Source organism: Telmatherina bonti (genome assembly GCF_933228915.1).
Source record: "Telmatherina bonti genome assembly, chromosome: 14".
Classification (NCBI taxonomy): domain Eukaryota; kingdom Metazoa; phylum Chordata; class Actinopteri; order Atheriniformes; family Telmatherinidae; genus Telmatherina; species Telmatherina bonti.
In genome coordinates this window covers 26593912-26665239 of record NC_136612.1, presented here as the reverse complement: position 1 = coordinate 26665239, position 71328 = coordinate 26593912, and the positions used below count along the sequence as shown (strand labels likewise).

The 71328-nt window shown below is 38.3% G+C and overlaps 5 protein-coding genes across 6 annotated transcripts; 2 read left to right on the top strand and 3 right to left on the bottom strand.

Moving 5' to 3' along the window:
* The first annotated feature begins 290 nt into the window (after window positions 1-290).
* On the top strand, window positions 291-12244 carry zc3h7a (zinc finger CCCH-type containing 7A). Its single transcript, XM_079253432.1, has 23 exons — window positions 291-410; window positions 1650-1753; window positions 3631-3670; window positions 3843-4046; window positions 4975-5133; window positions 5343-5423; window positions 5634-5687; window positions 5771-5810; window positions 5951-6288; window positions 6383-6635; window positions 6765-6793; window positions 6896-7040; window positions 7176-7334; window positions 7648-7853; window positions 9468-9568; window positions 9706-9887; window positions 9994-10067; window positions 10352-10485; window positions 10569-10674; window positions 10760-10868; window positions 10964-11097; window positions 11324-11487; window positions 11565-12244. The coding sequence occupies exons 2-23, from the start codon at window positions 1686-1688 to the stop codon at window positions 11752-11754; spliced, it is 2970 nt and encodes a 989-aa protein (XP_079109558.1). The 5' UTR covers window positions 291-410; window positions 1650-1685; the 3' UTR covers window positions 11755-12244.
* Window positions 12245-12485: 241 nt separating this feature from the next.
* rmi2 (RecQ mediated genome instability 2) lies at window positions 12486-13952 on the bottom strand. Its single transcript, XM_079253332.1, has 2 exons — window positions 13625-13952; window positions 12486-12864 (listed from the first exon to the last, which is right to left on the bottom strand). Exons 1-2 carry the CDS (start codon window positions 13911-13913, stop codon window positions 12713-12715), a joined length of 441 nt encoding a protein of 146 aa, XP_079109458.1. The 5' UTR covers window positions 13914-13952; the 3' UTR covers window positions 12486-12712.
* An 8763-nt stretch (window positions 13953-22715) lies between these two features.
* Window positions 22716-29792, bottom strand: ubfd1 (ubiquitin family domain containing 1). The gene is made up of 7 exons (XM_079252883.1): window positions 29743-29792; window positions 26609-26872; window positions 26302-26510; window positions 26151-26216; window positions 25927-26032; window positions 25733-25815; window positions 22716-23163 (listed from the first exon to the last, which is right to left on the bottom strand). Exons 1-7 carry the CDS (start codon window positions 29756-29758, stop codon window positions 23053-23055), a joined length of 855 nt encoding a protein of 284 aa, XP_079109009.1. The 5' UTR covers window positions 29759-29792; the 3' UTR covers window positions 22716-23052.
* Window positions 29793-30485: 693 nt separating this feature from the next.
* LOC306765341 (UNC93-like protein MFSD11) lies at window positions 30486-44582 on the top strand. Its single transcript, XM_079252759.1, has 13 exons — window positions 30486-30943; window positions 31538-31593; window positions 31680-31787; window positions 31870-31949; window positions 32974-33070; window positions 36575-36633; window positions 36820-36964; window positions 37827-37876; window positions 42476-42541; window positions 42631-42756; window positions 42844-43018; window positions 43093-43228; window positions 43878-44582. Exons 1-13 carry the CDS (start codon window positions 30854-30856, stop codon window positions 44028-44030), a joined length of 1341 nt encoding a protein of 446 aa, XP_079108885.1. The 5' UTR covers window positions 30486-30853; the 3' UTR covers window positions 44031-44582.
* Window positions 44583-46193: 1611 nt separating this feature from the next.
* Window positions 46194-51039, bottom strand: kdm8 (lysine (K)-specific demethylase 8; the record flags this gene model as incomplete). Of its 2 annotated transcripts, XM_079253375.1 has the most annotated exons (9): window positions 50911-51021; window positions 50194-50395; window positions 49419-49893; window positions 48278-48450; window positions 47481-47613; window positions 47317-47382; window positions 46634-46783; window positions 46450-46542; window positions 46194-46358 (listed from the first exon to the last, which is right to left on the bottom strand). In XM_079253375.1, the coding sequence occupies exons 3-9, from the start codon at window positions 49872-49874 to the stop codon at window positions 46194-46196; spliced, it is 1236 nt and encodes a 411-aa protein (XP_079109501.1). In that variant the 5' UTR covers window positions 49875-49893; window positions 50194-50395; window positions 50911-51021. The 2 variants fall into 2 exon arrangements, with proteins under 2 accessions (XP_079109501.1, XP_079109502.1); XM_079253376.1 differs by lacking the exon at window positions 50194-50395 and having other exon boundaries at window positions 50911-51039.
* Between the last annotated feature and the right edge of the window lie 20289 nt (window positions 51040-71328).

Here is a 71328-nt window from a genome sequence, read left to right as displayed (position 1 = left end):
CTGACGCTTTTATCCAAAATGACTTACATATAAGTGAGAACAACACAAACACGAAATCAAACAGTAGAGGACGTCGTAGGAAGATGCTAGTGGACTGTCCACTTGGATGCAGATCCTTGCATGAAGTGGTACAGGCTTTTTTTTTTTTTTTTTTTTTACTATCGTGGGTCCTGAAATGTTTTTCAAAACTAAAGAAATATGTACATTTTCATCTATCACTGCATCGCCTTTAGGGGGCAGCACGCCGTAAGTGTGGATGAACCTCCTCCTTCATGTCAGAAAAGAAGAAGAAGCAAAGGGCGGCCTTCAACGATAGCAAAAGCCAAGTTGTTAAAGCTTCACCGAAAATCTCTCCCTCCTAACATTTATATTACCGTTTTAAGGGCTGTCTGAAATAAAGACCCATTCATGTAAGTGTTTACATTTATATCAGGTGTATAAGTTCTGTGTTATTTACTCGGTCTCAGTCAACGGCTAAACGTCTTCAGCTTGCTATTGTTTGCGTTGAGGAACTAGTTTAACTTGGACATGTCTATGCTTTGTTAGGTTCAGCCTACTTCCTAGAAACTTAGACGTCTTTTTGCCGGGTTAGGCCTGTGTGTTTTAAGCGTCAAGAAAAAAATATAGTATTTTTAAATTTACCATAGTGTGGTTCTGTTATGTTTTCTAACATTTGCTAGCAGACGATAATGATTGCTAACAAGAAATATAGTCGATGGTCTCTTGGCCGCGGGTAACACACGTGCGCTAAATGTTGTGCGTCCATTATCGGACAGCTAACAAATATCACAAATTTTGCATTTTTATTTGATTCTTATCGGTTCCCTGATATTTGTGGGTAGACGTGACTATTTCACAGCGAACTCTGTTAAAAGAAAAATATCACCAGTGCGAATCTATATGCTATTAAGGTTTAATAACAGAGAGTGATATCGCCTAAAGCTAGTCTCACCACCCTTAAGATTGTGTAAACCAAAACTTCGTTAGTGTTAAAGATTTTAAGAAATGTTAACTATAAAAAAAAAAACAAAAAAACAAGTGACCAATTATCAATCAGCACATACGGTTGACAGCTTGATCTGGCGGGTTAATGCTCCAAGATAAATCTTAATTTAAAATCATGAAAAAGACCAAACTGTACGTGTTTTATCTCGAAAAATATTTCTGTCCTTCGCTATATAGCCGGGTTTTATCAGGCGACACTGCTAAGTTTATAAAATTGAAGTAAAACTCAAAATAGTAAATGGAGATACAGAAATGCAAAACCTCAAATCTTTAGGTGCTAGGATTGAACAGTTTTTCGGGGCTAACAATTTATATCTCCGGGATCCTCAAAAACACAGTTGAAATGACGCCGTCATGACAATTGACGATCAACAGTTTCGTTAGCTTTCAAAACTCGAGCTGTCACGAAATTCTTCGTCTTCATTTCCGTAACTTTACGTGTGTCGTCACGCCTCAACGCGGAAGCGTGACAGGAGGAAGCTGGGTCAAGCTGCTGAGGACTTGGAAATGCTCTAGTTTAATATGTAGCCTATAAAGAGCAAATATTTAATGTTGTGTGTGTGTGTGTGTGTGTGTTTAAATTTTTTTATTTATTGATCTGTTACTTCTATTGGTAAATAAAATGATTTTATGTATTGTTTCAGGTGCTGTTTGGAGAGAGGATATTAGAACACGCGAACATGTCCGAAGCGTGTCGGGACAGAAGGAGTCGCTGGCAAGAGATTCAGAAAGGCCTACAGTTCATACAGTATGTGTAGTGACCATTTGATTGGTTATCATACTCAGATCTTCAATAATTGGCTAATTCTGTACAGGTTATATTAATTAGGAAATCAGATTTTTAACAAATATTAACTTAAATATTTAAAGGTATCCTTCAAAAGTATCGCAAACCACTGCAAAACCTTTATGATGTGATGCTGGCTTTCCATACTTTATATGACAACGTTTTAAGCATAAACAGTCGCATACATGCAAGTTACACTGGTGCCCTTACTTATAAAATAGTTTCTGTATGGACTACAGTTCATTTGCATGTCTTTGATCACTGGTAATCAGTAAGCTCTTTGAGCCATAGTGTAAACCAACATACTTCAATTTTAAGCAGCGAGAAGACTGATCAAATTTTCTCTCCTCTTGTCAAAACAGCAGTTTTGATCTACCACAAGCTCATTGTTTTTCAGATCAGTGACGATACAGCTGATCATGGGCTTTCAGTCAGTTGTGTTCCTGGTGTGGGAGATGCGTGCTTTGTTTTCATGCATCGACCAGACTCGTAGTTTGTTCAAACATTGTTCTAGAGCTCTGCCATGCAGGATGATGTTGTATTTCCTTTTCTGTGACCGGTCCCTTTACTGTTGAAAGAAAAGCAGTACTTAAAATATGACTGTGTGTACATCATTGCTGTGTCATGGTGTGTCAAGTTGCCATGAGTCACAAAGTTGGTCTTTTTAAGTTGCCTCACTGTGCCAGTAGATACTTTTGCATTGTTTCTGATAACCACTGTAGATTAGCTATCGATTCTGTTGTACCAAAGAGAAGCAGCATGACATTATGACCTGGCATTTCACCCAGTTTGAGACTCTGTTTCTTATTTTCTCTTTTTGACTTTATTTTACTTTTATTGTTTTATCTTTTATTGTTTTGACTTCTATTATTCAGATCTCTCTCTACAAGTTTTTGATTTATCACTTCTCTGTTCAGCAGTTTGTTTCAGCTGACGTTGTGTTAAAGTGCTTTATAAATAAAGTTGAGATTAGTTTTGTATTTGTGGATTTCCAGTGCACTTAGTTCTGCGTGTAGCTGGTGTTAACTTTAAGGTAGTGCTCTGACATCTGGATTTCTGTTTGGTTAAGTTTTGTTCACTATTTCTTGTTAGAAGAGCTCAGCCTATTTCTATTCCAGTGTGATCATTTAAAATGTAGCACACTCATATTCCACTGTATAAAAGAAGAAGCACAACATACCAGGCAGCAGCTAAACCAAAACCAGCTTAAAAGAAAACCTTTTCTTTGGAATGGTTAATGGCACAACTTTTTTTGGATGACAAATAATCTGTTTCAGCTCTATATCAGAAGATTGACTGTTGACAGTGTGATGCTTTGTTTTTGGCTGATCTGATTTCAACACAACAGATATTTGATCAGTAGAATTGAAATTGGAAGTAAAATAGTCATATTATTGCAACGTGGAATGTTGATTTAGTTGTTTTGTTTTATTGATTTAGCTGACTTGTTTGGATCCAGAAGCCACTGCACACGCTACAACCCCAATGACATGCATAAAACACAAACACCCACACACTTTCCTGATCCTGAGAGCCAATTTCAGATCTGCACTTAAAATTTGTAATCTAAAACATGTTGTGTGTTCAGAGGAAATCCCATCTTTAGCTCATTGATAAACCTAAAAAAAAAAGATTTTCAGTCAAAACGGCAAATAATTGTCCATTGAATAGATTTTTCTGGTTTAAAGAAACTTGATAGAATGATAAGATTAATTACAGGCCATTAAAGTAAGAATGGTTGTGAACCTCAGTGAAGGCTGTCATTTGTCACTCAGATGTGTTATTTTCTTCAGCTGATACTTGGAAGGTTTGTAACTTCACTTTGTTTTTATTTTCAGATCCACCCTTCCATTTCCTGGAAGTCAAGACCAGTATGAGGTGAGCATTGTAAATTTGAATGTGGGTGTACCAGCTTTCATTTTCTCGTATCAACACTTGTGTTTGTTAATCTAATGAAAGAACATAGGTTGAGTAAAGTACAAAAAAAAAGCAAGCAGTTTCCTGGTCCTACATGGAGGATATGTGTAATTTTTCTCTTTTGAACTTCCAGGTGTTCATAAAGGACCTTGTGTGGAATCTGTTTGGAGAGGGAAATGACGTGTTTAAAGAAGGGGAATGGACTAAATCTATTGAGATGTACACCGAAGCGCTGAGTATAGCAGACTATGCCGACTCGGAAGAAATCTGTATTCCTACAAGTTTGCTGGAAAAACTGTATGCAAATCGAGCTGCAGCGTATCTTAATATTGTTCCGGTAAGTAAATGCTGCTCATCATTCTGATGAATACTTGCTTTTTTGATTTTACATGACACTATATTTGTAAATTTTGATTTTTTTGTTTAAACATGTTTCTGTAGTTAATATAACACAAGTTGTGCACCGTAGCAGTTCATTATTTATATCTAAAGTCTGAGTTTCATAAGTGTTTGTGCACTCAGGAGGTTTTATACTTTGATCACTGACACATTGTTTTGAGTTCTACCACCTTGTTTAGCCTGAGGACATAATGGTGTGGAGTTAACTTGTCTGTCGTTGCAGAATGTTCTGTTTTCCCTTTGAAACTCCCAACATTACATGATGTATTATGTTTAATGTACCTTTTCCTTCTTTGGCAACTTTTTACACGGTTATTTCAATGGTCTTAATGATGAAACTGAAGCTGTTGATCCAACTAAATGACTGACTTAACTTGACAAGGTTTTTCATTTTAACACATTTTGTCTGTGATGTGATGCTGCAGTCATGCTGAATTTTAAATTAGTCATTTCTGAACAGTCAAAGTTAAGAAAGAAACATTAGGAAATGAATGCCCTGACTCTAAATAAATCAATGAAAAAAGTCAATACAAAGAATATTTAAAGGTCATTCATCAACATGATAATAATGGTGTCTGTTTAAGAACAAACTGTATTGTGTTTTCTTTTGACAATTGTTGGCATTGATCAAAAGCAAAAAAAAAGCAAAACACTTTTGGGAAACTCTAGGTCTTCACAACAGTTCAGTCTGTATTTCCTGTCAGCGTCTGTTTGCACTGAGTAATTTCACACAGCAACAAAAACACTTTGTCGTCATCAGAAGGCACACACCCAAAAAGTCAATTTATGATGAGTGTGATTCATCTCTTCATCACTGAAGTAAGAATATCCAACTCTGCAACGTGTTTTATTTTTTCATCCATAAGGGATTGTATGACCAAGCACTAGAAGACTGTGAAAAGGCTCTCCAGCTAAATGAGGGGAACTACAAAGCGCTGTACAGAAAAGCAAAAGCTTTGAAAGAGATGGGGAGACATCAAGAGGCCTATGAGGCTGTTGCCAAATGCTCTCTTGCAGTGCCTCAGGTAAGGACTCACATCTGGACATTTGGCATTTCTAGTTTCCACTTAAGATTAAAGTTTGAGTGGACAGCAGTGAATATTTCAGTACTTAGGTTCTAAGTGTTTTAGATTTCATGGGTAAGAGGTTTGCTCAGCATTTCAACTAGTAAAAAAGTATGCTTAAAAAAGGCAACTTTATGTCAATAATGTAGAAAATGTGTTTGTGTCCTTAGGATTCTAATGTCACACAGCTGACTCAGGACCTTGCCAAATGTTTGGGGTTGAAAATCCGTAAGGCTTATGTCAGAAGTAAGGTATGTGTGTGTGATGACACAAAAGTGAAACAATTGAGAAGCAGAGAAGGCTTGTTAATTGGAGAACTAGTTCTGCATGTCAAGAGTTGGTGTCGTGACAAGTTCAAATTTGCATTTCCTGATTCACGTCGACTTTCAGTAGAAAATGTTTTGCCTTTGAATTGATGGCTATCTTAACCTTTTTTCTTTTTTCTTTGTCCTTCCCAACAGCCTGCCTTGAATGTTTTGCGAGGATCAAATTATCAAGATTCCCCATGTGACAAAGTAAGCCACATTCCCTACGCTGGATATTATGAACACATTCTCCCCAAATAAATGAAGCGCTCATGAGATTGTTTTGTTTTCAGTTTTCTCATGGTTCAGCTTCAGTTGAAGACATAGAAATTGGTGAGTTTTCATTTTTTAGGAAACTTTGATTTCACTGAGATGAAGGCAGAGAATTCATCATCCTGTATTTTTTTTTTTTTTTTTTTTTTTTTTTTTTTTTTTTTTTTTTTTTTTTTTTTTTTGTTTGTTTGTGCTTTTAGAAGTGCCTCAATTGACCCAGGATAGCAGTGTTTTGGCTCCATGTCCACCTCCAATCCAACCTCCAGTGGCAGTGCACCCACCTCTCAATGACTCTGTGGTGGATGAACTTCCTCATAGCAACAGCGTCTTATCCGTAACTCCATCAGAGCCTCCGGGCTTCGAGTCTGTCCCACTGCCTGCATCCACATCGGTTCCTCTCCCTGTGCACACGTTTGTAAACGGGTGCCGAACCAGCAAGCCATGCTCGATTCTTGAACCTACTCAAGATTTTGATGCGGACATCATTGGGGATGACTTGGATGATTTACTGGACCAAGCTGGTCCCGAATCAGTCCTGGTAAGTGGGAAGATGTGATCTTGCATATAACTAAAATATGACACTGAGTTGACATCTCAGGAGAAAAGCAACCTCTCTTTTCCTCTTCCATCAGGATATTCCCACTGTGAAAGGGCCTCTTCCTTTGCCAACCAGTATTGCCTCGGGCAGTTCCATGTCCAGTCCATTCCTGATGCCATCTCACATAAACCCATTTCTTCAAGGTGGTTCCCAGCAGTGTACTGTAACTCTGCCGCCTCTGTATCACAAATCGGGGTCAAGTACTTATTTTGGTATGGGCACTTTTGACCCTTTGCCCCCACCGTTGGACTCTCTTGATAGTCTCAGCATATCGGACTATAAAACCGGTAAGTTATTTTACTTTTTGTGTAGTTTGTTTGGTTTGGATCAACATTGGTGTAGATAGAAAATCAAGAATTCATGCAATGAGTATCAGTTTATTCTTTCTTTTGTTTGTTTTTCTACCTAAACTTCAGATTATGTTCCAAGTCCCTTCATTGCACAGGTAATTACTTTTTTATTTATTTTTTTATCAATAATGTTGAGCCGTCAGTGGCTTTGACTTTGCTTCACCCTCGTAATGCTTAAAATTTCTTCTTAAACGCAGATCAACAATAATGAAGCCCCCATGGGGATGGCGGTGGGTATGCCTGATGTGAAGGGCCCCCCTGCTGCTGTGGATTTAGCAAAGAACCCCTTAGCTGAAACGCATGAATTCAAACAAGCCTGTTCGATGTGCTACGTTAAAACTGGTGAGGAGGTTTTGTGAAAGTTTGCCTGTTTTTCTGCTTGTGCTGCAGTGGACTGCAGATGTTGGGCTCTTTAGATGATAAGTTGTTTTGATTTAAAGGTTGTTGTTTTGTTTTTTTTGCCCCCCATCGCTGTAGGACCTGGAGTGTTGGATTACACTCTTCACACCGAGGAGCATAAATGCAAAAAGGATGTATTACTTGGTAGAATCAAGCATTCGCCAGACACAACATGGAAACTCATTCGACCCAGACCAACAAAAACCCAATATGTTGGACCTTATTACATTTGTAAAGGTGAGTTGTAAACTCTAAATCTAAAATTACTCTTTTGATTTTGAGGATGTAAATCAAAATGATCCTTTAGTTTTAAAAAAATAAAAAAATGGGTGGAACTGTAACGTCATTTCCTTTAAACTTCTTGTTCCTTTTTTCTTAACTTTCCAGCATGTGTGGTACAGCACAATTCATCCTTGTTTAAAACACACACACTGCACTTGAACAACGTAACACGTTTTGTGGCCTTCACTTTCATCCTGACACTACTCTTTGCTCAGAGCAGTCATTTGGACTAAGAGTGAATACTAAAATGTGACCTTACCTGTTTCAGAGGTGGCTGTTGGAAAAGAGTGCCTGTACCCTGGCCACTGCACATTTGCATACTGCCAGGAGGAGATTGATGTTTGGACTCTAGAGCGGAAAGGGTTTATCTCCAGGGAATTGCTCTTCGATCCTTTTGGGCCAAACTCGAACGTCAGACTGACTGTCCCAAAGATCTTGCAGGAGCATCGTGGAATATTCATGTTTCTCTGCGGGGTGAGTGTTTGTGGATCCTTTGCCAAAGCTATTTTAATTTTAAGGGTGTGGTTGCACTTTAAAACAGCCCAGACCAGTGTAGTTTTTTTTTTTTTTTTTTGTATGTACTTTATTTTGAAATAAAATGACATTTAAAGTGTGAGTTTCTTCACATTTCTATACAAAGAACTGTATGTGATAGAACCAGTAATTATACCTTGTATTAATGCCAAATTAAAGGTCTTCTCAGCCAGACAATTACTGCCTGAAAGCTTTAAACGTCAGACTTTGACAGATTTAATTAACATTTAACATGTAATGTTTGACTGCAGACACAGTTAGCTTTTGCTTTGTCTGCATTCAGTTAGTCTGCAGCTCAGACAGTTAATCAGATCACCCCTCCACCCCACCACTACCAAAGGCTTAAAGCTGGTTATTATTTAGCAATATTGTCTGTCGAACGATGAAATATAAGTCAGCTCGACTGTGTTAATGGTGTAGGACTCTAGCTATTGATAAAAACCAATATACAGAGGGCAACTTTCAGATGTTGTAGTGACCGATCTTAATGTCGCATATGATGAGTTTTACAGAGGACTCATTTAATAACTTTCCTCCCCCCATGTGAACTCAAGCATGATTGGTTGTGACATAACTACATAGACTAATTGGAAAATCTATTTATCTTGGAGGTTAAACTTGTTTTGTCTTTTTCTGGTAAGCGAAGAAAAGCAAGTCAGCCAACAGAAGCATGATCTCTCCCAGCGTAGCCTGTGCAGACTGAATTACTAACATTTTGCTGTGGCACAATTATTTTGTTTGCCCATACATCTTACAGCTCCAAAGGAGACATTTACTTTTAAGGCTTTGTTTTTTTTCCCCCTAGAAATGACCTAAACTTGTGTTTGTGCAGCAAGAAAGAAAAATATTTGACATATTAAATGTTGCCTTGAAGTTTTTAAGTGGAAAAAAAGATATTATTTGTTGATCTTTGGCCTGATATTGGAGGATGCACAAATCCTCTTGGACAGTATCAGTCAAGAGTTACATGTTTATTTTTAATGGGCATCATCTATTGCTTTGGCCTGTTGATACTGACGCTACAATAGTTTGCAAGTTGTGAATTTTGATTGAAGAGCTGTTATTTTCTTTCACTAAATTGCTTCCTTGTTCATAACGTTTAGCCTGTCATTGATCCGATGAAGTGAACCTTGACCCATGTTGTTAAGACTCATTACTATTTTTCTTTCAATTGTGTGTGTGAGTGACTCAAAACTTTAATTAGCAAAGAAACTAAAACAACTTGATTCAGTGACTTTTTTTCTCTAATCCTTGGAATTTGGAGACATGAAAATCTCTCCTGCAGCTCCCATCTGCTGTTATTTTATTTAAATAAAATTTGCTGATGTCAGGAGAAGAGAGAATTCCAGCTTTCCACATATCTGCCAAACCAAACTAAAACCTTGTTTGAATATGATGATTATGATGCCTACTGGCAAAAACAAAACACTAAGTGATTCCTTCAGGGGTTTATGTTGTCATAAATGATTCAACACCCTGTGTTTAATCCTTTTTCATAAGAGCTAGATATTATTGCTCTTGTTTTCTCCTTTTCAATGCATGTTTGTTCTGCAGGTGTGCTTTGACCACAAGCCCAGAATAATCAGCAAAACCAACAAAGATGACCCTTCACTTTGCTCTCATCCAGTGACGAAGCATGACTTTGAGGAACATAAGTGAGTCCGTCAGCGTTTCGTTGTTCATTAATAATAAACCACATAATATTAGTAGTGTTTACTGAGGATAAGTATAATTTTAAAAAAAAAAAAAAAAATTGGACAAAATGGTGACCTTAGTTCTCTTTGTCTTCTAGGTGCCTGGTCCACATTTTGAAGGAAAATACGGTCCGCTATTCAAAAATCAGACCTTTGAATCCCCACAGCCAGCTGGATCTTTGTCGGCATGAAGTTCGTTATGGCTGCGTCAGAGAGGACGAGTGCTTCTATGCCCACAGCCTCATTGAGCTCAAAGTCTGGATGATGCAGCACGAGCTGGGTACGGAATAAAGTTCTTCTCAAATGCTCTTCTTTTCCACAAGTACCAATGTACTAGACATTTTCTGATATATTCGATTTAATTTTGTTTTTTATTCATCATGCAGGTATCACTCATGAAAGTATTGTCCAAGAGGCAAAAAAGTATTGGAATGCAGCAGCGTCATTGCAGGGAGTGCAGGTAAGACTCACGACAGGCCACAAAGACTGCACATGTGTTAAAAATATAGTTCACAACCTTTCACGCCAGTACAGATTGTCTTTCTGAACTCATTTAAGCCTCTTTGTGGTTTCACTTGCCTGCTAAATTCTTGTTTTGGATAAAGCTGACAGTTTTTTTGTATAAATGACTTGTTTAATGTGAGCTTTCTTACACTGGCTTAGTTGGTTTGTTGGCCAATTCTTCTATAGTAAGACGTACACAAATTTTGTGTTTTGATTTAACCTTCAGAAACTTGTTTGCAGATTCCCAGTGCCCAGAGGAGGTTTGGTCCCCCAAATCTGAAGATGGTGTTTGTTTGTGGCCAGTGTTGGAGAAATGGCCAACGAAGTGAAGCTGACAAAAACAAGAGGTATTGCTCGGCCAAAGCAAGACACACGTAAGTATTTGGATTTGTTTGTGAAAATGTTGGAACGTTAAAAGAATTTTAGACCTCTAAATTAAGCTGACTTTCCATCTTAGGTGGGCAAAAGACAGGCGGGTGGTGCTTGTAAGTTCCCATGAAAGGAAAAAGTGGACAACAGTAAGACCACTTCCAACCAAAAAACCCATCCCGTCTCAATTTGAGGTGCATATCTGACATTATTATTACAATTATCTCAGCAATACGTAATATCGGTTCATCTGTAACCAGATTGTTTTACTTACTTTAGATTTGCATGCATGTGACAGCTGGCAAGAAGTGTCAGTACATTGGGAATTGCACATTTGCTCACAGTGTAGAAGAAAGAGACCTTTGGACCTACATGAAGGAAAACAACAGTGAGTTTTCTCAAGTCTCCTTCACTTTAAAAGGGTTTCATTTGTTAGGATGGAGTTAGCATATGGCGCGAGTCTAATTTTATCCCCATATCTAGTTCCAGATATGGATCAGCTTTATGAACAGTGGCTGCAGTCTCAAAAGCCCGAATGGGGTGAGGAGACATCCAACAACTCTGTGAGAGAGAATGGCAAACAGATTCACATGCCAACCGACTATGCTGAGGAAGTGGTGAGTTGACAAGCTGGCAAATAGGAGCTGTGGACACAGGAGTTGCGTTTAAATTGAATATGTGACAATTATCCTATGGTTTCACAGCTTTTAGATTATTCTGATTTGTTAGAAACATTCCATCTATATAGCAGAAACTATGGAAACATGATTGGCTGACCTGAGTTGGCCCTTGGATATACAATTTAAGTGATATAAAGCTTTTTTTTTTTTTTTTTTTTTGCAGGCTGGCAATCATTGTTGGCTATGTGGTAAAAACTGCAACAGTGAGAAGCAGTGGCAGCAGCATATCACTTCAGAAAAACACAAAGACAGAGTTTTCAACTCGGAGGATGATCAGAACTGCTGGCAATACAGATTTCCAACTGGCACTTTCAAAGTTTGTGAGAGGTAAGCTCATCAGACGCGGCCCGCCGTGTCATTGCAGCAGTTTTTGATGTTTCATGATTGATCTCATGTGTCGACAGGTTCCTCAAAGGCACATGCACGGAGGATGACTTGTGTAAGTTGGCACATGGGGAGCAGGAGCTCAAGGAGTGGATGGAGCGTAGGGAATTCCTTTTGATGAAACTTGCCAAAGCCAGAAAAGATCATCTTATAGCACCGAACGACAATGACTTTGGAAAATACAGTTTTCTCCTTAAAGACATTAAATAATGATGTGCTGACAAAATATTAACGCTCTATTGCAAAAAGTCCAGTATTCAGTCTTGAGTCAAGTCATCCTTGAGAGCCTCTGCTGAACACGGGGAGTAGTCTGATTGCAGCATGATTTTACCAGAGGGCATTCAGGACCGTCCCTCTGATTTGGTGGCTGGTTTTCTGATCAGGTCTGAGTGTTATCATTAATAGCAAATATTCAGTGTGCAACACTTGAAGCTTTGCTATGCATCGTTCAGTAGAACACCTGAAAACAGTGACGAAAACAGCATGTGTAAAACCTTGATCTGAGACACATTCTGATACTTAGTTGACCTAAAGAAAAAAAATAATTTCTTTTCACAAACAGTTTGTGTATGTTAATGACCTTTCCCTTTTTAAGTATGAATTACTTAAAACTGAGAGTTTGGTTGACTTTATTTTGTTTTAATCAGTCAACATAGGTCATTTTCACTTTCCATTTATCTTAGTGTTACCAATGTAAACGGGCACCTACCAAATAAAGGTTTTTTTGTTTTTTTAATCTAATGAAACTGCTGTGTGTCGCTGTCGTTTGAATTAAGATTTCAGTTTCAAGTTGAGCAAATACACTGTTAAACAACACTTACAGGAAAACACCAAGCTTTATTTGCTGTAAATCATTACAAATTGAATGCAGGTGGTATAAAACCATTTTGTAAGACCAAAGTCCATGTATGAATTAGTCAAAACTTTTAAATGGCATTCAAACAAAATGACAGGTCCCCCTCCATATGAAGAGTTGGAGCCATGTTGTCAGATCAATCCCAATATTTCAAGTCTTGCTTATATTCTAAATGTCATTTTGATTCATCCTCCTAAGCTTGACCTTTAGAAAATTCAGTCATTTCAGGTCGACTTGATGCTTGTTGAGAATCACGAGAGTTTTGTGCTGCAGGTTGTAATAGCAGCAGGATCTCCACCTATAACTGTATATTCAGGCCAGCACTTGCTGCAGATCTTCCACTTCGAGCTTCCACATCTGTCTATGCAGTACAGCAAACTCTGAGAGGTCAGCCATCTTCACTGCACGGACGACTGGCTCCGGGGAGAGGGTCTGGATGATACCCATCACCATCACATATTTGCCTACAACAGGACCAGTCTGTTAAGTGACGGCATGTTTTCAAAAGAAAAAGGAGTGGAGATGCAGACATGGGGTCTCAGGCTAAGAGAGAACATTTCTATGCAGTTAAGTTTAACACGTCAACAGCTTTAAATGCCATTACTGTTTGTTAAAAAAAAAAAAAAGTGTTCGAATTACATCTAATGGATTTTATATATATATATATATATATATCATCTCTTTATTACTGAATCTAAATCTAAATTAGATTCAATATTGACCAATAACATTGGAAAAGTAAATTTTTTCAAAAGAAATTTTAAACATTTTTTTGTATTGAAATTGCAAGACTTTCTGATTTTTAGTTCTTAAAGAGTATTTTTGTTGCACATTCCAAAGGCTAAATAACTTCGAAAATAAATCTTCATAGTGTCATGCATTTTGTCTTTTTAAAAATGCAGGTTTAATGATAAATTTTGATCAATCTTACTCTGGGGCAACCTGTATTTGCACAGGTTCCAATACATTTAAAGGTGATGGTAAAGTCTAAATCTAGCTCTATTCTTTTCCCCACGGTGTTTTACTGAACAGACTGGTTTATTGAACATTTCCAACAAAATAATTAATACTACTACTAATAATAATAATAAATCAACCACAATAGGCCTGATCTATGCTTGTTTAGTTCGGACCCAAACTAGGATGTGTGGATTTGCAGCTCAATTTTCCCTACTGACAGGCTATAAACTTTTACGGTCTTTAAACGCACCAGTCTTTGTTTACCTGGGGATAAACACGGCTTCCCTCTGGGAATACTGTTTACGCCTTGAACTGTGAAAGTCCCCGTCTCATCCATCAGCAGCACGGTGTTTCTCTCCAGGTGGACTTCTAGTACAGTCCCCTGCATCCACACCATAGAGACCCGCAAAGAGCGCCCTCGGCCCAGTCTGATGACACATCCTTCCCCGCAGTCAGCGGCGCCCCGGATCCCCGCTGTCCTTAGTTGGCCGGACAGGACTTTAATGGGCGGAGGACGTTTCCGGTCAGTTTCACTGTTCTCCAGTTTGGACATAATCCACGTCGTGTTGCTGTGGTTGCACTGTGGCGCAAAGCTTCTAAAGTTTTCATTTCTTGCGACCCGCCAAACTTTAACCGGAAGTTGTAACAGTTTCCGGGAGTAACAACATCCGGGCCGGAAAATTTCAAAATATAAGTTTTAGATAGTAAATAAATTATTTCAAGTATATACACTTAGCTCCTGTGCACTATATCAGTTTCATTTTTAGTTATATTAACATTTCCATGAAAATGTAGCTATGTTATTGTTTGGGAAATGCGTTTCCATATGAAGCTTTTTTATTGATCACACAATAGGTTAACTTGTTAACCTATTGTTAAGAACTGTGCTATAAATGCACCTTGTCTATTGGCAATTTTTGTTGGACACTTTTTTTTTTTTTTTTTTCACATTTAAATCAAATAATGGGGGAAGCAGCGACAGGATAAATCCACAAACTTTAACAATGAGATTTACTAATATAAAGAACATAATGAAATTAAATTAAAAAAAAAAAAAAATTATTAATCCCAAAAGGGAAATTCAATATTGTAGTAGATAATTAATTTGAGGAGGTCTTGTTCCGAAGGCTGCTGGCAGGAATGATCTTCTGTATCTTTCAGTCTTACATCGGACCTGAAGAAGCCTCTCACTGAACACACTTTGTTGTTTCATCACTGTGTTGTGGAGAGGGTGTGAAGAATCCTCCATCATCTTCATCAACTTGTGCAGCATTCTTCTTTGGACAATCAGTCCAGCGGCTCCAGAGTTACTCCAAGCACAGAACCAGCTTTCTTGATCAGTTTGTTGATTCTCTTCAAGTCTCTGGTTCTGATGCTACAACCCCAGAAGATGGCTGCAAAGCTGACTGCACTCTCAACAACAGACTGATAAAAGATATGCAACATCTTGGTGCAGACGTTAAAAGATCACAACTTCCTTAAGAAGTACAGTCTGCTCTGACCTTTCTTGTAGATGTATTCAGTGTTGCATTTCCAGTCAAGTTTGTTGTCCAGCTGAACTCAAGATACTTGTATTCCTCCACCACCTCCACCTCCTCTCCCAGGATGAAAACAGTGCTTTGTTTATTCTTGTTCCTCCTGAAGTCAACAGTCATCTCCTTTGTTATAATATACCGTACTTAAGTATCTTGCCTACTTGTATCATACCAACCTCATTCTATTTAAAAGTTAATAATCACATTCAATATATTGGGCTATTACAGTCTAATTTTCTTTAGAAAAATGTCTTATCAACTTTCAGGATAATCTTATCTGGTTCAGACTTAATTAAAAAAAGAATCAAATTCCAAACTACTGCAGAGAAATGAGAAAAGATTTAAGCTCGATATCAGTTCTTCCATTTGACCATAAACACTCATTTTGAGGGAGAAATCCAAAAGGGTAACCACGACCCTGCAAAACCGTAAGGGTGGGCCAAGCAGAAAAGCCAGACCTCTCAGCAGAGGAGCTGAACTAGACTTTGGCTTTGTGGTGCAAGCGGAAATGTGTAAGCTGCATGTTGTACAGTAATGACTATAGCTGACATTTTGAGGGGGAACCAGTTTAAACTGAGTAAAAAAAAAAAGATAACACCCATTTACAATAAAGTAAATACACCTAATAATGATTAAAATAACAAGCAACCTGTCCACAGTTTACCCTGGACAGTTAACCTCTCGCCTAAAAGAAGCTGTGCTGGGCTCCAGCCCCCTGCGACAGGAACGAGCTGGTATGGAAGATGGATTATTGCATTACCAAATTAAACAAACTAAAAGAAAATTTTCATTCAAAAACACCCAAGAGCAAAAATAACAGTCTTTACCAAAAGACAAATCTGTGCCATGCATTACTGAGGGAATAAACCAACATTCTATGCAATGCAGTTCCTGACTGTAATTCTGATAAATTAGATAATTACAAGAATTTCTGCAGCTCAACCTTGTAATGAGACAAATAAGTCAGTCTGCAATAATTAGTTAATGTGGTTTGTAGACATAACTTAATTTCCCCCACTTGGTGTGTAGAGTTTGACAGAAGCACAGGAGTTCCACAGAAAAACTGTGCAAGGAAACACCTTGGAATTTGACAAAAAAAAGAAAAAAATCCGGCTTTCACCCCCATTTCTTAAGTTGTTTGATACAAGGGAGCCACTTTGCATCACAACTAGTAGTTTAACAAAAATCCACTTAGAAAATCTTTGTTTCATTCAACTAAAATAAAAATCAAACTTAAAAAATTCAGACCAAGACAAAGTGTGGGCAGATATAGGATGGATGAAACAACAGAGAACAATAATCTGGATTAGTTTCATTAAATAATTTTTATTTCTTTAAGAATAAATGAAGAAAAGTGTTAGCAATTTCTGTACATTTTTTTTTTAATCGTTTTCCCTTGGATTTGCTGAGAACCTTGAATGATCAACAGGACTGAGAAATGTTATGCTGCCAACATAGTGCACTTTAAAACCTAAAAAAGAATATGATTATTAGTCCACAGGCATCCGTCAGTTTCCTTCAAATATATCCCAAGAAGTTCTTAAGTCTCAATGTTGACTCCAGTTGAATTTTTCATTGGTTCATCCTCTCAATCCCAGTTCATCATTGTCAAAAAAAGAGGCACATTAGAAATACTGCCATTTTCCAAGGACTGTGTCTTTGATTGCATCAACAAACTGTGCAGGCACCCAATAGACCCAATACTGAGAAGCTTCCGTTGGACCCAACTGAAAAGCCTGCAAATGAGGGGAAAAAGCTGCTTAGTAGATTTATGATGTCATTCCATGTAAACATACTAGGTTTAGATTTCACATTTCCATAATAGCTATTTTTATGGCTTGTACACAGTACCCCAAAATCACAACACTCATAAAAGTACTAAATAAGGTCACCACAAGTATGCTGGTATTCTTTGGAAAAAGTAATCTTTGCTGTTTTCAATATGCAAACAAAGTTGCAAGTCTTTTGTAAAACACGTGCAGTGTTGGTGTGTAAAGGGAATTATTACACCACAGTCAAACATCACTAACAACTAACTCACTGCTTCCATTAGCAGTACAACACAACCAGTGTAGGTGAATGTGCACCTTTATTGTGCCATTATCAATTTAGTTCTACAGTTGCCAGAAGAGGCTCATCGACACTAAGATTGTCATTTTACAGCTTTAAATTTGAAAAAAAGAGAGAGAGAGAAAGCTTTCTGGCTAATAACCAACCATTCAAAATAACTTTTAAATATGACATTTGATGTTACATGCTGTTTTGCTGTATAATCATAGGTCTGACAAGTTAGACCGTACAAATATCTCAGCTAACATCTCCCTTACAAACATTCAAATGTGATTTCTTTAGAGACTGTATGGCATCTAAGTGACCAAAAACATCAAAGCTTTACCTCAATTTCTTCTAAACCTGATAAAAAACAAACCAATTTTTCCAATTTACAGCGTCTTCATTTCCTCTACACGCAGTGTGTGTGGGCCATTGTGACGTCCACAATATTACATTGTTAGTCGAAATCTCTGCTGTGGAAGTATAAGGAAACATTGATTTGGACTAGTAATACAGAGTGCGATGTAGCTGTATTGATCCGAGTGTTTGTACTGTTATCTGCACCATGAAACACAGCTCAACTCTGCACAAATACAGTCAGCGTAATTTTATTGACTCCACTGCTCAGTCAGTGGGAAGTTGTAATGCAACAACTTAAAAGTCCTCCAAAAACCCTGTTCATGAACATAGAGATATGTACCATTTCTGTGAATGAGTTCCTATGTATTTTCCAGATAGTTCCAGACTTAAAATGTCAAGATTGTTTGATTCAAACACTTACATGGCTACTGAAATGGTATTTAAATAGTGCTGCCATAATTAATTCAACTCAATGTCACCTAAATGCTATTAAATCTAAATGCTGGTGTAAACAAAGGAGAATTATTTATGATCTACAGTCCATTAGTGCTACTTGTTTCCCAAATGTCACACAATCGGGAGGAAATTGTTCTGTACTTTTTTAATGTATTACTTTAGTTTTTGCCAAAGTGAATCCACCTGATGACATCACAACAAATTGGCGTCCAAAAGAAATAATTTTATCCTCACAGCATCATCTCATCCTCATTGATTCAAAATAAGCAATCCAAACCTGAGACAAAGATCTTTCAATGCTCCATCGTTATGTTTTTCATCCGTATACAGATGTAATAGCAGGTATAAGCTGTGCAATTTTTGACCCACTTTGAGCTGATTTTTGACGACCAGTTTTTGGATCGGCTCGATTATTTGGCTCAATCGTGTTGTGTCTCGTGTAGTCTACAAGATGTTACGAGAAACAATAACTACCTCAAAACCAACTCCCGATTAAAAACCGTGGATTGCAAAAATATTAAACTTCTCTGATATCTTGGTTGCGTGTCAATTATGTCAGCATTGTGTCAAACAATACAGTGGTGAATGGTTACAATAGAGCAGAAGCTTCAGCTGCAGCTCTAAAACATTGACCTCATTCATTTAGCTCAGATATTGAGGGAAAAAAAACTGTGCTGCAGCTGTTTACTGTAGGTAAAACCACGAGAGAGGAAAGTTTAAACAGTGTCGCTTTTTTCTCTCAGTAACGTGACCTGTCAGATTCCTCTGAACACATGATCGTATGTCAAACTGGCTCACCACTGCTGTGTGTGCCTGGCCATTAACGTCACATCAGCAGCTTGCAGAAAAGCCAGACCTCTCAGCAGAGGAGCTGAACTAGACTTTGGCTTTGTGGTGCAAGCGGAAATGTGTAAGCTGCATGTTGTACAGTAATGACTATAGCTGACATTTTGAGGGGGAACCAGTTTAAACTGAGTAAAAAAAAAAAGATAACACCCATTTACAATAAAGTAAATACACCTAATAATGATTAAAATAACAAGCAACCTGTCCACAGTTTACCCTGGACAGTTAACCTCTCGCCTAAAAGAAGCTGTGCTGGGCTCCAGCCCCCTGCGACAGGAACGAGCTGGTATGGAAGATGGATTATTGCATTACCAAATTAAACAAACTAAAAGAAAATTTTCATTCAAAAACACCCAAGAGCAAAAATAACAGTCTTTACCAAAAGACAAATCTGTGCCATGCATTACTGAGGGAATAAACCAACATTCTATGCAATGCAGTTCCTGACTGTAATTCTGATAAATTAGATAATTACAAGAATTTCTGCAGCTCAACCTTGTAATGAGACAAATAAGTCAGTCTGCAATAATTAGTTAATGTGGTTTGTAGACATAACTTAATTTCCCCCACTTGGTGTGTAGAGTTTGACAGAAGCACAGGAGTTCCACAGAAAAACTGTGCAAGGAAACACCTTGGAATTTGACAAAAAAAAGAAAAAAATCCGGCTTTCACCCCCATTTCTTAAGTTGTTTGATACAAGGGAGCCACTTTGCATCACAACTAGTAGTTTAACAAAAATCCACTTAGAAAATCTTTGTTTCATTCAACTAAAATAAAAATCAAACTTAAAAAATTCAGACCAAGACAAAGTGTGGGCAGATATAGGATGGATGAAACAACAGAGAACAATAATCTGGATTAGTTTCATTAAATAATTTTTATTTCTTTAAGAATAAATGAAGAAAAGTGTTAGCAATTTCTGTACATTTTTTTTTTAATCGTTTTCCCTTGGATTTGCTGAGAACCTTGAATGATCAACAGGACTGAGAAATGTTATGCTGCCAACATAGTGCACTTTAAAACCTAAAAAAGAATATGATTATTAGTCCACAGGCATCCGTCAGTTTCCTTCAAATATATCCCAAGAAGTTCTTAAGTCTCAATGTTGACTCCAGTTGAATTTTTCATTGGTTCATCCTCTCAATCCCAGTTCATCATTGTCAAAAAAAGAGGCACATTAGAAATACTGCCATTTTCCAAGGACTGTGTCTTTGATTGCATCAACAAACTGTGCAGGCACCCAATAGACCCAATACTGAGAAGCTTCCGTTGGACCCAACTGAAAAGCCTGCAAATGAGGGGAAAAAGCTGCTTAGTAGATTTATGATGTCATTCCATGTAAACATACTAGGTTTAGATTTCACATTTCCATAATAGCTATTTTTATGGCTTGTACACAGTACCCCAAAATCACAACACTCATAAAAGTACTAAATAAGGTCACCACAAGTATGCTGGTATTCTTTGGAAAAAGTAATCTTTGCTGTTTTCAATATGCAAACAAAGTTGCAAGTCTTTTGTAAAACACGTGCAGTGTTGGTGTGTAAAGGGAATTATTACACCACAGTCAAACATCACTAACAACTAACTCACTGCTTCCATTAGCAGTACAACACAACCAGTGTAGGTGAATGTGCACCTTTATTGTGCCATTATCAATTTAGTTCTACAGTTGCCAGAAGAGGCTCATCGACACTAAGATTGTCATTTTACAGCTTTAAATTTGAAAAAAAGAGAGAGAGAGAAAGCTTTCTGGCTAATAACCAACCATTCAAAATAACTTTTAAATATGACATTTGATGTTACATGCTGTTTTGCTGTATAATCATAGGTCTGACAAGTTAGACCGTACAAATATCTCAGCTAACATCTCCCTTACAAACATTCAAATGTGATTTCTTTAGAGACTGTATGGCATCTAAGTGACCAAAAACATCAAAGCTTTACCTCAATTTCTTCTAAACCTGATAAAAAACAAACCAATTTTTCCAATTTACAGCGTCTTCATTTCCTCTACACGCAGTGTGTGTGGGCCATTGTGACGTCCACAATATTACATTGTTAGTCGAAATCTCTGCTGTGGAAGTATAAGGAAACATTGATTTGGACTAGTAATACAGAGTGCGATGTAGCTGTATTGATCCGAGTGTTTGTACTGTTATCTGCACCATGAAACACAGCTCAACTCTGCACAAATACAGTCAGCGTAATTTTATTGACTCCACTGCTCAGTCAGTGGGAAGTTGTAATGCAACAACTTAAAAGTCCTCCAAAAACCCTGTTCATGAACATAGAGATATGTACCATTTCTGTGAATGAGTTCCTATGTATTTTCCAGATAGTTCCAGACTTAAAATGTCAAGATTGTTTGATTCAAACACTTACATGGCTACTGAAATGGTATTTAAATAGTGCTGCCATAATTAATTCAACTCAATGTCACCTAAATGCTATTAAATCTAAATGCTGGTGTAAACAAAGGAGAATTATTTATGATCTACAGTCCATTAGTGCTACTTGTTTCCCAAATGTCACACAATCGGGAGGAAATTGTTCTGTACTTTTTTAATGTATTACTTTAGTTTTTGCCAAAGTGAATCCACCTGATGACATCACAACAAATTGGCGTCCAAAAGAAATAATTTTATCCTCACAGCATCATCTCATCCTCATTGATTCAAAATAAGCAATCCAAACCTGAGACAAAGATCTTTCAATGCTCCATCGTTATGTTTTTCATCCGTATACAGATGTAATAGCAGGTATAAGCTGTGCAATTTTTGACCCACTTTGAGCTGATTTTTGACGACCAGTTTTTGGATCGGCTCGATTATTTGGCTCAATCGTGTTGTGTCTCGTGTAGTCTACAAGATGTTACGAGAAACAATAACTACCTCAAAACCAACTCCCGATTAAAAACCGTGGATTGCAAAAATATTAAACTTCTCTGATATCTTGGTTGCGTGTCAATTATGTCAGCATTGTGTCAAACAATACAGTGGTGAATGGTTACAATAGAGCAGAAGCTTCAGCTGCAGCTCTAAAACATTGACCTCATTCATTTAGCTCAGATATTGAGGGAAAAAAAACTGTGCTGCAGCTGTTTACTGTAGGTAAAACCACGAGAGAGGAAAGTTTAAACAGTGTCGCTTTTTTCTCTCAGTAACGTGACCTGTCAGATTCCTCTGAACACATGATCGTATGTCAAACTGGCTCACCACTGCTGTGTGTGCCTGGCCATTAACGTCACATCAGCAGCTTGCAGAAAAGCCAGACCTCTCAGCAGAGGAGCTGAACTAGACTTTGGCTTTGTGGTGCAAGCGGAAATGTGTAAGCTGCATGTTGTACAGTAATGACTATAGCTGACATTTTGAGGGGGAACCAGTTTAAACTGAGTAAAAAAAAAAAGATAACACCCATTTACAATAAAGTAAATACACCTAATAATGATTAAAATAACAAGCAACCTGTCCACAGTTTACCCTGGACAGTTAACCTCTCGCCTAAAAGAAGCTGTGCTGGGCTCCAGCCCCCTGCGACAGGAACGAGCTGGTATGGAAGATGGATTATTGCATTACCAAATTAAACAAACTAAAAGAAAATTTTCATTCAAAAACACCCAAGAGCAAAAATAACAGTCTTTACCAAAAGACAAATCTGTGCCATGCATTACTGAGGGAATAAACCAACATTCTATGCAATGCAGTTCCTGACTGTAATTCTGATAAATTAGATAATTACAAGAATTTCTGCAGCTCAACCTTGTAATGAGACAAATAAGTCAGTCTGCAATAATTAGTTAATGTGGTTTGTAGACATAACTTAATTTCCCCCACTTGGTGTGTAGAGTTTGACAGAAGCACAGGAGTTCCACAGAAAAACTGTGCAAGGAAACACCTTGGAATTTGACAAAAAAAAGAAAAAAATCCGGCTTTCACCCCCATTTCTTAAGTTGTTTGATACAAGGGAGCCACTTTGCATCACAACTAGTAGTTTAACAAAAATCCACTTAGAAAATCTTTGTTTCATTCAACTAAAATAAAAATCAAACTTAAAAAATTCAGACCAAGACAAAGTGTGGGCAGATATAGGATGGATGAAACAACAGAGAACAATAATCTGGATTAGTTTCATTAAATAATTTTTATTTCTTTAAGAATAAATGAAGAAAAGTGTTAGCAATTTCTGTACATTTTTTTTTTAATCGTTTTCCCTTGGATTTGCTGAGAACCTTGAATGATCAACAGGACTGAGAAATGTTATGCTGCCAACATAGTGCACTTTAAAACCTAAAAAAGAATATGATTATTAGTCCACAGGCATCCGTCAGTTTCCTTCAAATATATCCCAAGAAGTTCTTAAGTCTCAATGTTGACTCCAGTTGAATTTTTCATTGGTTCATCCTCTCAATCCCAGTTCATCATTGTCAAAAAAAGAGGCACATTAGAAATACTGCCATTTTCCAAGGACTGTGTCTTTGATTGCATCAACAAACTGTGCAGGCACCCAATAGACCCAATACTGAGAAGCTTCCGTTGGACCCAACTGAAAAGCCTGCAAATGAGGGGAAAAAGCTGCTTAGTAGATTTATGATGTCATTCCATGTAAACATACTAGGTTTAGATTTCACATTTCCATAATAGCTATTTTTATGGCTTGTACACAGTACCCCAAAATCACAACACTCATAAAAGTACTAAATAAGGTCACCACAAGTATGCTGGTATTCTTTGGAAAAAGTAATCTTTGCTGTTTTCAATATGCAAACAAAGTTGCAAGTCTTTTGTAAAACACGTGCAGTGTTGGTGTGTAAAGGGAATTATTACACCACAGTCAAACATCACTAACAACTAACTCACTGCTTCCATTAGCAGTACAACACAACCAGTGTAGGTGAATGTGCACCTTTATTGTGCCATTATCAATTTAGTTCTACAGTTGCCAGAAGAGGCTCATCGACACTAAGATTGTCATTTTACAGCTTTAAATTTGAAAAAAAGAGAGAGAGAGGAAGCTTTCTGGCTAATAACCAACCATTCAAAATAACTTTTAAATATGACATTTGATGTTACATGCTGTTTTGCTGTATAATCATAGGTCTGACAAGTTAGACCGTACAAATATCTCAGCTAACATCTCCCTTACAAACATTCAAATGTGATTTCTTTAGAGACTGTATGGCATCTAAGTGACCAAAAACATCAAAGCTTTACCTCAATTTCTTCTAAACCTGATAAAAAACAAACCAATTTTTCCAATTTACAGCGTCTTCATTTCCTCTACACGCAGTGTGTGTGGGCCATTGTGACGTCCACAATATTACATTGTTAGTCGACATCTCTGCTGTGGAAGTATAAGGAAACATTGATTTGGACTAGTAATACAGAGTGCGATGTAGCTGTATTGATCCGAGTGTTTGTACTGTTATCTGCACCATGAAACACAGCTCAACTCTGCACAAATACAGTCAGCGTAATTTTATTGACTCCACTGCTCAGTCAGTGGGAAGTTGTAATGCAACAACTTAAAAGTCCTCCAAAAACCCTGTTCATGAACATAGAGATATGTACCATTTCTGTGAATGAGTTCCTATGTATTTTCCAGATAGTTCCAGACTTAAAATGTCAAGATTGTTTGATTCAAACACTTACATGGCTACTGAAATGGTATTTAAATAGTGCTGCCATAATTAATTCAACTCAATGTCACCTAAATGCTATTAAATCTAAATGCTGGTGTAAACAAAGGAGAATTATTTATGATCTACAGTCCATTAGTGCTACTTGTTTCCCAAATGTCACACAATCGGGAGGAAATTGTTCTGTACTTTTTTAATGTATTACTTTAGTTTTTGCCAAAGTGAATCCACCTGATGACATCACAACAAATTGGCGTCCAAAAGAAATAATTTTATCCTCACAGCATCATCTCATCCTCATTGATTCAAAATAAGCAATCCAAACCTGAGACAAAGATCTTTCAATGCTCCATCGTTATGTTTTTCATCCGTATCCAGATGTAATAGCAGGTATAAGCTGTGCAATTTTTGACCCACTTTGAGCTGATTTTTGACGACCCGTTTTTGGATCGGCTCGATTATTTGGCTCAATCGTGTTGTGTCTCGTGTAGTCTACAAGATGTTACGAGAAACAATAACTACCTCAAAACCAACTCCCGATTAAAAACCGTGGATTGCAAAAATATTAAACTTCTCTGATATCTTGGTTGCTCCTCATGAGTGATTGTGCGGCAGGGACAAGGCTGCGTGCCAAATGGCCTTAGACTCATGTACTGCACATGCTAGTGCAGTTGAAGTTAAGACAGGCAGCAGTAGCAGCAGTTCTCGCTGCAGAACGGACTGACTGTATTGACCATGTCTACCCAGCTAATGTCTAGTCCACACATTATAGTTTTTTTTTGTTGTTGTTTTTTTGAAACATCTTCACACATAGAATGGCATAGCCAAGGCAGCCAATGTTTTCTTTAATAAATGATGGACATGCCCACTTTTGGGGTTCTTATCACTGTTCCTGTCACAAGGGTCAGACGGGTTGTGTGTGGACGTACATTGGGAGCAGTCCAGTCGAGCTTCACAGAATCAGTGTGAGAACATGAATCTTGTACTATGAACTTTTAAATCCTGCAATTTAGTCATGCAGTTTGAGGTGGACCTGCAAGACATGACTGAGAAAATCGTACAATGTATTCCAGCCATAAGTACTGAAGTCAGCTGAAGAATCAGCTCAAATGAACTTTTTCTCTGCTGCCAGCATTACTTCTTACGTGCCTTTTATCAGGATCCTGAAAGACACTTCTGGAACACACAACTTGCAACTTCAGTCAATTGCATCACCTGCCATAGGATGTGTGTTTGCGAACAGTAAAGCACCAAATAATGATTTCATCACTTTGCTGAGAACATTCCTGAGTCTACAATGAACAGCTACAACAGCTATTTGCCTGCAGAAAACACTGTTTACATGCAAAATAGGACTTAAGAATTGTAGTTTCTAAAATTTCCCTCCTGACATGCCGCGTATGCAAATTTGTTTTAACCTCTGACTCTTGACATTTTTCATGAAACAGATAAATCCCATATGCAGGCGGCTGCATGAACAGTTACCATCATGTGATAGTCCTCGTGGCCTTCAATGGGTTCAGACAGTACGTTTTTAATGGAGCCCATTGGGACTTTCTCTGTTCTCTCTGTAGGCGACAAAGCAAAAAAAAAAACAAAACAAAACAAAACATGAGGGCATTTTAATCAACATCTTTGTTTTGCAGACTTTGGCAAATTGAAGCTGATAATAATCTCACCTTTTGTTCCGATCCACAACTGATCCTGCTCCAGTTTGAAAGTGAGTCTAACTTTTCCTCCGGACTTGTTAAACATCCCAGATAAAGGCACTGTTGGTAATCGTTCCTGTTAGCGGAACAAGACAGCCGTTAAACTGTGTGCTTTCAAAAAAGCTGGAGAATACCTTACGCGTGTTAGCTGCCACAACAGCTGACGTGACCGGGCCTCCTTCCTCTCCTCTTACCTTTGCCCCTTTAATACCTGTCATGATGTCATCTGGTTTACCTTTGTCCAATACTTTCCTGTGTTGCTGAAAATCACAGTGCGGGTTTATAAAACAAAAAAAAAAAAAAATCACAAAAACGCAAATATCTGACGGATCAGAGAAATGTTACCTTTTGTCTGCATAAAGGTTCTTTCTTGTTTTCTTCAGCTTTAACTTCCTGCTGAATGACCTCTTTTGGCGTGTTAACAGCTAATACATCGTTAATTGTTGACCCTACCACCATAATTTTTGCCCCGCTTGTAATCTTTATTTCACATAGAGTTTTGTCCTCTGGAAGCAGTCCTTTGTACATCACTTTCTGCATTGCCGGTGGAAGACCTTCAAACACGAAGAACAGCCATTAAATAAAGTGTAAATCAATAAAATCGTATGCTTCTATAATAAGTTAAAGATAGTGATCAACTCTGAGCTCTTACCAGTGAGTGAGTGGATTCGCTCTTTTAGTTTGGCTCCGGTGCTGTCAACGGGAATTTTCAGATCGTACTTATTTTTGTTCCAGATAATCTTCAAGTCCACCGTTTCCCGCTTGTCGTCTGAGTCGTCCCCATTGCTAATACTAGAGTCCTGAGTTGTGGCGTTTCCTGCTTCTGTGTCAGACGGAGTTTCCTTCTCAACATCGTCACCGAGCGGTTCGACTTCTTTTGGCATTGCCTCAGTTTCCATTATGACCTCTTCACTTCCTGGAGGAACATGGAATCTCTGGTTTATATACGCCTGCGTGAATGTTCATATAACTCCTACTGCTTGATGTAACATTTCATTTAACGCTGACAGGTTTCACGGAACTATACAGTGCAGCCAGATTAATCGCGCCTGTTCACCTGCCGAGAGTGAAGTTTATGTCTGCTGAAAAATGCGACTATTCAAACAATAACACAGCATCTCAAGTCCTTTCCGCACATGAGAAATGTAACATTAATGGCTTCATAAATCTGACAAAGTAGCTATTCACAAACTGGCACATTTTCCATTTATGTCCCTCACCCTTCATTCAGACCTGCCTGTAAAGGTTATTTAAAAACCAAACGAGTGTGTGATTTGTGTAAGAACAGAGGGTACATGAAGTGTGGTACGCCATAACAGTCCTTACTTCTTTTCAGGACATGTCATGTTGTCATTAAAATCACAGTTGCATGCTAACTGGGTCGTGGTGTCCAGGAGGTGGATGGAATGATCCTTTTTCTACATAATTAAGCATCTCGATCTGTGAGGTTTCAACCTACAAACAGTGAAGGCAAAGTTGTTATCAACTAACGAAAGGCATGACATCCATTTTAGCTGAGGATAACTTCACAATTGTCAATGCTGTTTATTAGAACAGACGCTGAATCCTACAAATGTACTGGAGTCTTCGAGAGTCACTTTTTTTTCCTCACCAAGCATTTTTTAAAATTTTTTATAAGTACTCATTTGTCTCAACAAATATTATGTCAGCATTGTGTCAAACAATACAGTGGTGAATGGTTACAATAGAGCAGAAGCTTCAGCTGCAGCTCTAAAACATTGACCTCATTCATTTAGCTCAGATATTGAGGGAAAAAAAACTGTGCTGCAGCTGTTTACTGTAGGTAAAACCACGAGAGAGGAAAGTTTAAACAGTGTCGCTTTTTTCTCTCAGTAACGTGACCTGTCAGATTCCTCTGAACACATGATCGTATGTCAAACTGGCTCATCACTGCTGTGTGTGCCTGGCCATTAACGTCACATCAGCAGCTTGCACTTGTGCCATGTCCATGTGCCTGGTAATAGTACATTTGTTACTCGGTCCAACTTGGTTAGATCTCTATCATATAATGTTAACAAAAAGTAGCAGAACAGTTATTTACAGATGCCGCCAACATGTTCAGTTACCGCCAGATTACCAAAAAGCTGTGCATGAGTGGAAGGTGGTTAAAAGAAAATGCCAGTACAGAATAGCATGTTTAGCATGTTTTTCAAACAAACAGAGAAGATGTGCTTCAAACATTTCGCACTAGAATAGGTCAAACTTTTTATTCTAAAAGAAACAGCAGCAAAACTATGGTAGAAAAGGCAAAATGTTCTTTTGATCAAAAATTTTAAAAGTACTATTAAAAGCATCATTTTTCACCAAGACTAATAGTGCATGCTGTGTTTCCTTCATTCTTAATACTGGAGGTGGACACTATTCTTCCTAAATTGGGCACAGGAAAACAAAAAAAAAAAAAAAGGTTTGTAGCACAGTAAATGGCACATTAGCTGATTATAAGTTTCATTTATATTAAATCTGCAATTGTCCTTTGATGACTAACAGCTGAAAACTCAACAAAATTACCATATAGTCATATAATATAGAGAAAATAAGAAAATATTTGTATTGTTAAATTTGATTGGGGTTTTCAATTCGGTTCTACAAGGGCCACAATCCTGCAGGTTTGCCATGTAGTCCTGCTTCAACACACCTGAATCAAATTAAATGGATCTATCAGGTTCTGCAGAATGACTCATTCAGCTGTGTTGGAGCAAGAATACATGGAAAACCTGCTGGATAGCAGCCCTCATAGGAACAAGCTGAGTGCCCCTGAATTAACAGTCATGAACATTTTCTCTTCTATTATATTAAGTAAAAATGAATTGTTAAAATATACTTTTAAAAATAACAATCTTTCTTTAACAGATGCAAAATTATCTTGTCAGTCAGCTTTGAGGCAAGCGTGTCATGTATAAAGTCTACCTTGTCTCTAAACTTCACTGTTTAATCTAAGATCCTGTCTGTATAAAACTCATGAGGCTTTGTAAGAGCTTGTTTATGTTTTATTAGCAGATTCCCATACTGGCAACCCACATGTATGTGCCCTGTGAAGTAACTACTTACCCGTGTAAGATGTACGGTGTGAAAAAAGACCAGGACAACTCTGTACAGGCCACATGTATAAAAAATGTTAATGTTTTCCTTTGTAATGAATATAAAGTTTGTAATGAACGCTAGTTTCGTTTTATCTGCTTGCTTACTTTCTCTCTCGTGGTCTTTCTAGCTTTTTCCACCGCTATCTTCTTTCTCTACTAGTGGACCATTTTTACTCGTGTCTATGATAACAGGACAAATAACCCTGGACATGGCCACTGATTTAAAGAGATGTTTCATAAATAAAAATAAATTCTTTCAAAAAGCCGATCTTTTATCTGAAGAGTTACAAAAAGGGTTACGTTGACGGGAGAAACTGCTTGCTGGTATTTTAGTGACCATTCTTAAACTGAGGATACTAAGTTGGGTCTTAAACACTCTCGGTCAATGAGAAAACACCTAAAACATGTTAATTATTCTAACATTAAGCCCAGTCCTCCATTAATATAATAATCCACCATTAATATAATAAACGTAGCTGACGTTAGCAATCGTTAACGTTAGCTAGCTGAAACACTGCTGAACAGTTTAAGAAAATCGCAACGGAGACATTTGCATTCACATTACAGTCAGTCCTTAAAGGAATATATGAACAAGTCTGTTGAAAACAGGCATTGCTAAATGAGCATCAGAATGACTTAAATTAAGCATATTAAGGGAATTCTGCTACATTTTCTCAATACCCACCATCCTGGGTCGCCATGATGATTGTGTACAATCTGTTGTAGGTTGTGGAAAAGAGAATACAGGAAGCAGGATGCATATCATACGGGAAATAAAAGTCGAAACTGCTGCTCATGTGTGCATCCACGTGTGTCAACAACACAAATCTGTAAAATAAATAAATACATTCATACATGTGCTTTAAAATGTCAAAGTAAATACAACAATAGTCGCCTGCAAAACTGTTAAAACGTTTGTTATTCAACTTGTAGAGGACAAATGAATGGAAATGCGCATGCGCACGCGAAAATTCCTAAAAAACAAATTCTTTGTAAAACGATCAATTTTGTGATTAACTTAACTGTGAGCAGGGCACACGTAGTCAATTTAATGTAATTTAAATAAAAACTCTCCATTCAGCTAGCTGAGAAATGAAAACAAGTTTTGCAGCTGGGGGGAAGTTACCATCTCGCTTCATAAAACCTCTTTGATGTAGCCTAAAAAAAAAAAAAAAGAAAAAGAAAGACAGATTTCCATAGAGTTGGTCGACTCTTCTCAGTTGTGTGTTTTGTTTTGTTTGTTTTTTTTTAATCTGATGTAATTCGAACAGAAATTACCTTTCTCACTTGCATATCATCTTAAGACTTTCAACTAAAAACGAAGTTTCTTGGAAAAGTTAATCCACTGTCACCTCTAGATGGCAGCACAGCAAAAATGTGTGTAAAGCTGCACCAACTACATGGAAGAAGAGGTAGAGGCAAGGGAAAGTGGAAAATGTGACGACAACCAAACAAGAAGCCTGAGTATAAAGGAAAAGAGAGGAGAAAAAAAAAGGGAAAAGCCTGCTTGTAATCAAAGTCACAAGTTGTCATGTGTACTTTGTATAAAAGGAGGGAGATGTCCTTATGACAGTGCTGCACTGTTGCTGTGTGATTTCATCCCGTGCTGTGCACACCTCCTCTGGTTGCTTTTTGCGCATTAAACTGTAACTAAACAGTAAAGTGAACTTTAACACTGGCGACTTGGTTAAAATGCTTTTACTCAAGTCCATATGGGAGTCTTAAGCTTTGAGATTAGCCGACTTAACTTTACAAGCAGCAGGGAATTAAAAATGTATTAGGAGTATTAAGACAGGATGGCAGACAGAAGGACTTACAACGTTGTGATTTTAGGTTTGGGATTTTTGTTAATTTTCACCGCCTTTACCACCTGTGGGAACGTCGAAGTAAGTTCATAAACTTTGCTTTCACTCATCAAACTTGTTTTCAAAGTTGCTTGTGTTTTTCCTGTCTTCTCAGAGGTTTTCTTTTCAGGTATAACGCAGAGCATACTGCTGAAAGCTGAATTATTATTGTTTAATCGATAAAACATATTTCCTGTCAGCGCAGACAGTCCCCACAGTCTGTATAGTATTTGCTGCGCACACACCCACAAACGCGTCAAGGTTAAACGAAATCAGCCAAGATTTGTATTTTCTCCACAGTTTGTCAGTTATGTGTTTTTTTTTTTTTTGTTTTTTTTTTTTTGTTTTTTTTTTTTTTTGTCTTGTGTTTTATTTTCTCCCCCGCCCCCCCCCCCCCCCCCCTTTTTTTTTTTTTTTTTTTTTTTTTTTTTTTTGAAGAAAGTAAATCAAACAAAAATGTCGCTTAAGTAGTAGGGAATGGGCCAGTCAGAGGAGAATGTCAGGCGCGTCTCGTGTTTCTGATTTTCTTAAATGGTCAGTGAAATTATCAGACCGGATGAATTAGCCTACTTGAGCTCATTAGAGTACTTGGATCCCCCCCCCCACAAGTCTAACCTTTTACCTCATATATTCCAGCAAACTGTGGTGAAAAGTCTGTCAAATTCTACCTTTAGTGGAAGTGGATACCACAGGTAAAACAGAAAAAATAAAGTTAATTTTACAAACCTTTTAAACAAATAGACGTTCATATTGTTTTCTCTTTTGTCCTCCCATACAGTCTTGGGATCATCTATGGAGTTTTTTCATTCTCCAACCTTCTTGCACCATCAATTGTTACAGTAATTGGAGCAAAACTGACCATGTTTTTGAGTGGTCTGCTTTACAGGTAAACGTGCTGATATGTGATATTGAAGGGATACCTAGGATGTTCATGGTGTGACTCATTTCTGTCTTTCCTTTCTATCCAGTGGTTACATTGCAGTTTTCATCATCCCCTCCACATGGTCTTTTTACCTGACTTCTGTACTCATTGGCATAGGAGCAGCGAGTAAGTTCTTTTTTCATATTATTAGACAGTAGATTGTTTTTCATATTTGGTTATAGCCAAATATCACTGCTCAATAATGTTTAAAGTGTGTTTGCAGGGGGCATCCGTATCCTAACTGAGAATCAGTACGCAATTTTGAAATGTATTTGGGAATTTAAAAAAAAATTGTTATTTAGTCATTCTATAAAAGAAGCAAAAGGAGGGTAACGAAAGTAAAAACAAAAGAAAAAGTGGCATGTAAAGCAATTGCTTTCCATCAGTTTCCAGTACTGATTTTCTGATGCTCTGACTTGAACCTCTGCAGAAACTTGGGCCACAATGTCAAGAATTTTACAAGACAGTTTTTAATTTCTAATATTTGTTGCTGGTATTAGAAGTTTTAGCTGCTGTTTTAGAATTAGGGACAGTTTTTTTTTTATGAAATGCTTAAAAACTTGTGAGATCCTATTATGATTTAGTAGAACTAGTGATCTCAGCATGTCATGTTTTCAGTGACTAAAAGTCTAAAGGCCTATGTTCATCTGAATTCCACTTACTAATATGGGCACATGGATGCAGGATACAGTGTATTAACAATACCTCTCAATACTAAGACACACAAATATTTCAGTATAACCTTGCTGTTGGCATTTGCTGCCCTTGTAAGCTTTATTTCTGTTTAAAAAAAAAAAAATCCAAGTGGTGTTTAATCATGCATACAGGGATTATCACGACCGGGATGCTATAAACAGTACATCTCATATTAGAGCTTAAATGTTTTAGAGACTGTGTCTCCAAGTAGCGTGCAGCACCTTGAATTTAACTTATGAATGTTAAGAGAGAGTGTTTACTGGGAAAATGAGGAGAATTATTTTGGGGCATGTTTGTGTATCCTTTCTTAAATCACTGCAGTGTGATGAATTTTTATAATTTCCCCTAGGCTACAGTATGCTTAGACTTACCTACACACAAAGATAATTTCCTGCTTCATGTGGGCGATTAACTGACTGGTTTAATTTTTTTTCTTCCCATCACGCTCCCACAGTGCTCTGGACGGCTCAAGGACACTTTCTGGTGGAAAACTCAGAAGCTTCCACCATTAACAGGAATACTGGGATGTTCTGGGCTCTCCTACAGTGCAGGTATGACACAGGAATGTTGCTCTCTGTCCATTCATGCAGATGTAGAATCATGAAATTAGTTTATGTAAAATTCTACAGGCCCACACACTTGATGTTTGCATAATTAACTGGAATTAAATTAAAAAATATTTTGTCTAGGAATCTAACAGTCCTCCAGTGAATCTGCTCTATAAACCAACAAAAAGTTGCATTTAGTACATGAAACACCATTTGCCAAAATGTTTTCATGTTTTGATTTGTTTCCTTTAATTTTATGTTTGATGTCCTTCCTGCATCTTCACAGCACATTTAATTAGTTAGATCTCAAAACAAATATATTTATTAATACTCCATCCCTCTAACAAAAGAAAAAAAAAAGAATTGATGCATCATAAAAGAGTTTTGAGAGTTTTGGTCTTTTCATTGCTTGTATTTGGCCCATTTCTCGTCTGTACTGGCTTGGGCAATTAATTTGTATTTGCTAAAATATGCAAATTGAATTAGTATTATAATTACTTAGGCTGTCACCTGTTAACAAAGCTCCCAATAGAGCAAAGCTAATCTGACTCCACAGTGGTGATCGCTGCCATAGCAAACTTATGATTCAATTCTTCATAGCCTGCAGACAAAAATACTGAATGCCACCGAAAACCTCTGCTGTCTTTCATGAATAACCTCTGTTATCCCTCACTGGGGCTCCAGGGAAAAAATACTGGCTCATTTACATTTTTATTTTTTTTAGCTTAAGGTGGGTATGTCATCAGAGGCAGAAATAGAAAAGGGTGGCTTACAGAACCTTGCTGTTTTTAACCCCACAAGTCAAATAAACAACTTCAAAAACTGAAAGAGGTCTCCACACATGCAGAAATGCAGATCACAATGTTTTAATAAAGTCCTTTTTTTTTAACGCATTTGAAAATGAACCCGGTCCACCTTCCCTGCCTATCACACATAATTTCTCAAACGGCTCAGCTAACACGACGCTCTTCATCTTCTTTTTCCATTACACTGATTGTCCAAATGGGAGCACTTTAATTAAAGGTCACAGTTTTTAAAATCTGAAAGGCCAAAAGAGGTTTGAGATACACCAAATCTGAAGTACATAATTAGTGGCACATGAGGGTATGATAATTAAATGCTAAAATGTTTAACTTTGCTAAATCTCACACACTTGTGCCCTAATTGTGATCAGACTTGAAGTGATGTTCCTCATTTTTGGTGATGTCTGAGTCATGTGAAGGAAGCAAAAGTCATGTTGTTCATTCATCTCCTGCTCCTTGTGTAACATACAGTGGGGTTGAAAGTCTGTGAACTATTATGCAGTTTTCGGTCTTCCTGCATGTAGCATATCAGAGAAAAGTTTGGACATGCTGACACGTTTGTTTTGTTTGAATAAATGCGTCCAAGCTCCTGACTGCCATATGACCTAAAGCATCAGATATTCATATCATGCCTAAAAGTTTATAAGTACACCCAATTTATCATCTGAGGCAAAGATTTTATACTTAAATAACTGTCAGCTGTGTTTACCAAGGAAAGTCATTAATACATATATAGAACTGGCAAAAGTTCTTTGAACTGTTGTTCAGTAACTACAAACTAAAGCGCTCTGCTGACCAGTCTGTACACCAGTTTGGAAGAATTCTGTACTGAGCAGCTTCACATCTGGTTTCCTCATACGAACTGCTCAGTTCAGGTCCTTCCACATAATTTACATTCAATTAAAGTAAGGGCATGGATGTGACTTAACTTGCTTGCTGCAGGCTTTTTCCTGGGTTCAGTTCACTGGCAAATGCTCTGACATTTTCTTCTAGAATATGCAGGCATAAATGTAAATTTGAATCAGTGATAAGACCCAATGACCCAGATGTGTCCGACCCAGCCCAAACCATGATACAACAGCTTCTATGGTCCACAGCTAAGAAATAATAGAGTTTTACTTTTTCATGTGAAGCAAAGTCATGTTTTAGTGTCATTCATCCACAAAGCATCTTTTCATCAGCTGTCTGCCTTATCATCATGATCTTACACACGCCGCAGACAGGCAGAGTGGACTGCTATTCACTAGCAAGGCACATCTAAAGGGAGATTTAGAAAGCATGAAAAAATAAACATGAACTAGACATGTTTGCTTTTGACTTGTCTGTGGATGAAATAGGCAGCATGGTGATGGTAAAACAAAATCGACCAGTGGAAGAGATTGCTGCTTTAATTGGAAACAAACATTGAAGATGAAAATAAAAACAACTGTAGTGGACATCCACAAAACTGGAATGGAGACAGTTCCTCTTCAAGAATTATTTTAATCTCTGGGATATTATATCTGGAAAAATGGTAGTTAGGCGTGAACTATGGACCTGCCCAAACAAACAGCTGATGATTCATATCAGTTTTATCTTTATCAGGTCAGATGCAATTTTCAGGGCTTTTTTTCAAAACACAAAGGAAAAAATGAAAAGGATCACCTCTCTCGAAAGCACAGAATTTTCTTTTGCATACTAGTTGATTTTTTTTTTTCTATTTTTGTCTCCCTTTTCTTTTTCACATGTTCTAAATGTAAATCAAAAACAGCAATTTTGTACTTTCTCAAATCTTCCTCTTTCCAAACTTTCTTCTTGACCATTTCTGGGGAGGCTAGCAATGGTCTTAAATTTACTCCATTTGTACTCAATCTGTTTGATTGAATTGGTGGAATCCAGGACAGACAGAATTGTATCCTGATAAGTAATATGTTTTTTTTCTGATCTTTGGTCAATGCCATAATACATGCTCACAAATATCTGTTATTAAGATCAGACTAATCAATTCTTGTATTTTAACTATAACAAGCCACTTGCTTACACCTGCATTTATTTCCATTGTTTTAAAACCATAGACTTTAACATCACTGTCCAATTCATTACCCACCCTCAAGGTTCACATACTTTTACCATCCACCAGTGTGTAATGCTAGATTATTTCCCTTGATATAAACATTTAATATTTTTCTCTTAATCCAATTCATTTAGCAATCTTTAGGACTTGTGTAAAAACCTGACGATGCTCATCTTATTTATGCAGACAAAGATCATTCCTAAGGAAAAACAGCAGCTCTGTACATGATGCTAAAAAGCTGGCGTTTGCCATAATTGTACTAAATGATGACACATGGGTGCACTGCAGAGACTGCTTTTTTTCCCTTCTTTGTGAGGATTTTTAAGGGTGCCATGCTGCATAAATTTCACCCAAAGAATGCTGACACTGGAATAATATGGCATATAATGAATATATAGAGCATCCTATAATGCAAAAAGATGGATTTGCGTGTATTTGTGTATCCGTTTGGGATTGGTCAGACCGAAAAGTGCCCTAAGGGAATAATGTTATGCGTGTTGCTGTTCTTGGGTGGAAACCTATTTGTAACCTTGATGATGATCACGGAAATCACTGGAGGTGCAAGGATTTCACTCATCAGCAGTTCCATATGTGTCAGCTTTGCGTGCGATACAACACTGATGAAATTTAATTTGCACTGTTTATTTGCAGCATGGTGTTTGGCAATCTTTACATCTATTTGGACTGGAACGGAAAAACAGAAATATCAGGTATGGTCAGACTTGAGTAGTTACTGATGTGACTATAAAAGCAAAATGTAGCACGATGATGCAAGTAAAATATCATCAAATGGGATTATACAAGTGACTGGTTATTCTGAATGTGCCCAAGCTTAATGGTCTTTATATATCTGCTGCATTTTAATGAAGCGGTTTATTTTAATCTCCCTCTTTCAGACATCAGCAGGAGAAATATTTTTCTGTTCCTGCTGGTCGCCTCTGTCCTCGGCACGCTCAGCTTCCTGGTGTTGAGGACGAGCTATCATGAAGAAGAGATGCTCTCTGAAGAGGAGGGGCAGTCGTTGCTCTCAACCCGCATGAAGTAAATGACCGTCCAATGTAGATGTAGATAATTACAGCATTTTCACAGTGGTCTCACAAAATCAACTAGAAATATCTGAAAACTAACAAACAAAAAGCTGATAGAAGATGTTACGAAACCACCTAAAACATCTCCTTTCTCAAAAAAAAAACCCCACCATAGGTTTGCAAAGCGTTTTCAAGGTGACTTTATGCTGCATTTGTGCAGAAGTTTTAAACCATTCTCGTCCATCACAAAATGACACTGACCAATTTTCTCTCGATCGATGCAATTTTGACAGAGTCAAGCCTAATCATAGCTCTTGACATGAGTAGGGTGCAATCAGGCAGATCTGGGGCGGCTGGGATGGAGACTTTCTTTGAGAGTGACACATTTGAATTTTCATGAATCTGGACAAAGTTGAGTCAAATCACGTGATGAAAAATGTAGTTTGCATCAAAGACAACTGGAAGTCGAGGGGAAAGTAAATGACCAAAAGTACTGGACACCAAAAAAACCCTTTAACACAAAATATGACGCTGCAATTTGCGGGTTATTCAGAAACATCATCAGAATACTAACTTGGGCTGAACATATTTTCTTTGTGTGTGTTTCCGTCTGTCTTGAGGCAGCAGATTTTTTGTAGAAACTCTTTTGGGCATCTGCCTGGTACAAATATTTGATCTTTGCTTACTGACTGAGTCTGTGACTAAACAATGACTCCAGCGGAATGAGAAGAAACCCTGCTGGGGGGAATAACCCTTCTCTTTGATTGTGAACATCCGTTATTTACTCAGAGAAGCCTCACCGTGTTTGCTCTTCAATTTTATTGATGAACTTCACTGTTGTAGGTGTTAATATTGATATCCTTTCTGTTGTTTAGGTACAAGAACAGAGCAAATACTGCTTTGCAGGACACCAAGTCAGAATTCAGTAAGTTATATCTGTGCTTTTGAATAAAAACCTACTTTACTGAAATAATACCTGGAATATGCAGATCTACTGCATTCATTTTACAGATAATGAATGGAGTAAATGGATGCTTAAGTTTCAATGGGAAAATTCAATGTTCAGTCTTTCTATTTTCTATTGTATATTTTTTTTTAGTTCAGTGTTGTTAATGCACATCTTTCCTTCCATTCTTCTTTTTTAAGATGAAAAAGATAAAGTTCACATACAAAGTGCTGCTGAAGTGACTAAAATAATTATTAGAGAAGAAGAAAAGTGCAAAATTCTAATTAAAAGTTGATTTATGAGGTATGACTGCCATATTAAAAAAAAAACAAAAAAAACTAATGTTGTATCCTGTCCTAAAACGCCTCACAATGCCAATGATCTCAGTTAACTTCTCTGTATGCAAATGCGTGTCACGCGGTCAGCTTTAAGCCGAGTTTTTGTTAAACCACAAATATATTCAGCGACCTGAACTACATCATTATTTTAGACCTTAACATGTTTTAATATTCACCACATTCACAACGATGAGATTAAGAGGCATAATATGGGAAAGGTAATGGGGTAAAATAATTGGTTTGTGAGGTTGCAGAGCTCCGTGTTAGCACCCCTCTGCTGACAGAAGACACACAAACCAAAGCTCATAACTTCTCAGCACTTTTCATTCCGAAACAGTTTCAGTCTGAAAGCCTGAACAAAGATTGTCTGCTCACATCAAACGATAACTTCAATACTTGTCATGCATCCACGGGCTGTGTGCGAGCAATACTGGCTCGCTCCAAACCTTTGTGTTTACTTCTGGTGAGTTGCATCAAAACATCAGAAAAATGTGCAACTTGCTAAATTTGTTCAAAGGTGACCAGAACCAACCGATCCAGTGTGGGTACAGCTCAGTTTGCTGAAGTCAGGCAAACTGAAGCATATAAACTCCCTGCAGCCTTCATTCTCAAATGTTCTCAAACACACACACACACAGATCAGCTTAGACATTAAAACCAGGTGAAGTAAGTAATACAGGTCATCATTTTACAACTCAATGTTCTGCTGAAACAACCTTCGTCCTGGCATCCATATGTAGTTGCATAGATTTCTTCACATCTGTCAGTCCCCTTATGTTGCAGCAACAGTTCAAAGAATGTGGGTAAAGGGGTCCCAGACAATCTCTACAACCCTCTTGAAACCCCAGGGATAAAATCACTAGTGGACATTACTAATTCTAGCTGTGAGTTCACTTGGGACAGATTAAACACTTAAACAGCACATCTCAGATCTAGACGAATAAAAATTTACAGTTGAAAATCTTTATACATGACAAAGTGGTTGATTATTAATGTGTTGAGTACAAAATAACATAAGAACCATCAATGGAAATAAAAAACCATTAACTCGTAGAGATCTGCATTCAGAATCATACTTAAAAAAAAAAAAAAAAAAAAGTGGAGAGATCAGATCACAGGCTGACCCAACTTCTGAGGAAATCCCTCCAAGATGATTGAAAATTAGGTTCATAGTGTGTGTGTTGCTTCCACATGCCTGTATGCAATCCCGACATTGTCTGGGCATGCTCCAGATGAGATGCTGGGCCGTGTTGTCCTGAGAAATCTCTTCCCATACCCAGACAGTCTGTAGTACGACATGGCAGCATCGGATGGAAGGAGACATGATGTCCCAGAGGTGCTAGATTGGATTCAGGAGACCAGGCCATGGCATCAATGCTTTCGTCATGAAGGATCTGCTGACACACTCCAGCCACATGAGGCTGAGCATTATCTTGCAGCAGAAGGAACCCAGGTTCTACTGCAGCAGCGTATGGTCTGACAACGGGTCTCAGCTTGGTGTTGGGCCGTGAGCAAGCATCTTGTTTGTGGACGTTGATCCCTCACACCTCCCTTAAGGAGTCTGTTTCTGACAGTCTGAGCAGAAACATGCACATTAATGGCCTGCTGAAGGTCATTTTGTTGGGCTCTGACAGTTCTCCTCATGTTCCTCCTTGCACAATAGGCTCAGATAGCAAGTCCTGCTGCTTGTTTGTTGTCCTCCTGTGGCCCCTTTCTACATCTCTTGGCACACTGGCCTGCCTCGTGGTATTTCTTCCATGCACCCCACACTCTGCTGGGAGACCTTCTAGCCACATGTGATGTGACATCCTGGATGAGCTGCACTACCGGAGCAAATTCTGTGGATTGCAGACACCTCATGTTACCTCTAGTGGTGCTGCCCAATGCAAGAGTCATAAAGTAAAAATCAGCCAGAAGGAATGTGGACAGGGAAATGGTCTGTGTCCACCACCTGCAGGGCCATTCCTTCACAGGCCTTCTCTTGCCTCTCATTTCCACCTGTTGTCTGTTCATTCATACAATGGGAGGTAAAATCAATTTAGTCAGTGTTACTTTCTAATTGGACAGATTGAAATCTACGACTGAGTTCCATGCGTATGACGATGTGTTCCCATAACTTTACTAAGCAGTGAATGCACATTCAGATCCGATCACTTAGCTCTCATTCAGAGGTAATTCATGAAACTTCTGTCTGCGTTCTTACAATAACTTGACACAATTTTTCCTGTGAACTCATTCTGAGACCACATAATGCCTGATGTGACTCCATGCAAGCAGAGTTATCACAATGTTTGGTTTTGGTTTTTTTGCTGCTTTCCCAGTTGTAAAACAAAAGCTGTGTCAAAACTCATGAAAAGAAGAAGACAAAAAAAAACTTATCTAGAATGTTTATTTCTGGAGACAGTGAACAAAGCAACAATGAGTTCAGCTCTAAACCTCAGGATCGGCTCTCATCTGTCTAGGGAGTCACAATTTAACCAGTCCTGGACCTCAGAAAGCTTGTTTACAGCAGGCTCTGTGCATACATGGCAGAAGAGAGCCATTCATTTTTCTTTCTGTAAATTGGCTTTTGTAGCCTGTGGGCATGACACGGAGGATCCTATAGTCCCTCCTGTGAGGTGTCAGTCAAAAGCAAATGCTGACTATATTTTAAAAGCACTGCATAAATAATGCAGATTTCTAAGAGTGTGTACATTCAAAATGAGACGTGGCTGAAACTCGTTGGAGATGAGGGAACAACAGTGGGTGAGAATATATTGAAACAAAATGAAGTTTTCCTGAACTGTATCTTAGAACTAATGTAGATTAAAAAATAAATGTTGGTCTGCAGAAGACTAAAAGGCTTTACACCTAAGTGACTTACCTGTAATATATTTATTGGTGTTGATTTCCCCATCTGTCGCTGTTTTATAAAATACTTAACATCGATCAGATAACAAGAATCTCAGCTTTCCAAAGATGCGTCACATGTGCAGCTACTGTGTGCACAGCTAAGTTGCATGGAAACTTCGGACTATCCATCTGAATTTTCATGGTTGAAAGCTTCATTGTGCTGATGATCTCTGCAAGATCACAAATAGCATATTTTATGCTCCTTCCCTCATTCCACATCTCTAGTAGTGAGCTTTTTGAGATATCTGTAAATAATTCCACAATTAATGCCGTTCTGGCAAATCAGTGACTCATAATAATGCTGTAGTTCAGTTGTGTGGACATCAGCAGGTCCACAGAAATATCAGGGAGCTGCTGACTGATGTTGTGATGCTCAGCTGACAGCGGTGTGATGTAGGTTGTGTGTTTATTTCCACACAGAGATCCAGTCATAAGTGGTCCAGTGGGAAAGGGATTGTAGAACAAGGTGTTACAGGTCCGTGAATCAGGACCAGGACGGATGGTAGCACCAGGTCGGAACAGCCTTTGTAGGGATGTTCAAGTCTGTCATGGTTCTTATTTTGCATCAGAGATGGAATTATTTAAGCGAAAGACCCATGTTCATTTAAGACATGGGTCTTAAATGGACATGGACAAGATTCCCACATACTGAACCAGAATGCAGCCATTTCCTCATAGATTTTGCTGTTGATGAGAAACTACAAGAAAAAGCGCAGAAGATCCCCAAACATGTCATTTTCATTAAGTCTCGCTACTTTTTAGCCTGAAACTCGCACTCACTGGCAGCGCTGTTATTCTTCAAACGAAATTTGTTTTTATAAATCTCCCAGCATCACGACGGAGCTCACATAAACTGCCTGAGCACGAGTTTATCTGAAGATTATCTTCTCGTTGTCAACTGGAAACTCTGTCGCACTTACTAAAGCCTTCAATGCTGCCCCAAGTTGTTTGGATGATCAGATTGTGTTTTGTCTCATGTGTATCTTGTGTGCATGGAAGACTTGTGTGCACCTGCCTTAGGTTCATCAAAGATGCTTGCTGATTTATGTCAAGAAAGGGCATCGAGGCATTTATAAACAAACCTGGTGGGATTTCTGCTTTAAAATCTCTCTGAATGGGAGTCTCTTGTAGGGTTTTTTTCTGTCTGCACTTAAATGTGGCATTTGAGCGTATTGTGATAAGAGTATTTTACTCGCACTGAACATTAATTGTCAGAGTAGGAAAAGAGCCTGAATGTCTGCATTTTCATCTGAGCTCAGTAAAGAGCTAAAGAAATATGGTCTTTTTTTTTTTTTATTTTTTTTATTTCTTAGCAGTTCAAATTACTATTGCATCTCCTCCCCTTCAGAAACCATGGTGCAGCTGCTGAAGACTAAAACCATAATACTCCTGAGTCCCTGCATGGCATACAGCGGTAAGGCAAATGAATTAATGTAGCAAATCTCTCAGCTTCCAGTTAAAAGACTTGCAGCTTCAGCCCAGCACACACTCTCTGTTCTCCAGGCCTGGAGCTATCTTTCTACAGCGGTGTGTATGGAACATGTATTGGAGCGACAACACACTTTGGAGAAGCGGCTAAAGGCTTGATTGGGATTTCTGGGATCGTGGTAGGCATTGGAGAAATAGTAGGTGGGTTTACTTTCCTCAGAGCATTTTCAGACAATTCATAGTCAATGGGAGGTCTTTGAATTCACAGAGTATCTTGTTCCCAATCAGGTGGGGGTTTCTTTGGATTGCTGTGTAAGAACAGTCGCTTCAGACGAACCTCTGTGGTGTTTCTGGGAATGGTTGTCCATTTTATTGCTTCGTATTTAATCTTTCTCAACATCCCTAACGATGCACCCGTCGTCTTTGAAGCAACAACCCAAAAGGAGCCGTATTTGACTCCAAGGTAGGACTTTTCTCTGATATGTGAACATAAAGGAGTTCATGCTGTATTTTAATAAGAACTTTGCTTTCCCTCAGTGTATCCATCGCCCTGCTGTGCAGCTTCTTGCTCGGACTTGGAGACAGTTGCTTCAACACGCAGCTCTACAGCATACTCGGCCATGTTTATGCGGAGCAAAGCACGCCTGCTTTTGCCATCTTCAAATTCATCCAGGTAATCCTCGGCTGCCTGTTCTCAGACATTGTTAGCAGAGCTGAGGGAAATTCAAGCAAAATGTTCTGTCAGCTGTGAAATAAATACACCTGAAGCCTCAGTAAAAAGGAAAGGCAGCAGCAGCAGGGAGGCTTTTTACCTTTCTCCTGGTTTCGCTTGATTAGTTATTAACAAAATATTTTTGGTCAGTTGGGGATGTTTGATACTGCCCCCCCCCCCAAATATCTGATATACCGACTGTCCTGCTCTTAATTTCTGATACTAACATTAAACAATACTGACATTTTTGGAGTGTGTTTTGCCCAAAAAACCCCCAAAAATATTTGGAAAACTATCCATGAAATGTCTTGTATTTTGTCATGTAAAATTAGAGCAAACTTAGCTGAGGAGATTGATATATAAAATGTGAATTATGTTTCATAGTCATGTCGTTAAAAAAGTAAAAACTGGCATGGATCATTTCCAATATTGCATTTTAATGTTGATATTGGACGATAATATTGCTGTAGTTACAGTTACTAAAATAGACCAAGCTTTAAACTTTTTGTGTGCAGAGTATGAATCTAACTACAGTACCATGATCACCGTTACAGCCTTGCTGCCAGAGAGCCTTTTCTTTAATAATCAGTCAAATTTCTGTATGTTTTAGTCTGTTAGTGCAGCAGTGGCGTTCTTCTACAGCGGATACCTTCTGCTGATGTGGCAGCTCCTGCTGATGGTCATCCTGGGTTTCACCGGAACTCTCTGCTTCTTTGTGGTGGAGAGGATGCAGGATTTCTCTTTGGATTTACAGGAATATTAGAAAGATGTCTCTGTTTTCTGGGACAGATGTTTTTGGGTTTTTTTTTTTAAGAAGATGATTGTTAAGAGACAAAAAAAAAAAAAAATCCAGCTTCTTTCATTTCACATTTTATTTAAAACATTTTCCATCGTGGTACAATGAAGGCCTCTTCTATTTTAGTAGTGGCCAGAATTGATGCTAATCCAAAAATCAAGATGGCTTCAGAAAATATTTTATTATAAGGTTCTCATGGTGCTTAAGTTGTGCTTTGTCCACCTTCTGTCCTTATTAATCAATATTAACCTTTTATCTCATTTTCAATGACATAGTTGTAAATACCTGGTCTGACTGAGTTAACAACCACTTAACTTTATCTTGTACTTCACACTGCTTCCAGCTCAGGTTTGCTCTGATGATGGCACTTATGCTGCAGATATTTTATGTCTAAACTTTCATATAGAACTTTGCAAGCTGTTTATGAGTATAAATAATACTAATTAATGCCTGACAATCACTACTCTTTATTGTTTTTGTACATTTTGCATACAAGCATTAATGTTCTTTAATTTTGTGAATCTTTTATGAATAAAGTTTTTATGCATTTTGAAAACCATGACTTAATTAAAACAGGAAATTGTTTAATAAAAATAACAGCTCATAAAATGTAGATATAAGACAATACTGGCTTGCACCTTTATATTGGACAATCTGGAGTCCTGATTTCTTTTTTTTTTTTCATGTCACCCAACGCTTTATCTCTTGACTCCTTTCAGTCACGATACACCTTAATAATGTGGCTATTTTGATCATTTAATTTTTCTAATGTCAGTGTGTCTCCACAAGGTTTGCCCAATTTATTTGAAAATTAATGTGGCAATTAATAAAAGAAAAAAAAAACTATGCAAGGTTCAAGTTTAAGGGAAGGGGTTAGAGACCCTTACGTCCAACATTACTTCATCTTTAATTGAGTATTGATTACTTCATAATGAGTGCAAGCAGGTTTGTAAGATCTCAAGTTAATTATGTTACGTACTTGATAGATACAAAGTATTGAAGGGCGAATAAAATACAGCATTTACCCTCAGAATTAAATCCTGACAGGATTTGTGTTGTTGCTTCAGATAACCTTGTAAGGAAAGTAACTGGGTTTGGATAAGTCTATTACCTGAACACTGGCATGTTTAATGTATGAAGCATCTTCACCAGGACAAGAGATAAGAAAACAGGGATTGAAGGCTCACACAAGACTTCACTTCGGCTTTTCGAACATCTCCATATATGTGCGAGCGAGTTTAATGATGTGGGGATACGCTGTTGACAAAATATGTTTCCTGTTAGGGTTTATTGAGCTGTTTTACTTTCATGTTCCCACAACTCCTCAGCCTCACCAGGCTAACAAAGCCTTGATTTCCCACAGCACCACTTTATTCGGCCGTGTGTTTGGTTGGAAAGCAGATCAAATGTGCACATCAGGCCTGATCTGCTTAATTTTCTGACATCCTCACATCATAATTGTAATAAGCAGACTTAATTGAAACGGACCTGTGAGATGCACGTCTGCGGCTTGAAGTGTGCTGCCATCTCTGTCGTCAGCTCTTGTGTTTCTGGTACGAGGGAGGAGTTGGACTGTAGGGGCATTTATCCTGTGAAACTGTCTAAATTTTTAATTCTGTCTAAGCCCAGGGGATTAGTTTATTTATTCTAATAAGTATCATTTGTTACCTGCATGACTGGCTCCAACTGTCAGTGTATCCAGAGAGCTGCACTTGTTACATTTCTGTACCTGTAGCTAACCCGATTATTACATTTGAAGCCTTGCCTTATTTCCATTAATTATGGAAGTCACTGAGTGTAGGACTTCTGTGTGAATCAAGCTGAGGACACAATTAAATGAGTCAATTTCAAAACAAACTCAACTAATTACACAACTAACACCTGTTGTGTTGTGAAGCATTTGCTGCAGGTAGCTTTCCGCATAATAGATGTTTAACTTGTCAGTGGCTCGGTTAAGCCATTTATCAGCATGTGTTCGATGCTAATGGATGAAAGGTTTGTGTGATTGGCAGTTGTCCTAACATTTGTGACAATTAGTATCACATTAGCTTAAAAACTCTTAAGTTGATTTTCTCTCCGCCACAGCACAAAGAACAATCAGTATGGATTTTATTTATTATGAATCTGTTGTCATGACCACCAGAAACTGACAGAAAAGCTGACTTCTAGTGATCGGACATAATGCCAGTGTTTGACAGGGATGAACAGCACGTCTCCAGGCTGTAGAACACATTCCAGGTATGGAGCCTTGGCAAACTCTGGGAAGCGCTGTGTGTCTGGATTCTCAACTTCAACCTGCACAGAAGAAACCACAAATCTCATATCTCGTATATAATCTCATATTCATTTTCAACCTCAACATGTGTTTTATGTATGGATGTCCCACCTGACTGGTATTATGAAGAAGCTGTGACTCATGAGGATACAACTTGTCTGTGTCTTCTGGGGAATACAGGCGAATGTATTTGCTTCCCACCACCTGATACACACATGCAAGGGAATCCCATGTGATTAGCAAACTGATCAGGTGACGGATGCTACGGCAGAAAGTAGATTTGGGAAGCAGTCACCTGAGCCAGAAAGTTCTGCTGAGGATCCTGGTGGAGAGGAGATACTGTTCCTGCAGGTCCAAACCATGCATTTATAGTAATATGATCTTCATCTCCTTCACCAAGACAGCAATAATCTGGGATGCAGATGTCTTCCTTTAATTCTGGTATCTATGGTAAAATAAACAATGGAGCATTTTAGCTAGGTTTCACTCACTTTAATGTTAATGTTCATTTTGGATGAGTAGTTCAGCTCAAACTGCATACAGTATGTAATCTATACATGATAAAAATCCCACAATTCCTCAAAAGAAATCAGTTCTGTTGTATCTATTCAGTCAGTGAGGCGATGACACCTTGTGTGGCCTCCTTTCTCTCCAAAGTAGCTGTTAGCTAGCCTAACACCAACACTGGATTTTATTTGCTCAATGACACACACTGACTGTTTTGTGACTTTTTTTTTTTATTTAATGCCAAAAACAAAAGCTACTGTCCAATTTAATTCAATGCAAATAGATGTAAACATTTCAGTGAGTTGAGAGCAAGGCCACAGCAACATAACCAGATAAATATTAGCTTCAGCAAGAGATCGATGCCTTCCGCTTTGCCAAAGTTAGACTAATAAAAACTCTGAGAAAAAGTTTATATTACATGATTTTATAATGTTACATCATATAATGCCAAAAGTAAGATGGGAGCCAAACCTGATCAAACAGCTGGTGTTGAGCCAGATAACCCACACCTTTCCCGCCATCCTGGGAGATTCGGTTCTGTAAATTACAGTCCGAATATAGTTAGCCATCACATGTACATTTACCTTTAATGAAGGTAAGAATGCCCTTTTTGGGGCTTGATGAGGTTCACTCACTTTATTCAGAATATATCTATCAATGAATTCATTGACAGTAAGCAGGGTCTGCGACCAGTCCTCATCCGTATATCTGGACCCCACTTCAACTGGAACAGTCCGACAACCAGCCACTGACCTCAGGTAATCTATGCTTTGCAGGGAAGAGAAAATCACTTGTAAAATACATGAATAAACCTGCTCATTGTAGCTCTGAGAGCAGCGTTTTGCATAAGATGTCTCATCCGTCAGTCATATAATCTATGAAGACACTTGTATTGATCCCGCTGTTCTTATACAGGTTCATTGAAAACAATTACAGACACTATCAAGTATGTATAAATATAGTAATTATAACCGTACAATGAATTGTTTTGTGAGACAAGCCTAAAATAGAAACAGCTGAACCAACCTTGGTGTCAACATTTTCCTCACATTTCGAGAAAATTAAACCTTTACTTTCACTACATATAATGATAGTTAAAATTTGCATGTTATGAATCCCTCTGTATGAGAGTCCTCCGGGTTTCCTGCCCCCTCAGCTGGATAAGTGCACTCGCCTGTCGTCAAAGTGAGTATCAGTCTGATTACATGGCTGAATTTGAACATAAGTGGACACAAAGCTGGAGGCTGATGTTAATAGTGCAACACTCATTTGGACACTTTTTTAAAGTGGCTTTCTGCTTCAACCTTGTAAGAGTTGGAGTTTAACATAGTACAAACAACAAAAGGCCAACAATGATGCCATCTGGACATAAACATGCAAATCAACACACAGGGATTACACCAAGCCAGATATGGTGCAGAAGAAAACAAACCTCCAGGGGTGTGTGTTGAGGGCAGGCCAGTGGTTGATGATTCCTTCTAAAATCACTGGCTTAAGGGGAAGCAGGTAGTTTGTACTGAAGCTTTCCAATGAAGGACATTTAATTCTGGGAACAGCCAACTCTTCGTTGATGGAGGGAACATGTGGGTCTGCAGTCCTTGCTCTCTGTTAACAGCGTCAGAATGAAATGGGAAAAGCCGTCAGATAAAGTGTCTGGGATTATATTTATTTAAAGCAGAACTGAAAGGGTTGGTTTATTAACTAACTGGTTAAGTTTAGGAAACACAAAGACAAGTGTTGACTGTCTACTCACTTTTCTTTACGTTCTAGTAAAGTAAATTTGATGTCATTTGGATTATTGCTGGAGCTGGAGCCTATCCCAGCCTATCACTGGGCGAGAGGCAGGGCAGACCCTGGACAGGTTGCCAGTCCGTCACAGGGCCAACACAGAGAGACAAACAACCATTCATGCTCACACTTACAATTTAGGGACAATTTAGAGTAAGCAATCAACCTAACATGCATGTCTTTGGACGGTGGGAGGAAGCCGGAGTACAGGGACAGAACCCAAGCATACACGGAGAGAACATGCAAACTCCACACAGAAAGGCCACTGTTTGATCCTCCCGCAGCCGAGGCTCAAACCCAAATGTTAAGACATCATAACATCTGAGAAAAACATCATTATTTAAGGAAAGTATGATTAAAATATGACCGATTACCAGAAAATGAGCAGTAGTTAGAGGAAAATGCTAATCTGGACATAACACAGGTTGTTGCAGCTTTGCTCTGGGTGCAAATTCCCCACAGACACCAAAACGTTTTTGTAGTTTTAAATTGAAATTTTTCAAGACATCATTCTGCTGCTATAATGCCCAAGACAACAAGTAAAATGATCAATAAAAACAATAAAAATGACAAATTTTATAATGGACTATTTTTATTTATTTGGGGGAAAAAAATAGATTTTTTAAACAAAAAGTCGATTTTAAAATTGTCAAGCAAAAAAATCCCAATTTTCGATTAGATTTTCCCACCACTATTTATTAGTATAAGTTTCAAAATGAGGCAAACGAATCATTTAGATTAAAGTGATGCATGTTAGTAAGTTTAGGGAAAAAAAGGATACTGACCTTGACCTGCATATGTTCACATTCATCCTCTCCTCTGCTACTTCTTCTGACTTCACTTTGCAGAATCTTAACAATGTCCTGAAGTATATTTTCCATGATGGCTGCGCCCATGAGTAAACCCATGTCACAAGTCCTAACAGCCTGCAGGATCTCATCCTCTGACGGACTTCCTCGACACAGCGAGGCCACTTTGAAAAGGCAGCCGTAAGAGTAAACCCGTCGCCACTCTTTGTCCACATCCCGCCACGTCCCTGTGTTGAGTCTCTCCCATGAAATGTCCAAAATAATCTGAGCGTTAAGCGTTCGGCTGGTGCTTGTTGTGTCGCTGTACAGCTGCTGCCTGGACCGCCTGAGCATTTCCACCACACTTGACTCCACTTTGTCACTGAACTGCAGTTGAAACTGTTCTTCATTTACAGGCAACGAGGCAGAGATCTTTGACCATAGTGATGCCATTTATGAGAAGATGGTCCTTCTGTAATTTGCAGAATTGAAAGTGAAGATTAGTGAAGATTAGTAAAGCCCCCCCTACTAGCACTAGAAACCATGATAAGAAAGACTCTCAGTTAAGGTAAAATTACATCCATGCAGTGTAGATATTGTCTAATATGGAACAATTTGATAAAATTTCAGATACAAAGGCTGGGATTTAATTGTTTATGTGCAACAATCTGCACTGCATTGTGTAACACACATACACACAAAGGCACACACTGGACACTTGTCTATTTCATAACTAAATGCTTCTCTGCTGCAGAAAAGCAGCCATACACACCTAATTTCTAAATTGGCAAACGCCACACACAGGTGAGCACATCCTGAGCCAGAAAGACACGTGAGACATCAGCACAATGACGACGGTTTGTCGCATGGGTTTCTGGAACAGCCAATTCTTCCTCCATGTGACTTCATCCATGTTTGGATCCCGCGTGTTGCTGGAGATGCTGCCAATGCAAGAGGCAGCCAACTCCGAGCACCTGATTCATTTGCGCAGGGACACACAGCCATGTGAACGTGGAGGACTCAATTCAACAAAAAATGAAAGGCTTTATTTAAAATGCCACGTGCCTATGGTATGCTCTGACCCAGATGTTTCCTGCAGCAATTATTAGATTTTTATGAGATCATATGAGACATGTGTGCCATTTAAAAATGAATTTAGGATGTTTGGTGACAGACTTCACATTAGTTGAAACCTTTGATTAAAACCATCAACAAGTAATACATTTCCAAAATCATTTACTATTTAACATACATCTGTACATCATGTGTAATTTGTGGCGTCTAATAGCTGGAACATCTGCCTGTAGTGTAAAATACATGAACAATGAAAATAATAATAATAAAACAATGAATATATATATATATATATATATATATATATATATATATATATATATATATATATATATATATATATATATATATATATGTGTGTGTGTGTGTGTGTATGTGAAGAGTATGGTAAATATAAAAGCTAAACATTACTCACTCGCCAAATGTTTTTGTGGTTTATATGTCTAAAACTAAATCCCGGTTCAATACGTTAAAAGGTTATTTTAACCTGTTATTACCACATTTACAGCTTTTATCCAAAACTGTATGTGAAATAGCAGGTCGGCTAAGAACTTCCACAACAGCTGCGGGTGTGACGATAAAAAACCACCGGAAGGAAACTCGGAGGGCAGCGGAGTATAAATCGTTCCGAGTTGGGTTTTAAGTTGTCATTACTGTGAGAACTGACAAAAATCCACTGAATCAATTACGATAACTATTTTTTATAGCAATTTAATTAACTGTAAGGGTAACAGCGCTTTTTTAAATCATAAATTTTGGGAATTTAATGTGTATTTACTCTATGGTCCAGTAGAGGGTGGTAACATCTGCATCTGTACTAACATGGAAAATAAATAAATAAAAATGGGCCAGAAAAGTCTTCACAGCCAGGCAGACACAGGAAAAATTACATCTATCTTTCAAATGGAAATCTAACAAACTACACATAGCACATGCATACACCTACCCACATCCCACTCCCACACAGTTGCCCACGGCCACTTGTAGCAAACACAGAAATCAGCTCATCTCTCATCTGAGCTCTGTCTTTCAGATTATCAACCAAGTGTAGCCGTGATCATTCAGGTAAAAAAAAAAAAAGCAGTGCTCTGGTGACAGCCCAGCTTCATTTACATACATGTTGAAACAGAGGTTGTACATTAGTCTGAACAGGTGAACAACATCACTACGTTGCATTAAGGTGTCTGCCATGATAAATATGAACTCAACTGCTAAACAAACATTTGTTTTGCTCCCCTTTCACTTCTCCCAGCTGCTCATGAAGTTTTATGCAAATGCCTTGCCTCTAGGGCTGAGTGATACCTATCTGCTCACGTGAAACTAAAACAGTAATCGGATTTGTCTTTTTGATGTCACACAGATTTTTGAGTTTTCCATATTGAACTTCTTTTTGTGCTGGAAGGTAACCTGAGCAAACATGATAGGAAACGTTCTGCAGGGAAGTCTAGAATCTATAAACTCTCTGCACTATTATCAAATGTCAAACACTCTGTGAAATTCAAATAATCTCTGTGTAAAGCATGGAGCTGCTCTTGTATGTAAAGCAGATGGAAACAAGAGCGAGACAGCCTGCCTTTCCAGGAATCACAGGGGATTTTAGAGATGTTTCAGGCATTTCTATTCACTCTCACTGTGTAAACAGCAGAAGTCCCGTGGCTCGATCTATTGTTCACTTATTTTCACGGAGGTGAGAAAAGACTGTGATGGCCGACATAGAAATGCATTTTTTTTTTTTCATGCTTTTAGATACAACTTTTTTAATAAGGAGAATGAATTAGAAATTTAATGTAGAGTAATAAATGAGAGCAGTTAAGTAAACCGAAATACAGATATATCCTTGCACTTTATGTGATTTTATTTTTGAGATATTCTTTAAAAAAAAAAAAAAGTGATTGGAGCCTGTGTTTTTGTATTTGTCATCACTATTGTTTTGACATCTAAGAGAGCCAAACTTCATAGCATGATGTGAATTCTGCATTTGTGCATCGCTACTTGTGTGAGCTGTTAGGGTGGTCCCAGCAGGAGAGACTGATGTATTATTCACACATGTCCAAATCTGGTTGTAAGACAGTGTGGGGCTCCATTCAAGGTCACAAGTCTGGGAAAGCTGTACCTCCCTGTGCTGTCAAGACCGCCTTCGTGAGCAGGGGTCAGCGACCTTTTTCCTGTTTATGTGGAAGAAAAGGGTGATCACTGTCTGTTCCTCCCAGGGCCTTGTTAGCAGTGTCATTCAGAGAATATTTCAGGATTTCATTTTGAAATACTGTTTTACATTATATTTTCTTTTAAATGGACCAGAAGGATTTTATTGGAGATTTAAAACAATTTTTAAAACCATGTGAGATGACTAGAAGATACTACTGGAAAGCACTTCAAACCTTTTAAAGAAAGCACTGAGTTATTTTACCGTCTGTTTTTGCACCAATTAAACACACAAGATGCCTAACATTTGTGGGGTAAAGGCAACATATTTTACACTCTCAAATAATTTTTTGAAACTTAAATTCATCAGACTTGTTTTTAATGTAGCTCTGCAGGAGCTGCTTCACTTGCTCTCCAATTAAAAAAAAAAAAAAAAAACAACAAACAAAACACAAATCAATTATTGATCTGGTGTACGAGACATGGCTGAAAAGATCCTGCCCATCGTATTAACAAGTTAAATGTTTCCAAAGCAAGGAGTTATCTCAGTTCATTAATCTCAGTCCACTCAGAAAACACACATACACACACACACTTACACACACAACTCTACTGAAAAAAAATCCATGCAACAGTACTTTGTGCTTTTATTAAATGTGCAATAGTTCAGCTAAAAGTTCAATTCCTTTTTATGAGTGTGTGTGTGTGTGTGATACACAGTTTTGAATCTCTGCTGTTTTGAACTGCGCAGCAAACAATTCATCCGGTTTGTGTCATCATAATTCCCTTTGAACCTGGGTTTGTCTCAGCAGCTCCTTAACAAAAAAAAACCTCAGCAGCAGCTCAGAGTTTGCCAGCAGTCAAACGGGGTTGCACAGACCATGACTGTCGGCTGCTCGCTCCCAGGGGCCTGCTAGGGTAGAACCACCGGGACGCCACAGGAGGGATGTAATCACACCATTACGCTCCAGGTGCTGTTGAAATAAAAGATGGATACAAGCCTCCGGTGGCGTTGCCATGGATCAGAATCCAATTAAACACTGTTTAGCTTGACACAAACTGCCAGTCGTAGCCTGTTGACTCATGAAATTAATGTATTGTTGAGGCACAAAGAAACTGTTGCCACAGAGAGTGCAGCATGGCCTGAAGCTGTAACAATTTGAACTGCTGCTGCGTCATTCTCGGATTATTTAAATTTCAATAGATAATTGAAGTGTCAGAAAGACAGCACAATGTCAAATGTAGAATGACACAATACACTTTTCTTTTGTTGTTGTTTTGGAGGTCATCTGTTTGCTTAAGCTCGCACACAAACACACGCAATGCCAGTACCTTCAAATTCAGTGTCACATTTATCCCCAAGGCAATTTATGCATACATAAAAGCTAGCAGCAGTTAAGGGTCGCCACATCCCTTGGAAGCCTGGTAATGGATATTTGGAAATGCCCTAGAGAGGTAACAAATGAGAGGTGTAAAGTTAAATGTCCTGTGAAATCATCAAGAGATCTGAAACAAGCTGCCTTTACAGCTTCGGGAGGTTTCTACAGACAATTATCTCAAGCACACACCGAGCCCTCGGCTCCACGTGACTACAGGTCAACGTTGCAGGTCTGCTCACTTACAGATGTTTCTGGAAAGTCAGAGGCAGGGATGATGGAGCCTCCCCTGGGTGATGGGCTTGTAAGCTTGGAACACCTCAGAGTGATGTCAGGGGGAGCGCTCCTGCCTGCTCGATCCAAGCATGTGCTCCCTTCCAGTGGCTTAATGCAGGATGCCTGAGCGCAGGAAGTGCGTCAAAACCACTTTGGATCAAATTAATACAACCAGGTGTGCCCCTGCAGTCGGGGCTCAGGTGACACCTGCTACTTCCCTTTAATTAGAGCCCAAACAGCTGTTTCAGGATAGACAGAGAGGGGGGAAGGTCCCCCGGTTAGTCTGCAGCCTCACTCAGCACTTGATATCGGTCACAATTATTGCTGCAAGCTTTGGGTAATGCTGATACGTGAATCAGTAGGGGGCAACGGGGAAATATGTGGTTTCAACTCATTTGGGAATAAAATGGGAACGACAATGAGTGTGTTTGTCAGCCTGAATAATTCCCTGTTTTCAGCTCTCTTCAGTACGTTTAGAAAAGGAGTTCGGCACTTCTGGCAAAAAAGATTTACTTCTGACAAATATGACTCACTTGCTAAGCAAGGTGAGGATAAAAGTGGAGGCAGTCTTCACCTTGTTATTCAGGCACTGTGAAAAATCTTCAGTGGGCTGCAAGCTCTGAGGGTAGTTTAGGTAGCTTTGATCTTTCTTGGATGCAGTAATAAGCATAGTGCAGATGAAGAGAGAGGGTATCATCTTGAAATATGATTTCCCTTTGGTTCTCTAACAGGGCTAAAAAGAGGTGGGTGGTCAGCTTTAGGGGGCTCTGTAGGAAATTCTTAGCTCCTCACAAGGTGCAAGTGTAAGCTCATACATACAACCATAGCAGCTGAACAAAGAAAAATGACACCAAGTGTTCTGGTTGCCCCTGCAGCTTCAAAACCTGCAGCTGCTACACAGGCTGTAAATCTGCAGGTCACAAGCTGGAGGGTCCGCATCGGCTCTAACTGAGCTGAGCGACACTGGTTTGATCATTTCTCTTCGCAAACTATGCAAATAAACAGCGCAGGTGGTTTTATTGCCGTAGCACCGCTACACAGCCCTTAACTACTACCATCTTGAGCATCTCCAGTCTTGTCCTGCAACTTCTCAGAGGTCAGCTCAATATAAGAAGCTCATTTACCAGCAGAGAGCAGTGTTGTGGCAGGAAAACACTTCCCCGTCGCTGCTCTTTAATTTAGTATGCAAAGAGGAAACAGAGATAGTTGTCATGCTTTTCTTTGTTGAAAAACTCCAAAGGCTTTTCATCAGGTCAGATTTATGAATGACATCCTGAGCATTACAGAGCGCAGCTGTAAAGCAGAGATTAAGACTTCAAAACCCAGTCATGATACAGGAATTAATATTAGCAATGAACACCCCTGAAAGCTCACAAAGCCTTGTCTTTTTCATGCTTTTTAAAGCACAGAACCATAATTTTAAATAGGCATACCGAAGGTACGTCAGATCACGGCATAAACAGGTGAATTTCCGTACCAAAGAGCTTTATTTAAATCTACCTGACAAGATAAAGTTACTGCAACAAGTTTTCAACAAGTACAAGCTGAGTGTATTGGAAGAGGAGCAAATGTTTGTATCCATCACTGGCACTTCACAGGAACAAAAAAACAAACAAACAAAAAAAAAAACCCTTTATCTTTTTCCTTACGTAACACGTGCACCCACTGGTGTCAGAAGACCAACAAAGACACTCAGAATTAAAAATGAACCCACACTAAAACCACAGGAGACAACTCACCTGAGTCAAGAATGCCTTCTGGTTGTTTGTGAGCAAATGAAAACTGTGGGTGTCTGACCTTGGCACACATTACCAGCTTCAAACTGGGTCAGCAGTCACCTCTACTTGTGAAGAGGAGTCTGTTCTTTATCTATGCACCAGTTGAATGCTTTGGATGAATGCATCCACAGACTTTTATGCCTGTATATGGGAACATAAATGTTTGCACTTGTTTGCAGTGGATGGTAGAAGATGGTTCATTTTCTTGGCACCTGTGACCCGCCACTGTTTTTGCCACAAACAACTGCCTCTGGGAATAAGGAGGAGGAGAGGAAGCTGGTCTCGTGGCAGATTTGGAGGCAGAGTCTTGTTTTTTTTTTGCCCCAACAGTCTTGGCCGGATGTATGCAGAAAGCTGCCAAAATGCCAACGCATGGTATTGATTATGGGAAGAGATGCTGACTGATGATTCCCACACCAGATAGCACAATAAAGAATCTCATTGGCTTTTGCTTTGGTTCTTCCATGTGTGCCAGACAGCATTTCAGTTGTTGTTATTTAAATATTTACTCATGGTGTCATTTCTGATAATCATCTTTATGCTCTCCTTAAATGCATCAATGTAAATAATCTCCTTGCATCACATGCTGTGTGAGAGTTGATGCAAAAATGAAGCAAAGTGATTCAGTTCTCCAGCCACCTGCCTTTCTGATGAACAAATACACAAACAGACATCCCTGCACATACCCATGGGCTTTTATCACATCCATCTGTCAAGTGGGTGCTGATCCATTATCTAAGTTCTGTGTTCACATTTTGACACTTTGACCTCTCTGAATAAATTTTTGATATGCGATGGACCTGAATGTCCACCGCATTTGTGCTGAAATCCATTTTAAAGAAATGTTTCCCTTCATGTATCCATCTTCTGCCCACATTTATATGTTTTCCAGTGAGAGAGTGAAAATGTCACCCTTTATTAGGTGTTTATTGTCTCACGGAGGGGCGATGCAGAAAGCGCAGACACAACCTTTTTCATTTTCTTCACCTGAACATGTCAATTTCCTTTTGCAAATTTATACACTTATTTATTTTTTTTACTCATAATCAAAACAAACTAAGTTGCATTCTCAAGTCCCTTTACCTACCTCCTACAAAACAAACAAACTAAAAAAAAAAAAAGAAAAAAAAAAGAAAATCAACGCTGCTGCGTTACTGGTAACCTTGGAAACTGCAGCCTTGTATGGAGTGACTGTAGCACTATCCACAACTTTAATGCTTTATGTTTGACAACATATATTTAGTAAATCAAGTTTGCACAAAACCTAAGTGATAAAAACATGCCTCTTCATGCTTTCATTTGACGACTTTCAAAACAACCGAATGTCTACAAGAAGACTGAGGACATGCTGTTGAACCGGCTGAAGGACTGCTGTCCTCAATAAGCTTCTTAGAATTCCTTTGAAATCAAAAGCCAAGTAATTCAGAAGCTTCTTCTATTAGCCTTGAAGGACATTTGTCTTGCCTTCCTGTGAAAGTCAGTTTGTCTTATTGTCACTTGATTTTATTTTTGACATTGGCAATAAAAAAAAAAAGTTAATCAACTCAGTACCCTTTCTACAAAAAAAAAAAAAAAAAATCCCTTTTTGTACTTGGATATTGGCGATTATTTCTTTACTGAAAGATGTGTTTTATTAACACATCTCACAACTTCCAGCACAGTAAGCACAGCTTAGTTTGACGTAGATCAGTAGTTTAATTTGTGGACTTCTTTTTGAAAGAAAAAGAAGCTAAAATATGAGTGGGAAGCCGCTTTGATTCTCTGTCTGGCCACAGAAAACATATCCAGTTTCCATATTTTCTGCTGTTGAAACACTGAGATGAATCATTTGTTTGTAGGATGTGAGAGATTTGGCAGTTCAGTGACTGCAGGCAAACTTGGCAAGCATTATGTTTTAGCTTAGATAGACTGGAAGCTCAAACTCAAGCCTCTCCCTTGATGTGCCCCTCTAATCTTGATGGTAATGCTAAGGAAAATATAACAGTATTCGGGCTCAGCGTGGTAATACTGCAGCTGGGAGAAGCTTGGGTGAAATCATGGAAATAATTTGAGCTGCTCATTTCATCTCATTCTACAAGGCAGATGGCGACTCCTCTTCCAGAACAGGAAAAATAATCAAACCTCATATTATATTAAGCCCAAATGATGAACAACAGGAAGATAAAAAGAAAAACAAACATAGCTCTGCTACAGTTTGCAGCATTAGAGTCCAGTTTGTGATCAGTCAGACATGAAATACAGCATAAGCATAATAAAAACCATTAACATGATACATTTAATCAAACAATATAACAGAAAACACGCCTGATGTTAATTAATTAATAAAATAAAATCTGTATACTAATGCACCTAACAAACAACATCACACTTGTAAGCACATATAATATTAATGTACCTTTGCAGTTCTGCATAAAAGAGATTTGCCTGTAAAATAAACACAAATAATAATAATGCATAACAAGTTAAAAAAAAAAACAGACAGCCACTGTCAAAGACTTTTGCACCAAGCGCAGTTACTACGAGGACAATTGCCTAAATTACCACTGTGAAAACAATCAGTTTGTTTGTGTTCTCCTGTGACACTCACAAAATTAAATCTGGAGACCCACCAAGCCTCCCTGATTTGAGCTGAGAGTGCCTGATGACTTAAATTCTGTGAGAAAATATAAACAGTAGAAACTATTTGCTTTGACAAAAAGATGCACCACTCACAAATATCACAAACTGTAGACTGAAAACAGAAAACAAAACCTAATTTCGTTCCCTTTTAGGAATAATAAAAAAACAGCATTAAAATAAAAGGCCTCAGTATTTTGGTGTAGCCTGCAGGTCACAGAATTAATCCTTTATTACAAACATAAACACTGGAAGGTGCAAAAAAACCCCCAAAACCTTATTCCTTTCTACAAGCGTAGTGATAAAAATAAATCTCGACTTTTACATTACAACCTCTTATTGAAGCAATTCAGGTTATTGGAGATCATATCTTGCTCTTCATCTTCTTAAATTTTTCTTTTTTCGTTATTGCTAATGAAGCTATAAAGAAAAGAAATGTCCTCAACTGAGAGGACTGATGTTGGACTAAGTGTAAACACACAGTAGACATAAATCCTCTAAAGCAACTACACATTGTGATATTTAAGCTGTTGTATATGTTTGCTGTGCAACAGGCATATGATGGGTCTGGTTATGACATCATGCCTGATGTAAGCAGACTGCACGATGATGATATTAGGAGTAGGATGAGAGAGGAAAAAGCAGCACTGATGGACTAAAAAAAAAATCACCTTGTTGCCTTGTTTGTGTTTTGATGTGTTCACCAGCTTTAATCAGCAGCCATGATTCTTCCACTAATTCCTTCTATGCTGCAGCCTTCTTTGCATGGTTGTGGTACGACCTGAAGCTTCTGCCACCATGACTGAACCGCATTTGCTTCCCTAATTGAATTCCACATGCCATGTCTGCCTTATTTGGCCTCAATCTACTGTTCAGGTTTGTCTTGATTTTCACACAAAGGCTCCGGCTCGTGTTGCTCTCCATGTCACACGGCGCTACGCTCTTGTTGGTTAATTAGTGGACGTAGGCTGTAGCAGCAGACACGCTGCAGGAAGATCATCCTAAGTTTCTGCCAGAAATACGTCTGTGGGTGTCTTTGGTCACAACACCACAGCAATGGCAGCCTTTGAACCTCTCTTATACTGTGTAATATAAGACAAACATTTTGTTGTTCGTTTTTGCAATAATCAAAGAAATCCCTGTTTTGATGTTTTTACATTGGTTATTTCTCATCTGGCACGACTGACTATCCCGTTAAGTGTAAACTCTAAAAAAGGGTTTTTGATCTAAAGCACTTTTTCATATGAATCTAAATTTCATCATTTTCAATACTGAGTAGTCCAGGGGTGTCCAGCTCTGGTCCTCGAGGGCAAAAATCCTGCATGTTTTCCATGTATCCCTGCTTCAACGCACCTGACTCAAATGAATCAGTCATTCTGCAAACTTTGTTGGCTGCTGGATCCATTTAATGGAAGTCAGCTGTGTTGGAACAGGGATACATCAAAATCCTGCAGGACAGTGGCCCTTAAGGACCCGACTAGCTTAGTCCAATTCAGGCAAGGCTAAATAAAACTTGGGAGTTTTTACACTGGATGAATTTGTAAAAGTACTCATAGGAAATGAGGATAAATGTACAAGAGAGACTTAAAGTAATAAGAAAAAGAGAACAAACTATGATGGAGCATGTCTGTCCCTGCTTGACCAGTAATAATAATAATCAATGGTGGGTAATAATGAGAATCCAGTCTTTTGCATGTACCAAAATATTATCATCTAATATAATGAAATATGAAGCCAAACAAGTTACAACACCACTTGGGGAATTCTCATCATCCACACAATGAAAAGCCTGCAGGTTACTTTAGAAATAAATGATCATACATAGCAAAGTTGTTTGACTAAAACACCATCGTCTCATAGAAAACTCCACTCATCTAAAGTAGTTTGCAGAGATTCCTGGTTTAAAATGTTTTATATTTACGCAGAAGAATGGATAATAATACTGACATGGTTGTAATTAAAGACACATTTCTTAGTACGTTTCTTTGGTTCATGTGACGGGAGGGGGGGGGGGCTGTTACCACTCACTAGTGGCCTGGCATGCACACTACACCATTTTTAGTCCTATTAGGTGGGCTTAATTTTGCTATTGTGTAAATGCCTTTGTATTCATAATATGCAAAGGCAACATTTTTGCGTTTTGTGTGGAAATGTCTTGATCTTAGACAATGTAATGTTAAAATATTCTGTTTGTTTAATTTTGTAGGAGTATGAGAGACAGCACAGGGAGAAGATCCATCACCAGCTGATCTTTGTGTTATTTAGGAAGCAGAAATAAAGCAATTGGTGAACAATTATTGTTGTCTTTATGTACATGTTGTTGCAGTAAATATGAACGTTCACAATGAACATACTTACTTTTTATGCAATATTCATACACATAATGGGCATATGTAGGCCCTTTTGAATAAAATATCTGTTTCACGTGGAACAGCTTGAGTCTTTTAAGCTGATTTTCCATTAAACTGAATCAGATTGATTCTGATATTTTATTTAATGACTCAGCTTGTATAAAATTAATGCACTGGTAGTTACATTTCACCAATTGAAATAATTTTTAAAAGTTGGTTGAACTACTTTGTTTTTACAGTTTACTGCGTAAGCACTTCAAAACAAACTAAAAATGATATATGTATTTGACCAAAAAAAACCCAAAACAGTTTGAATCATCACATGTTCAGTAAATCTACAACTTATGTGTAAATAAATGCATGCATGTCTTGATTTAATTGAAATTATTTTGTGCTACGGTTGCAGCATAATGTGGTACATTAGGAAAATTTTGGGAAGGTTCTTGGGTTTATCTATATGTTATATACATCTTTATATACTATGATAGATTCTATCATATTAGAACAATTCATAATAGCAATATAAGCTATAACAAAGGTTCTACTAGAAATCCAAATCTAACACTTTAAAAAGTCCTGCGCTCTGTTGTAAAAACAAATTTTCTTACAGAGAGACATTTTCAGACAATATTTAGACCACCACTCAGTCCAAACTTCCGATTGTAGGTAATTCTGCCTCTGCTTCAATTCATGAACTGTGCATTGTTGCCACATATTTCTTTTTTTTTTTTCAGAGTACAGTACACAGGGGCATGATTGCCTCTCTACCTGTGTGATGGAGACATTTCCTCTGTGACTTGAGGCCCCTTCATGCTTTCATTACAACCCAACCATACATCTTCCTGCTGTCTTGATGGTACTCAGGGAGTGCAGCAACCATCTGGGGAAGCATGCAGACATACAGCACTGTATCATTGGTGGCAACCTATCAACACCAGCCTCACCTTTTTAATTCTGATTCAGGGGAAAAAACGAGCAGTTAGATGGTGGTGCTGATGATACAACCCCCTTCACACTGGGTCTGCTGAACAAAAGAGACCACAGAGACCAACTAAACTCCAAGAGACACATGAATCATCACTGACAAGACTCCCCCCACACTGTTGCCGCAACGAATTATCCACCTCTGTAAAGGCCTTGATCAATTAGTCAATCTCTCAACTGCGGCCCTCAATTAACAAGGTGATTCCCAATGCTGCCGATTCCTAACATGTTGTGCATTACTTGACGCCATCAATTAAAGCGCTCTGCCACTGCTCTCAGAGCCGATAGGGGTAAGTATACTGAGGAATTCATCTACAACCACTCTGAGGCTGTGAAGCTGAAAATGAGGGGGTAGAAAGCATCTCTCTCAGACTGATGTGCTCAGGGATGCTGTTAAAGAATTGATTTAGTTATAAATTCAGAGAGAAGGTGCCAATCACCTGTGCTGGCAGCCAAAAACAACCAGTCTGAAGAGAATCTGAAAGGAAAGCAGGGCTAAAAGGAGATGTCTGCAGGTTCAAACAGAATACAGATTGGCAGTGGGATGTGTGGGCCCCAGTGCTCCCAAGCAGCATGCCACTACCCAAAGTCCACTCCAATAGACCGTTGCATGTGTCAAGGGGACTCTAGTGCGTGAGACTTGCTGTAATTGGAGCAATCTGTTCCATTGGCCCAGAGCTGCTGAGGCTGTTACATGTTTGAAGTCATAACCTGGCAAGATGTCCTCTATTTCCCACCACTGGTGAGCTGGTGTGCCGCTTGTTTGAGAAGCTCCAGCCTCTACTCGCTCCTCACTACACCTGATTGCCTTTTGCACCCATGTTTTGTCAGACTTCTGCTGTACCATGTTTGAATGATTGCTCTGTGCTAATTCCCTTTGCTGTCTGAGAATTAGAAAGATAGTTACAAGAAAGTACAGTAGAAACAGCAGCGCTGGAGGGGCTTTTATTATTCAGTCTGCTTAATCTTTATGAAAAGGCAAAGAATTAGCATTGACCACAAATGAATTACTGATAAACATCACTGCTGTAGAGCATGTGATGTATGACTTTCTTGTTAAGTGCTTGAACGGAGGATAAAAATCTGTCTTTCGTGTGAACAGTAAAAAATAAGCCTCTCTCCACAGTTAGTGATGTAATTGGCCTTTATGTAAATGAGGAGCAGTAACAATACACATGTGCAAAACTACAGAGAAACTGCTCATTTGTATGGGCAACACTAACCAAAATGCACATGCGGATAAAAGAATAAAATGTATTTAACTTAAATTAAAACCAACCTTGTTTTGCCAGTACAGTACACATAAAAATAACTTTATGGAAACCAAATAATATTTGTAATCTGGTTGCTTTCTGTATGCTTGTATTCAGTTATTTTGAGATATGTCTTTAAAGCCCCCATTCACTGGCAAATGGGAAGGTATTTAATGCAATCTGTGTAATGTGTTTTTGTTTTTATCTGTTAGCTGCAACCAACTGCACAAGTGTGGCACTTTTATGAGATTAAACCTGTCAAGTGTGAACAGGTAACAGAAACAGGTGCCTTGGCTCAGGAAAATATCAGAGAAAGACGGGGACACAGATGTCCTATCTCTATAAAAGTATCAAAATCAACCAAGCAGCAGTTCTGAAGCTCATTAATTCCCACTTCATATATTCCTTCTTAAAGCATGTCAGAGCTGCAAGTGAGCTTAGAGGTACGGGTGGGTCGCCATTCAAGACTCGAGCGCTATACCTTGAGACATGAAAGTGCAATCAGTCTTACGCAATGATGGGCAAGACAGAGAGGTACCATATTTAGCAAAGAGTTTCTGTAAGTGTTTGGTCTTCAGATCATAGTCAGTGGGTGAATATCTGAACTTTGTTCCTTTTCCAGCCTTCAGTGAAGTATATTAACTTATGGCTCCAGCAGCATATTTATCTCAGCTACTTTGGTAGCATATGTTCTGACTTTTGATTAGATATTTATTATGTGCATATTCCATTTGAATTTAAAGCTATTGTTACATTACCCGGCGCTTTTTGAGCTTTCCTTTTATCTTCAGTCAGAAAGACTTTCATATATTTCTTTGCAAGTTTGGAACATCATATAGTAGACTCAATAATGAAGTTATGAAACTATAAATTGAGTATTTTACCTGAACTTGGAATAGTGGTGAAAGGTTTTTTTTTTTGTTTTTTTTCTACAAACACCAACAAATAGGAATCTTTAATATCAAAAGAAAGGTGTAAAACAGCTCCAGCAGTATACTGGACAGCAGAACCATTTTATTTTACATGTAAATGAGCCTTATTAGTTTCATTTTATTGTTCTGTTTTAAACCAGAAAATATCCCCATATTTTCTGAAAAATCAACCAGGGTGCTGTTACCATGTCTACAAATCAGTCTCCCATTTACTGGCCATGAAAAAAAGCTCCTTTAATTTGCCTCTTAATGACTCGATGGAAGCTCTTAAGTGAATCAAATAACAAATTTCCCATTTCCAGTTTCATCTTAGGCGTTATTTGTTTGACAATGCAGCAGAGAATGTAGGAATGAGATGAGGGTGGGGGGCGGGGGGAGGGGGGGGGGGGGGGGGGGGGGTACCTACACTTCTCAGGTGATCTCCACAGAAGTACAAACCCATGTAATAGAACAAATGTGTTCTTTCTCGTCTGGACAGCACGACACACGGATGGCCATGCAAATCCTCGCATTCATATTAAAGTTGATAGACTCCCATCAAAGCTGCTCGGCCAGATGCATTACATTTCCTGGCTCATTGAAATCGCCCCACCCCTCCCCCACCCCCCCCACCCACCACCCCATTCATTCTTTTTCAAATTAGCCATGCTTTGTTGGAAAAGTGTCTTCCTTCATATGAAGGCTGTAGCTCTTTTCTGCAGCTGACTGCTGAAACAGTCCACCCTGTATTGCGATACATCTGTCTTTGTGTTGAGAGTGTGTGTGTGTGTTTTTAAAATACCTCAATCTATTTGAGCTAATGGTTACCTCATTCTGCTTTTCCAAACAGAGAGATTGAGCAAAATCCAAACTATTGATCTTCTCTCTGACCTCCAGTCACATTATCATGTTATAATCAATCCACGATTAAGTTCCACTTCTAATAGTGTTAAAATATTTGGCCATCAAAGCCTCTGTTTCCTAAACATATAGAAATGCTGGTACCTGCCCTGACAGTTCTACACCTGTCCCAGCAGACATCCACGGGCCACCGTCTGAGGCCACCTCAATCATTTGGTCCATGTATTCCCACATGACCTCAACTGTAGCTGACAGTCTGCATGATTGCAGGACTCCTGTTTTATCTCAACCTGATAGGTTGAGATAAAAGGAAACCTGTAAAAGTAGTTGCCCTTCTTTTCTTCTTCTCCTTTAAAAAGAAAAAAAAAAAGTCTAAAACTTATTTGCCAAATTTAAGTGCTAAAAAAGTGTGATTTCATATCATGACAAGGACTGAATAAGCCAAGTTAGGCTGGATTACAAGGCAGAAAGGTTAGATTTGACTGAAGACATTTACTTAATCATTGTCTTTTACTTTGTGCATTTCCTTTAATTTGTTTGGCACCTGATGTAAAGCCCACAGCGAGCCCAGTCTCAGCAGAAATGATTAAAGGATTTTTACCCACCCATCACACCCAAAACACATGCTAGAATCACAATCCAGGCTGGAAAAGTGTGAGATGACAGCATTTTGGTCGACTGCTGTGACGCAGCAGCATTATCTCACATGAACCGTGACTACTCTGTCGTCGTGACAATCGCTTGCTCTCTAAACGAAACATCAAGTCCTCTGGCGCATCTTAACCTCACCATGAACACTAAAACTCCCAACCATTAAACTTTTCATTAATTATCTTTATTAACAAGACGAAACAAAATACAAACAATACATGAAACATACCGGTATAGAACATGGAGAAAAAAAAAGGCACATAACTACACAGAAAAAGCAGCAGAGTGAAATGTGATATGAGTGTGTGAGTATGGTGGGATGATGTGCGTGTAACCCCTAATTTTAAACATTAGCAAATGAGAGTCAAGTAGAAAAGTGGAGGTTTTGTGGAGAATATTGCACAGGACTTTTGTGTTAGCAAAGAGCAGTAATTGTTGACATCATTATGCCACGAGTATGAATGCTGTTACTTTGTGACAGAAGCTGAACTGTCTCTTGTGATGGGAGCTGCATCTTAATTAAAAAAACAGAAAATGCAACAACTGTGCATATGCGAGAGGCGGGCATGTGTTGCTGCATGAAGACACATTAACATGTTACACACAGCTGGTTTTTGTCTCTTGTAAGAAGGGGTGGAAGACGGTATTACTCTACAGACTCCCATACAGGCAGAGACTATAGACTACAAAGATATTCAAGATTCGCTTTGCACATTCTTCACACTTCTTTCACTTTTGACCTTCCTTTCACACTCATCAGCTCTGTTCGCTCAACATAAAGTCAGATTTTGCAGCTGTAAATGAGTTTGTATTTGTAAATTAGATTTGTCACCTGAAAAAAGAATAGGTCTGAAAAAAGTCCAGTTTATGAATGAGCACAAAAGGAGCTGCATGGTTATAAAAAAATACTTGCATTTGTGGAAAAGAAAGAGATTTTTTACTTTAAAGATGAGGATTGCTAATTTTGTTCTTGTCCTACACCTCTGTCTTACTGGATGGTGACTAATCCAGCTGTCCAATCAGAGTGAAGATACCTTCCCATCCACTGCTTCAGGCTCCTAAAGGGGATTAGATGCGTTTTAAAGATGGGTGATGGTGCGGCAAAGGGGACCTTTAGGCAGATTCTTTTTGAAAGGATGAAAACTTGATTTACAAATATAAACCCCTAATTTATTTGCAAACATTTGTTTAAATCTGCAAAACATTTTGTATCGAGCCCATAGAGCTCTAACATTTACAATATATTACTCTCACCTGCAAATATTACAGTGAAGGGACTAAAAGTACATGGTTAGTGGAGTGCATTTTAAGGTGCAATCAACTTATGTTGATGTTGCTCATAACAAAACAATTGGATAGTGACCACGGCCCCTAACCATGGCTTGTTACAATCCTGTTTTCCAGACGTACTGATGTATGACAAGTTCTCCGATGACACTGAGCTTTGTTAGATCTAAATGTTGCAAGTCAAGAAAACTGATCAAAAAAGGTAATAAAGAACAACTAAGTAAAATAAAGCTAGGAGAGCATGAATTTATTCTGCAGTAACATAAACCAGTCAAAATAGAGTGAAAAAACTGGCGTAACAGGACTAAGTGGCTTGTTTTATTTAATGAATAAAACATCATAAATGCCATGTGAATAAAAGCTAATTTCTTTCTTCTAAACTGTTTCTGCTCTCATTTTCTCCCATCTACTGCATATTACATCCTGCTGTGTAAAAAGCAGCACTGACTGCACAACGAAACATCCATTTTTAATATCCAAGTCTATTGTTGATCAGTCATGTATAAAAACGGATTTATAGGTCATCAAATACAACAATAAACAATGAAATCAAACTTTATAGTACCTTACATCCACCCACCCACTCCCACAGAAAAGATTGCATAAATAACATAAATTGTATGTTCAGATTTACATTATGAATACTGATTGAAGTGTTTTTGTACAGGATATATGCAGGATGCATTTACTTTTCACATCCTCCACCTGTAGCCAACTCTGCTTATCCCCAACTTTAACACTACTCATACCGGAGTAGCCTACGGTTCTCAATATAGGTACAACATTGTCACAACACCTAGTTATGGAACAGTTCTGGTTCAAATAAATGTTGACTAATGTTTTAAAATATGAAATCAACAATCGTTTCCATGTGTTAAAGGTCAATGTTGTCCCCTGTATTGTCTCTATGGCAACCCACTCCTTGGTTTTCAATATTATTACTTCACTTACTGGTGAGTTTTGTCACCATAAAATGCAATTGTGGGTCATAATAAATGACCTATGGGGTATTTTTTAAGGGTGAGTACAGTCCCATCTGCTTAATGATTCACAATATGCTAATTGATCATCAATTTATTATCATCATGGTACTGATTGCTCACCAATAAAAAACTCTGCAAAACTGAAAAAAAAAATCTTGTGGATTATTGAATTATTGATCAGTGCTAACACATGATGAAAGACTGTAAAAGTGAGTCAAGTCAAGTTGAACCGCGCCGACTGGGTACTAGCAAGGGGTCATAATATTTTATGATAAATAACAAAAGGTGCTGCCATTGCAGGAAGGCAGAACTGGACTGGATGATATAAGGATATAGAAAAGCAAACTCAGACAGGATAATCAAGAATCTGGAAAAAAAAAAGGAAACCAGGGGGAATTTAGACGACGCAAGCTAAAGGCAAAATGCAGAACAGGAGTGACAATTAGAAAAAGAAACCATGTGTAAAAAGGGCTGGAGTAAAATTAAGAGAGATGACAAACTCAAAGCAGGAAATCACACAATCTGAGCACACTGAACATGAAAACATGGGCAGAACTTAAATGAGCACAAAGCAGGAACAAATCCATGATAATACTAACCGTAATAATTAAAAAGAGTAAAAACATGACGTGTAAAACTAAAAAAGCAAAAGACTCATTTTAAGACCGAACCCAAAATTCAGAACAAAGACTGTTTCATACAAGTGTGGACAACAGCTTTGTCATTTCTTCATTTAAATAGACAGGGGAAAGATCTGTATTTGTATTCGAAGTGAGATGGTATATTAAAAAGCCTGAATAAATCAGAAACAGGTTTTGGACAGATAAAGCTAAGATCAACCTGTAACACAATTACCAGACAGAAAAGGGGGATGGTGTTGTGATGCATAAAAAAAAACAAAACATCTGCAAAACATATGGATGCAGCGTTATATTGTGACTGTGCTTGACTTTCACACAGAAATAAACAAACTACTTACTTCCAGCAGGGCTCCAATTTCCACTCTTTTTATTGTATCAAAAGCGATGCTTCATTTAGGGAAGAAATACAAAATAAAAACACTTCTTGAGTTTAAAGCAAAATGAGAAGCACAAAAATATAACTTTGAAACTAAAAGAAAAAACATATATAAATCAATCTATGTAAAAGTATTCAAATGCAACTCCATAAGGGTCTGCAGGAAGAGAAAGTCAACTTTCCATTTTTGGGCTTTAGGTTGTAAAAGCTGAAATAAATAAAAAAATAATGTTGTTATGATGAAATACAAACAACTGTGCACTTCAGGCTCCTTTGCCTGCAGAAGTTTCTGGTATTTTAAATGAATATGTTAATTAAATTTCTCTTAATTATAATTCAGGCCCTGAAAAAAAGCTAAAAACCTGCATATCAAATTTGCTATTGTAGCAGAAACCTGAATGTGTTTCTGTGAATGGCTAAAATAACAAAAATACCACTAAATCAGAGTCCAAATATTTCCACACTTAACTGTATATCTCTTTCAAACTTTTCTTCCTGTTATCTTCCATCTGTCAGAGGAAAGGATACGTCTCATTGAACGTGTCTCCTGAGGTTTCTTTTTTCTTTCTTTAATGGTTTCTTTTTACCGGCCTTTCCTTGTCTTCAGAGAGAGTTTGAGCTGGGTCAGGAACTCGTGCTGATGTGAGCCTGTGATGCCCAAAGAGATATCTCATGTGATACTGAGCTGCACAAATAAACTTGACTTGACATCACAAGGTTTTTCCTCTGGGTGCAGCAGTTTCCTCCTGCAGTCCAAAGACATGCAGGTCAGGTTGACTTTCTCAGATGTGTGAATGTGGGTGTGAAATTGTGTTACTTTGTGATAGACTGCTGACCTGTCCTGGGTGTTTCTTTGTGTTTTGATCCGGTTGAACAGAAGACTACAAATGCAAACAATAAATGGATGAATGACTGAATATGGCATATGACACTAAGCGTTGATGTCCTTTCTCTGTTGATATCACTGATATCTAGAAAGCAAACAGATTAATTTGGTTTACAGTGACATGACTAAACAAATCCAACACATAGACTCACTGGTTTGGCACAGCAGACAAAACATTAAACTGGCATTATTCGTCAGACGATAATAATTCATTGCTGTTTTGTCTGCTGCATATCTGCCACACATGCATGCTTTCAGAAACTGTTTATATTCTGTGCATTCTCCATACAAAACCCATTCCTCTAGAAAAGATAAATTGCATTATGCATACTGTACAATAAACACTGCAACAGCATATTGAGGTAAATGCGCTTCATATGAGGTAAATGCACCCAGGGAACAATCAACTAATGCCAATATTATTCTAAATTGCAGTTGATTGCAGGTCTGGACACCAGATATCCAGATTATTACCGCACAACAACGCAGTTGCAGTAAGTATTGAAGGTGTCTTTTAAACAGCTTGCTTGAAATAAGCAAGGCCTTGAGAAAGTCTTGTCTAGATGACACTTTCTGTTGCTGATAGATGTAAGGCTAAGTCTGAATGATCCTTTCACAGCTTTGCAAGTTATCAGTGCTACGTTAATCAAACACTCATTTTTCATTCCTGATGTTGCCTTTTGAACTTTAGCCTTATCATAATGTGGATGGGCTCTCTTCTTCTGCACAAAGTGTACTCTGTCATACTTTAAGTAATTTTTAATCAGCCTCAGAATCTCTTAAAGGCACATGAACCCAGGTGGATAAGTCATAATTTCAGTCATTGACTAGTAAAGTGAGTAATAATGCTCATATTACTACAGCACTATGTTTTGTTGGGCAAACATTGATGTTAAGTACTTGAACATTTTTGCAGACATGTCACACTCATATCTGGTTACAGCACTTACCTGCAGTTGCAGGTTGTCATAAAAGGACAGAAGTAAGCTAAAAAAAAATGCTTGGCTAAATGCTCTTAGAGCCTTCAGACTCCCAAGCTGATTTGGTGTAATGGCATCCGTGGAAAGCACTCTACAAAGCGCCTACCCTACAACCCCTGAGGTGGAAAAGATCTATTTCTCATGTCACAGTCACTCCAGGACACCCACAGAGTTTCTTTGTCCACACTCTGACTGGTCAGAGCTGCTCTGGCTGCATGAAGAGGACCTATAGACTTACAAGTCAGTGGTCATAACGTTACGACTCGTAGCTGTAAATGTATGTTTTCTCTGCATTGGAAGAGTTTAACTAACATCAGCGGATCCAACTACTTACTGTGTGTTGCAGTAATGTTCCTGATTCATGCAGTGATTTCCATTGCAAAATCATTTTGTTTTTACAGCCGTGCAGCCTGAGAATCCGAAGATCACAGAGTGCATTCTGGTATTACTCTACATTTTTTGTGTTTTCTGTGTACATTTA

Coding starts and splice junctions, on each gene's coding strand:
- LOC306765341 (XM_079252759.1), top strand. CDS start 30,854: ATGGCAGACAGAAGGACTTACAACGTTGTGATTTTAGGTTTGGGATTT. Junction 31,594..31,679: donor AGTGGAAGTGGATACCACAG/GTAAAACAGAAA, acceptor CCTCCCATACAG/TCTTGGGATCATCTATGGAG. Junction 36,634..36,819: donor CGGAAAAACAGAAATATCAG/GTATGGTCAGAC, acceptor TCCCTCTTTCAG/ACATCAGCAGGAGAAATATT.
- ubfd1 (XM_079252883.1), bottom strand. Junction 25,816..25,926: donor GTTGTGGATCGGAACAAAAG/GTGAGATTATTA, acceptor TGTCGCCTACAG/AGAGAACAGAGAAAGTCCCA. Junction 23,164..25,732: donor ACGAGGACTATCACATGATG/GTAACTGTTCAT, acceptor CCTCATTTGCAG/GCTTTTCAGTTGGGTCCAAC.
- rmi2 (XM_079253332.1), bottom strand. CDS start 13,913: ATGTCCAAACTGGAGAACAGTGAAACTGACCGGAAACGTCCTCCGCCC. Junction 12,865..13,624: donor GAAGCCGTGTTTATCCCCAG/GTAAACAAAGAC, acceptor GTCCTGTTGTAG/GCAAATATGTGATGGTGATG.
- zc3h7a (XM_079253432.1), top strand. CDS start 1,686: ATGTCCGAAGCGTGTCGGGACAGAAGGAGTCGCTGGCAAGAGATTCAG. Junction 5,811..5,950: donor AGTTGAAGACATAGAAATTG/GTGAGTTTTCAT, acceptor TTGTGCTTTTAG/AAGTGCCTCAATTGACCCAG. Junction 6,289..6,382: donor CTGGTCCCGAATCAGTCCTG/GTAAGTGGGAAG, acceptor CTCTTCCATCAG/GATATTCCCACTGTGAAAGG.